Source organism: Nothobranchius furzeri, chromosome 2 (assembly GCF_043380555.1).
Source record: "Nothobranchius furzeri strain GRZ-AD chromosome 2, NfurGRZ-RIMD1, whole genome shotgun sequence".
NCBI classification, from domain to species: Eukaryota; Metazoa; Chordata; class Actinopteri; order Cyprinodontiformes; family Nothobranchiidae; genus Nothobranchius; species Nothobranchius furzeri.
The window spans coordinates 7,527,287-7,578,481 of record NC_091742.1 but is presented as its reverse complement, the minus strand read 5'-3'; the positions used below and the strand labels follow the sequence as shown (position 1 = coordinate 7,578,481).

The window sequence follows — 51,195 nt, the reverse complement described above, 5'->3', positions numbered from 1 at the left end:
AAAACGCAGCACTCTTCTGTACAAAAATAATTCTTGTCATATCTTGTTAAGTTTCCACGGTAGCAGAGAGGACTAGACGCAGCCTCGGTTTTAGTCGTTTTCTGCGTTTCTAAACGCTCGCACATCAGAGAGACCATCAACAGTGGCTGTTACAGCTTCAGGACAAATAGAGGCTGGCCTTTTCATAGCAGATTAAAAACTAACAAAAAATAATAAACATGTCAGATTGTGAAGCCATAGATCTTTTTTTTTCTTTAAAATAACACTCGATCAAATAAAACTGTATACATTATATTCAAGGGAAAAGGAGTGATGAATATACACACAACTAAATGCACAATTTTTGCCTTTTTCTCCCCGAAAAAAGTGTAAAAGACGTCCCATTTACAGCATCAACGTTTACAAATGTACATCTGTACAGACGAAATAAAAGAATCACTACAAATTTAGAGCAAGGCCTGTCAAACACCACAACTAGACATATTTTCAACTCCGCTAATCTTACACTTATTAACTGCACATATACTACATGTCATCTACAATTCATAGAAAGCAAAAAAGCCGTCACTACGAGCGTTACCGGTGAACTTTTGATGGCCCCACCAGCCCCCGCCGCTGCACAACTAAAACAGAAAAACTAAATTTTATATTTATATTTTATATATGTGTATATATATATATATAAATATAAAACAAAAAAGTGGAACCATCAAAAAAAAGGTTTTTAAATTTCCCTTTCTTCAAATCATTCACTACTTCCTAGCTCATTTCACCTCCGATTAACTCAACTTTCTGTTTCCTCTGACCTCCAGGCGGTGGGCGACCACCCCTCACTGCTGCCACTGCAACCCCCACCCAAAAAAAAAAAACCCTCAAAAGCAATACTTGTTACTCGCACATAAAAGATGCTTTACATTGCTAAACTACTTCTATGCAAGAGATGAGTATTAAGTACATAAAGATATACATTTTCTAGGGCAGTGTTCATCTCAAACTACAAAGATGTTACACAAAACATGGTTAAAAAAAATATTCCAACAATTAAAACTTGCCACAGCATGCCGATGCACCCCCCGTTAAGAATAAACACCCGCTGTACAACCAAACCTCATGCTCTGCTTCAACGTAATCATAGCTTTATTTATTTTTGTAAACCCAGAACGATCACGCGGATGAGGGAAAGAACGGCCCGACGAACGCAGCGGCTCGCAGCCAGAACGGCGAGCTGCTGGAGTAAACGCCCCCCAACAGCAGGCAAGAAGAAGCCGTAACTGGAAGGTTACCCACAAATCAAGCGCCGAACTCCTACGCCGAGCTGGTAAAAAAAAAAAAAAAAAAACTTCCTCTGGACGGCAGAGTGATTGTGGCACTGCTCACCTGTAGACAGACGAGTTAATGAACCCATCCGTCATCTGTAGTGCTATTGAAAACATCTCCATTAGCTGCTTTGGCATGGGATACTATACAAATATAAAATTTAATTACCTGGACTTCATTAGGACAGCCGACACAATAAGTCAGGTAAGAAAAACCGTGGAATCCTGGTTTTAAAAAGGATCGCTCCGTTCTGATTTATAAAGTCACTTGCTGGTGTTAAATTGTAAGAATTGTAAATGTCAGCAAATGTTGTAATAATTATTTTTTTTTATCTTCACAGAATTTACAAGGTAAAAAAAAAAATCAAATGTACAAGATACTATGAAAACTAGTCAAATACATCAATTACATAATCAACAACGGGTTTGTGCTTTACCCAGGAATAAACAAGAGAAACAGGAAGAGCCCGCTGACTGTGTTGCCCCCGGAGCACACGCCGGGCTCCGGCGCCAGGGGCCACACAGTGGCAGGGGTCAGGTGTCACAGCATTCTTAGGTGAAATTGACTTGTCTTTTTTTTTGGTAGCTCACCCCCTTTATAAAAAAAAAAAGGGTCGACAAGAGTGTGTCAAAGGCAAGGCCCTATGGCTAAAGGAGCAATCGCTCACAGAACAGAGGGTTTGGCGTTCCAGCTCCTCCCACTCCTGCGGGGACCAGCGGGTGGACACGCTTACATGAGTCCGTTAGCGGGGCCACCGATGGGGCCCAGCTCAGAGCCGCTCTTCATGTAGTACTTCTCCAGCTTGGCCAGAATGTGCTTCCCATACGTGTACTTACGCAGAGTGGCAATGTGAGGCCGGATCTGACGAGGACGACAGAAAGAAAAGATTTAGAATCTGAACTCATTTCAACAGATTAAATGACACATTGTGACACCGGTCTGGAGCGGACTACACACACCGAAAAGAGTCGAGACTAACAGATGAAGACTGATCTAGCTACAGGGAGAGAGCAGCTGCAGGCGACGTGAGGTCCTGTGATCAGCCGTGAGCTGCTCTAGTTCGATTATGAAACAGGACAGAAGTCTGAATAAAGCTGATAAATCAGCAGAAACTTCGCCCATGTGTCTGAATATCTGCAGAGTGTCCTTCAGAACCTACAAATGAGGCTGACATTAGCTTTACGGGTAAAAACGTGGGTTCATGAGAGGGTCTGTTGCCATATGTCTAAGACTACACATTGCCATGACAACATACAGCATTCAAGACCGCCGTGACATCCAAGTTCAGCTCAGCCCAAAGGTTTTCACCATCGTGTGCTGGACGTTCGGTCTTCCAGCCGCCTCACCTTGTGCATGATGATCTTCCGCTGCGCAGGTTCTGCCATGTCGATCATTCTTTGGACAACATAGTTGGCGTACTGGTCCTTCATCATGGTGTACAGGGCGCTGTGGGGCCCGTCCTTCTGGCAGCACACCTCGTCTATCAGCAGCGCTCTCTCTGCACGCGAGGAGTGGATCACACACTTCTCCACCACGTTACTGAGGGAAAAGGAGAAGACGAAAGCTAAGATTCACAGACGATCGAATCCAAAAGTTATTTTAAGTTTGGGCTTTTTCCATCAAGTGCTTTTAAAACAATGTATAGAAACTATCGTACCTCCTCATGTGTACGATCTAATTTATCATACAAAGGATTAAAATGGTGGTTGTGTGGTGACGTTAACGCTGAATGAACCAAAACACCCACGTGAGTATGAGGTCTATTTCTGGAGCTTCTCTCACAACACAAGGTTTGCACTGTAATTGATTCAAATGCACGAGGATGCACCAATGGGCAGCTCCTGCATGAATCAACCACGAGAATTCACTGATGTGTTGCAGCCACAGATTAAAGAGACAGACCACAAGTTTCAGAGCAATGACAACTAAACAACCAGGTGGAAAACACAGTTGCTACACAAGAGAGAAGCCTCGGTTTAGAATTAAAGGAGAACTGTAAAGAAAAGATAATAATCTAACAATTCCTGATCGATTCAAACAGGTGGGAGTGAGTGCATCAGTGGGACTAGATATATCGATCATTTCTGTAGTATCTCGGGAACTCTTCAAGACCATAAAAACTTCAAAAGTAGATATGGAAGAAAAAAATTGGAGGCACTCCGAAAAATAACTTAATATAACATAAGCTAGGGCTGGGCGATATGGCAAAAATAGAAAATCACAATTTTTCCAATATTTTATCACGATTTCGATTTTATCACGATTTTTATCCATGAATAGCATAACTTCAATTGCGTATTAAAGAAGAGAAACATTGAATAAATAAACATTTATTCATATTAGGGATAATCAACACAGTGCTAACGCACTTATATTTTAAACTCACACCAGAGATGATAAAAGCTCTGAGAGAAACAATTACAAAAATCTGTTTTTCTCGTTTTTCAAGTAACTTAACATAAATTAAAATCGTAAACATATTTAAAGTGCAAACATGTCAATTGCAAACGTATTGTGCAAACATTAACTTGTTCAAAATACTATGTAGCTCCCAGTTGCTCATGTAGTGGATAGTTAAGCTCAAATACGGCTCTGATGTGCGGCTGGACCAGAGATCGCTTGTGGTAGCAAATAACTGCGCATTCTGAATATTTTCTGCAACTCTCACTTTGCATTCAGCGTACATGCGTGGAATGGCAGTGTTCGAAAACACTTGCGGCTGGAAAACTCGTAGCGCGGATCCAATGTTTTTATCATTTTCTTAAATCCCGCTCCTACTGTTCGCACGGGACACAAATCTTTAACCAAGTGGTACGTCACTGCATCGGTCACGCTGTTCCATCGTCTGCTGTCTCTGTCATAGGGAGTGAGTTTTGCGAGTGTTTCTGTTAGCGTTTGCTGCCTGGAAGAAGCACTAGCCGCTGCAGCCGCAGGCTTTTTAGCTTTAGCTGCCAGATGGCTCTCGTTGTATTGTTTGGGATGCCTTCCTTTCAAGTGAGTAAACAAGTTTGTGGTGTTGCCATCACTTGCCTTGACGCTCTCCTTGCAAATGACGTTTCGCTGCTCTTTGTCATCTGGTGAAAAACCGAACCAGTTCCATATAACGGACGAGGCATTCCTCTTCGGAACGAACACCTCGTTGTCGCTCTCAGCCGCGGCCGAAGCCATGTTTGTTCACACACAGGTGAAAACAAGCGGGGCACTAATATATTACTATGACTCACTCTGATTGGTTAAGGGTCAAACAAAGGCGTGTCATTCGCCTGAGGTAAGTTCCCTTTTCATTCAGAGGCAGAAATTCAACAGCAGAGCTGTGAATCGTGATAAAAAGGTCTCTCAAAAATGACAGACCGTCAGATGTGTAGATCGTAAAACTGTCTAAAATCATCATATCGCCCAGCCCTAATATAAGCTGATGTGTTTCGGTCGCGTGCGACCTTCTTCGGGACATCATCTTCATTGTTCCTTCTTCAGGATGCCCTGAAGAAGGTCGCACGCGACCGAAACACATCAGCTTATACTATAATAAATTATTTTTCGGAGTGCCTCCGATTTTTTCTTCCATATCTACTTTTGAAATAATTTAGCAATATTTAAAGTTTATTGTGAATTTAAACAGGCCTTCATGAGAGCCAACTAAACATTTTAATAGTGTTGTGACTTCCAAAGGACACAGGCAAAGATTTAGTTTTGAGATTTCAGTGACTTTTGTGCCATATTGCCACCCATGGTTGTCATTTCCAATTTAAAAGCAACAAAAAGTTTATTTGATTTATTTTTAAACCTTCTACCTCCTGAGTTCATCAGGTGGGTGCATCTAGAGATGGGCCAGCAGCTGAAAACTGATTTTTAATCTAAAGCTAAATAAAGATCTCTTTCTTCAAACAACACCCACCTAGCAAACTTATGTTGGCTCAGGACGAGAACCTTTCCACGGACCTCAGCCACAATCTTGCTCTTGTCTTCTGGTCTGCCATGCTCCAAGACATGCTGAATGACGTAGTTACCATACTGATCCTGTAGGAGGAAGCAGAGGCAAAAGTGAAAGCTAAATCAAGTCCAAAAACATCAATGAGACACGCTTTAATTTCCTAGGCATGCAATGATTTTCACAGCTGGTCCCAATTGGTGAGAAATAATCATGCATCTCTACGGTAACAGGCCGACGAATGAGTGACACCCCCATTTGTAGTGCGACAAATCCCCTAACGTCATCATCACTGCGGAAGGTCAGACAAAACAGATGCTGCTGGTTTGGAGTGTTGACGACCTGACAAGGCAACCAACCGCATCTTTGCCCCTTCAGAAATGGGTGATAGACAGTTATGGGTGTGATTTTTGTGACAAGATGGAGACAAAACTCATCTGACCAAGGCCCTGTCCACGCGTAGCCGGGGATCTGCCAAAACGTAGATATTTTTCTACGTTTTGGCCTGTCATCCACACGAAAACGGAGTTTTTTCACACGAAAACGGATCTTTTTAAAAACTCCGGCCAAAGTGAAGATCTGCGTTTTCTCCGTTTTGGGTGTCTGCGTGTGGACAGACAAAACCGGAGTTTTAAGGTCCGCAACGTCACTTTCCGCGACAAAAAAATGCTGACATCACGTGTGCGACCTGTGTTTACACTGGCCGACAGCATGGATGCCCTCAGAGCTGCGCTGGCTTTATCAATTGTCCAAGCGCTTTTTGCTTGCTTGTTTTTGCAAGCGGAATTACTGCTCCTTGCGGAAGACCACAGATGAAGGACGAGGTTAAGAACGGGGGAAGTACTGCCGCCTACAGGTCTGGCATGTCCTTAACAACGTATTTATCCGGGTACGTGTGGACAGTTTTTTTTTTAAAACGCGGTGGTGTGGATGCAAGTTTTTGGAGGGGCGGATATTCGTTTTTACAAAAACCCGGCTACGTGTGGACTAGGCCCAAGTGAAAAAAAAAACCCCTAATGAACACTTATGGTAGACAACGTGACCTCCACCTCCGACTTTATAATATTTGCCTAGTAAAATCATTTCTGGTTCAATCAGCTTTCACAAAACAACATTTTTTTTTTACTTCAAGGATTTGAGGTTTAAGGAATTTGTCAAACAAAAATCCAATTCTCAGAAAATCCAAACAACATAACTTCAGTAAAATCAGGTTTTAAAGAGGAAAACTGGTTGATCAGAACATGCTGCAGGCAAACATAAGATAAGACAGCAGGTAAGTGTGTGCATCTTGTAAATCATGCCGAACAAAGCAAAAGAGAGGAAAAAAGGGAAGAAAAAAGGCAGTTCAGTGAGTTAGAGGTTTGTAAAAGTTGTAAATTTGAAAACTGTTAAAAAAAGACTTTTTACAGAGAATAAAAGGGGGAAACAGGAGGAGGAAGGGGACATCCGCGAGAGAGGCAAATTGCTCTGACCTTGAACAGTGCATCACGGGACACTGTATAATATGTTTTGGGTGTCATCTCCAATGAAACGCCTTGATATTTCTAGATGGAATAAGTGAGGGGGGGGGCAGGGTGGATGTTTAAATCACAAATGACCAACAATACAATCACAGTAGGGCTGGGCGATATGACGATTTTAGACCGTTTTACGATCTACACATCTGAAGGTCTGTCATTTTTGAGAGACCGTTTTATCACGATTCACAGCTCTGCTGTTGAATTTCTGCCTCTGAATGAAAAGGGAACTTACCTCAGGCGAATGACACACCTTTGTTTGACCCTTAACCAATCAGAGTGAGTCATAGTAATATATTAGTGCCCCCGCTTGTTTTCACCTGTGTGTGAACAAACATGGCTTCGCCGCGGCTGAGCGACGAGGTTTTCGTTCCGAAGAGGAACGCAGGGTTTCCTTAGCGTGCGGCGCTAACAACTTAGCGACGTGACATGTCTCGGAGAAAGCGTAAAAACACGTTGGACGCTTCTTCTGAAGCAGGAAAATAACACCGCTTCTTAAGCAGAGCACGACGCCACCTCGGCTCGTCCACCTTCTGCCGAGCCGGTGTCGGTACCGGACTGAGCTCGGTCGCTGGAGCTGCCCCGTGACTGCCTGATGGAAAACCAGCGGGTTTCATCAGACTCGTAGTTTCTTGTTTTTGCTGGGGACCCCCTGTATTTTACCGCTCCCTCCTGCAGTCTTCCCCTATTAACATTTAAAATGATTCTGTAAACTCCGTGTATCAATAGAAACAATCTCTGCCTCTGCCAGCTGCAGTAAATGTAGTTTCCAAATAATAAGAGGTGCATTCATCTGTATATCTCCTTTGATCCGCATTAGTGATATTTTCAGCACCAGAACAGTGAAGCAAAGAAAGATTCCTGAGTTTGTTAGTAATTTTATTTATTAGGTGCATCTAACCTGTTCTATTTTTCTCTGAAATGAGATCAAATCAGTGCTTCTATGGGTTGTCTCCAATCTGCACTGGAAATTTTTACTTTATTTAGAGACTTGTTGCAGAAAATATTCAGAATGCGCAGTTATTTGCTACCACAAGCGATCTCTGGTCCAGCCGCACATCAGAGCTGTATTTGAGCTTAACTATCCACTACATGAGCAACTGGGAGCTACATAGTATTTTGAACAAGTTAATGTTTGCACAATACGTTTGCAATTGACATGTTTGCACTTTAAATATGTTTACGATTTTAATTTATGTTAAGTTACTTGAAAACCGAGAAAAACTGATTTTTGTAATTGTTTCTCTCAGGGCTTTTATCATCTCTGGTGTGAGTTTAAAATATAAGTGTGTTAGCACTGTGTTGATTATCCCTAATATGAATAAATGTTTATTTATTCAATGTTTCTCTTCTTTAATACGCAATTGAAGTTATGCTATTCATGGATAAAAAATCGTGATAAAATCGAAATCGTGATAAAATATTGGAAAAATCGTGATATTCTATTTTTGCCATATCGCCCAGCCCTAAATCACAGTCATCTTTTACACTTTAAACCTAGCAAACCACAGCTGCACGAGAACAACCACAGGTGGAAAAACATGGAATGTTCAAACATGGAGGGGGCGTGCAAATCCACGAGACGCGTCTCAGATCACACCTGGCTAATAGATCACAGGTGAAGAAAACGGGACGGACTGGAGACGGGTGTGCTCACCTGGCCCAGTTGGTCAGAGTGCTGATGCAGCTCTTCCAGGATGGGAAGGGTTTGCTCCTGAGTGCAGTGCTCCAAAATCCTTTGGATAACTCTGCAGCCGTAGGGGTGTGTGGAAAGCACAAACACCTAGAGGAATAGAAACAATAATGAAGAGAACGGCAACGATCCGTTAGCGCCATCGGTTCTTACTTTTCATATCCCAATAGTCTCACCTGTCCCTGGAAGGCATCGATAATAAACTGCAGGGCCTGAGGCTGGACACATTCGATGCACTTCTGCACCACATGGTTCCCGTTCTGGTCCTTCACACATTTCAACACGTGTCCGTCCAGCTCACGTACAATGTCACTCTGGGAAGAACAAAAATCAGGACAAGGGAACAGAAATCACTAAATCTTAAGTAGAATTTTAAACACCCAGTTGATTCACAATAATGGAAATCGATCGAAAAGCAAAAACTACTTAAAAAGTCAAAGCTCACTTACAATTACCTGCTGGTCTGAGGAAATTGACTCCAAGGCTTTCTGAATGACCCTGCAGCCGTACATCTGCAAAGCCAGAGGGAGGACGTGCCCACGGATGCGAGTTGCCAAAGCAAGCTTCTGGTCAGCACTTCCAAACTACACACACACACACACACACACACACACACACACACACACACACACACACACACACACACACACACACACACACACACACACACACACACACACACACACACACACACACACACACACACACACACACACACACACACACACACACACACACACACACACACACACACACACACACACACACACGAGTATGAGTAACGTCTGTGAGGTAAGGGAAGGAGAAAAGAAAAAAGTATCAGTTCAAACCTCAAAGAACTTCTGGATGACGTAATTCCCAAACACATCAGTCATCAGTTGATACGCTGCTTGGAGAATCTCTCCGAACACCATCTGCCTCTCAGCGGGAGTGGCTCTCTCAAGCTTCTGCTGAATGAATCTTAAAATAAAACAGAAATTAAACGAAATCTCTCCAATCTTCTGTTAACGCAAACTAAATCCAAGTCTAATTTAGCTGCATTTGTGAACATTTCACCTGGATCCGTGCTGGTCTTGGGAAAACTCCACCATGTGTCCTGGCAGGTCACGGAGCTGCAGGTTTGGGAAGCGGTTGTTCCTAAAATCTTCCAGCAGGCGGCTGCGCCCAGAAGGCATGACGTCAGAGCGGCTGTAGCGGGGCCGGGAGGGCGGGAACAGCTGGCTGCTGGAATTGAACAGGCTGGATGTGCCGCCGGTGCTGCGGTATTTGGCCTCAGCTCCGGGAGCGGCAGAAATGTAACGCCCACTGCCGTTAGTCAAGCCACCTAGGATTACACAGGGACAGGGAATTTGAATGAACTGGAAATAAATACGATTTGAATTATTTTGCAACAAAACACTGTAGTTTAGGGCTGAATGAGTTTAGGAAAAGGTTGAATTGCAATTTATCTAGAAGAAATAGCAATTTCAGTTCAATTCACAATTTTCTTCAACTCAAGGTTAAACACATTATTTATAATATAGAATAATATATTTTATATAATTTATATTATATTTTAAATAGTCATACAACTAAATAATTTAAAGCTTTTTATTTTTATCTCCCATTATTTTTTAATGTGCTTGTGAAGCAACTAGTGATTTTTACCTAGAGAGGTGCTTTATATAAAACATGTTCTTGTTCTACTTAATGAAAGGAGGAAGAGGAAATGTAAACAAAATATTATTTCCACTAGGGCTGCACGATATTAGGAAAACCTGCGATATTCGATAACAGTGCTTAATATTGCGATATTACTCACGATAAATGAACAAATACTAAAGTATGCAGTGTTGATGTCGTCTGGCGTGTGACGTCTGCTCTGGGTTCAAAGCAAACAAAAACGAATGCATGAATTCCATTACAACATAACATTTTTATTGCAAAAATATGCAGCTGCACCTGCTACTGTATTAGCAGCAAAACAACAAACTGCATGCATGCAGTTTCTCAGTGACTTTAAAACATCACCTCCACCATAAAACTTTTTCTGATGCTCCAAACACAGAAAAACATCCCTTACCAGGGTTTTTTGAATAAATAGAAAAATCAGAAAATTACTTTAAATGTTAAATAATAGTTAACATCACTTAAATGCAACAGCAAATTCTCTCATTGCTACTGAACATTTTCTCCACTTATGTGGTTATGATATAAGGCTGTTGCTGTAATTGGGAAGTGAACTGTGCTGGGCCAAACTAGGAGAATATTTAGATTTTTTGAGGGAAAGAGAAAACAATTGTCTACCTTTCAGAAGAGGAACTGTCAAAAAACTACATGGAAAATATGTGAAAACGTTTGTTTTTATCCCCAAATTGAACAAGTTTACCTAGATCTTAAAAAGCAGCTCAGATGACGAAACTGCAACTATGATTCTGATAACAAGCTAACAAACTGAACTAGAATAATCGGCTAGCAGAGCTTCTGACTGACAGTTTATGTGCAGCAGCAAATCAACTATCCTGATTAACAAGGTTATAAAAGCTCATAAATGAAAAATCACTTTGATGTGTGGGGGAACTTTTCCAGGCCCTCTTTAGCAGGGTGGGACTGGAAGGAGAGTGCTGTAGCCTTTTAGCTGGAAGCTAACCGGAGCCTGGGGCCAACATCACCACCCGGTGGAACACTAGTGACATGGAGGTAGGTGGGTTGGTTCACCGGCACGTGTCGGAGTCAGCCCGGTAAAAATGATTAACGACACCGAGCGGACTCACGTTCACGTTTGAAAGCAGCGCTGATTCCAGAAACCTCAGCACAAAGTGCGTTCGTTGCTCTGAGCCAGCATGACGAACAAGGGAACGGCGCCGCTAATGTTCAGGTGTTGCTTTCCATCCTAAGGGTCTACGTAGGGGGCGGGCGTATTACATGAACGGACCCATCTGATTGCCGCATATCAGAAGGACTACATTTGATTGGTCAAATAATACTTCCGTGTACAAAACAGAGCTGGTTTACAAAAAGTTGATGTTTGACACGGATGGAAATGTTGAACCAAACATTTATCGCTGTTTTAGACGTGCTTTGCGATGGGCCTATCGCACGTCCTGTTATCCTGATGACGATAATTTTTCGATATATTGTGCAGCCCAACAACAGTTTTCCTGCGTTGTTTACCAAGACAGGCTGCCTGGACGTTTTTCGGTGCCGTCTGAACTCACTGAAAAATCGCTCTAACCGACACGTCCTGAAACCATTTGCACATTCAAGTCCGCTGAAGTTTGCGACTCGAGCGGACGCTGAAGTAAAAACCAGCCTTTAGCGTTGTTATGCTGACCTCTGCTATGCTGCTGGAGACGTCTCTCTCTCTCTTTCCCTCACTCACCCACGGTGCTGAGAGACAGCACCCGCTGCAGACAAACGGCCACAGCCATTATTACTAGCTGTAGCAGCGCTATTTTTTGAAAAAATAAAACAGGGAAGGTAACCAAAAGGTGCAGCTCTGCCAGCTGAACAACTGGGCTCAGCTCTGATACACCCCCCTCCCCTGCGCTGGCTGCCGCCGCGGTAACACAGGGGAAAGCCCCAGATGTCTACAAAGTTGACAACAGATCCTGGATCCATCAGGAGCGCTACAAAAAAACAAACAAAAAAAAAAAAAACAACAAAAAAAAAAAACAACGCAGCTTTGGCGATCATGTGATCGCGTTGTTTAAAATTGCAATTTCGTTCCGAAAATGATTAATCGTTCAGCCCTCCTGTAGCCAATCACAGGAAAGGGAGACAGCAGAAAAGACATCTCAAAAACACGACGAGACTTACCTAGGTGAAGGCTGGAAGAGGAGCCGTGGGAGGAGGGCAGAGAAGGTGGAGGGGTGAGTGGGGAGTGACCTGGGGTGAGGCCAATAGGACTGGGTGAAGAGGAGTAACCCAGGCTGTTGTAGAAGGGCTGGCCGATGGGGGTTAGACTACTGCCGCCCCGCTTGTATAAATCAGAGCTCGCCAACAGGGAGTCCCTGCGAGATACGCTGCTACTGTTAGAGCTGGAAACTGTGAGAAAAAGAAAGAACAGGCTTAATACAACAGGACGCATCTAAACCACAATGTCAGACAGTTTCTATCCTACTCACCTGAAGAGCCGAAGGCTCCTAGAGCAGAGCCCAAGCCCACCCCGAGAGAGCTGCCTGTGCTGCTGAAGCCCAGGGAGGAGCTCGGTGGTGGAGCAGAGTTGTGTGAGAAAAGGGAGCTACTCTGGGAGGTGTTGGGGACTGATCCGGACCCGTAGAAAGAACTGGAGGGCAGGCCGCTGCTGGGTGGGGGAGCTTGCTGCTGCTGCGGCTGAGGTTGAGGCAAGGAGCGGTACAGCCCATTGGCCGGGGGTCCAGGCATGTTGTTACCAGATCCAGATGCAGACACGGCTGCTGCTGATGGGAGAAACGAGTGTGCTACGTTAGTTCTTTAATAGTGACACCAAACCTCAGCAGCAACGTTGTGTGCAACTGCACCAGATAGGCTCTTACCAGCTTGTGCCGCTGCTGCTGCAGGGTTGATAAGGAGAGGGGTCTGGACTAGGCGAACATGCCCACCTAGACCAGTTCGGGCTCCTGGGCCCATCACTAAGGCTCCAGTTTGGTCGTAATAGGCAGCAGGGGCCAACACCTGATAACCTGAAAGGATCAAAAGGAAGAGCAGAACATAAATAACTGGTATGATGCTGAGATGAATTGCAGTTATGGGTGCTGAGTGTAAACCTCCACTAACCAGGCATCCCTGCATAAGCCAGAGCAGGGTTTGCAGCAGCTGCAGCAGCTAAAGATTCCTGCTGACTTTGTTGTCCTTGGCTCGGTGTAAGAGGTCGCTGGTTTGTTCCTGTGCGCATCACCTGGAAGAACAACGGAGAAAAAAAAAAAACTAATTTCTGGACCAAAATGTATCTAAACCTTCCCCCTTTAAGTATTAATTAGAATTCATCAACAACTTTCCACAACAAAATACATAATTACTCTCAATGCTAAGAATGACAGAAGAGTTTCTTGCATCCGTTTTGTGTAACAGTCTAAAATATATGCACACAAATCAAGTTCTGAACCAGACCAGCAGAGGTTAGAAAACACATCCTACCTGCGGTTGGCCTGGTCCTGGTCCCTGATTGGATGCCTGCTGATTAGCTGAGTGATTGGCAGTTGATGCAGCTTGTTGCTGGAAAAGGTTGGCTGGATACACGCCCCAGGGAACGCCATAGTATTGTGGTGGAACAACGGTGGGGCCTTGAAACAAATTATACAAACACTAGACTCTTGAGAAATCTTTATGCAAATCAGGCTGGCGCAAAGGAATAATGCATGAAAAGGTGCATCACCTGCAAGCGTGGCTGCTGCTGCCAGCCCAGCAGCAGTGTAGGGGTCCGCTCCAGGGGGCGCATTAATGATGTAAGGGTTTGGCACAAAAGCAGGAGCAAGTCCAGCTGCGTGGGTGAGGAGGAAAACGGATGCAAATTAAATTTCCTTTTCAAATCTCCTAAGTTTATTTAGGCAAGGAGCCCGTCTTACCAAGATGCTGCTGCTGAGCAGCAGCCAGAGCGTATTGTTGTTGCTGAGCTGCGGTAAGCTGCTGAACAGTCAGCTGATTAGGCCTCTGGAACAACTGCAAAAGCAAAATAAAAGATCACAATCTGTTGAGCCTCCTGAGGGCTAGAAGTTATGCTTCATGCGTCCAACATACCTGCTGCTGAGAATTGTAATCAAACAAGCCCACAGGAGTTCCTGAAGAGTCCACCTGGATCTGGTTCCCAGCATAGTCGAACTGTAACGACTCCACGCCGGCCTGCTGCTCCATACCACTCATGTTCTGGGCTTCCTGGCTCTGGAAGTCCTCAGTCGAGACTTTATTTTGGACAGGATTCTGTTGCTGGAGAACATGAGGGTGGTGCTGTCCCATCATCTCCAAACCGGTCTGACTGGGACCCATCCTCTCAATGGCCTCGGTGGGGGAAGCTTGCCGGCTTCCAGGAGTCGGACTGCAAGAAGAAAGCAGGGAACCAGTCGTGTGGGTGGTTTATGCACAAACATCTGCCCCAGAAGCTTCAGAGATGGTGTTCCAACATGCTGTCGCTTTCTTTTAACTCCAGTTGCAAAAAGGTTAATCACAAATGGTTAAATATGTGTCCATTTTATTAGGATGAAATATTTTAAATGCACCATAGACTAGTGGAAAGGTCTCTTCTGTTCTCTGTTAGAAAGTGGCCTAGCAGGTTACGGGTGGGAAGGACTTTCCCCACCAAGCATGGCAATCATGCTAGCAACTGGTCACTGCAAGAAAGGAAGGTTTGGTGGCTATTTACAGCAGCAAGTTACCATCGAAGGGTCAAGAACCAAGGGGAGTTATGTGCTGGCGTTTAAACTAGTAAAGACCAACAGGCCTTTCTCCAAAGGGGGAGTTTTAAAACAGAGTATGACAGAGACAGCATGTGTCCTGTGTACAAAAAAAATAAGTTCATCATGCAGGACAGTGAATCATTGTGTCAATCTTATTGATGAAGACTTAGGCCCTGTCCACACGTAGCCGGGGATCTGCCAAAACGTAGATATTTTCCTACGTTTTGGCCTGTCATCCACAAGAAAACGGAGTTTTTTCACACGAAAACGGATCTTTTTAAAAACTCCGGCCAAAGTGAAGATCTGCGTTTTCTCTGTTTTGGATGTCTGCGTGTGGACGGACAAAACCAGAGTTTTAAGGTCCGCAACGTCACTTTCCGCGACAAAAAAATGCTGACATCACGTGTGCGACCTGTGTTTACACTAGCCGGCATCATGGAAGCCCTCAGAGCTGCGCTCTGTCACTACCCGATCCATCAATTATCCAAGCGCTTTGTGCTTGTTTGTTTTTGCAAGCGGAATTACTGCTCCTTGCGGAAGACCACAGACGAAGGACGAGGTTAAGAATGGGGGAAGTACTGCCGCCTACAGGTCTGGCATGTCCTTAACAACGTATTTATCCGGGTACGTGTGGACAGTTTTTTTTTTTTAACGCGGTGGTGTGGATGCAAGTTTTTGGAGGGGCGGATATTCGTTTTTAAAAAACCCGGCTACGTGTGGACTAGGCCTTAGTTAGTAAGCTAAACTAAATCAAATGACCATTCACTTTTCATCAGACAGTTCTGAGATAACCAAGGGCTTTTTGTCCAAGATGTCCCAAAAGGTAAAACCACGGTTAGAGGACTTCTATGAAGATCTATCGAGATTCATTCAGTGGCTTCTAAGTAGGGCTGGGGGTAAACGATTATTTTTAAAACGATTATTCTGACGATTATTTTATCGAATAGTCGACTATTCTAATGACTATTTAGACAATTAATCTAACGATTATTTTTCTATTGCACAATGAATAAAAACCAGAAAATCTAAATTCCTCCAACAAAATTGATAAATTGTTACTGTAAGAGAATAAACACTACAGGCCTTCAATTTTGTATAACACCGCTTTTATTGTGTTGCGGTTGGTTATGTTCTGGTGACGTGTAGAACTTGGGAGTGCAGGCTGAGAGGTGGTTGGAGACAGACTGTCTCCATGCTGCTTTGTTTTGGTCACTTATGTGCGTGAGGCGAGTGGTGTTACAACTCCTCCTGGGGAGTTTGGCTGGTGTGCAAAAAGGAAGGGACAATAACGTGGGATTTAAAAGTTAATTAAGGTAGCGCGACTCGGGTTGCGAATGACCACAGTCACCAATTCTTAGAATTGTGTGTACTGAAACTCTAAAGTCCCTCTGGGATTAATAAAGTATCTTTGAATTTGAATTTAATTTGAAAACGATGATCAGATTTATTTACAACAACAAAAAACATAAATCTTTCCATCCACAGGTTGGGAATAATAAAACTAATTCTGCCTGTAGGGAATTAAAACAAAAGTACAAATAACTAGGGACGTCCCTTTGGGCAAAGATTACAGGGTTCTGGACCAAAATAAGGATCTCCAAAGGTCCAAACTCTAAACTGGGTGGTTAAACCAAACTCAAGGTGATATTTTAAACTAAACCAAAAACCAACAACACTCTAAATGTAATAAAAGGGAGATCTACACCACAAAAAAGATGAACTCTAAACCAAAACGTAACAGCTTATCCAAACGCAAGAAGCTGTTAGCGAAGATGCTAACAGTAGCATTAGCAACGTTATGTTCAAGTTACCAAGTTTAAATAAACCAAAATACCCAGCAGCAAACAGACCAGCACGGAGGAGAGACTGCTACCACCAAAACAGCTCTCCTCATGTCTGAAAGAAGCTCCTTTATGAAGGGAGAAACGCTCCCGGTGATTTTCTACATCTGCGATAGAGACGGAGCAGCACATCTGACCCCAGAAGTTGTTGTCCGTTGCTGGGAGACGAAGGCGGGAAAAACAGGAAAGGAATCTAGTAGCGGATGGACATTGTTCCAGGTCTTCGGTATTTGGTGGAGATGTTAGTGAAGGCGGAGAACTAGAGGAAAAACAGGCAGATTCCTCCTCTGTTTACAAACTCCTGTGGACGCAACAAGTGGGCACGGTACGTCGACTACTGGATCTGACATCGACAAATTTTTAGAATCGAGCCGTCGACGTCATTGACGCTTCGCTACAGCTCTACTTCTAAGAAAACAATACAGGCAATCACACAGAATTGTTTGGTCGGTTGATTGAGAAAAATTGAGAAGTCACTTGAGCTGGTGTCACTTTCTTTCTCACAAGATCCCAACTACAAATTAAAATAAACTGAGGTAAAACTACAGCTTTGGTAAAGACAACAATTTCATCTTTATCACTTAATTTATTTAAAGAGTTGATTTTACTGATCCTGGTTTAAAAATGATTTTTAAGGGTTTATAAGAAGTCCTACTTGAAGTCTTTGCAGTCTCTGTCCATGCCATTCAGCAGACCTCTTCCATTAGCCTTAGCCGGATCACCGTCCTCTCCAACCTTCATCTCTGGGTTTTTGTCTTCTTCAAAAGGCGACACCTTCTCTTGTACGTCGATCTTCTCTCTCCCATCTTGGTCGGGATCGCCTCCACCCTGAATTCATTTTCAAAAGTTACTTAGGACGACCAATCCCCACATATAAACAGAGCAGCCACAGCCAGAGCGGACTCACAAAGCCCCCGTTTCTGTAGCGTCCATCCATCTTGTCCCCAGGAGAAGAGCTCAAGACATACTCCACCATGCTCACTCCAAGGCCTCCACCCTCTGAGCGGGGTGAAAGCACAGAATTGGCATCACCGTTCCCATGGAAACTCTGGCCTGGTCGCCGCTGCACCATGATTGGCTGAGACACCGAATGATCTGAATAAAAAGTGAATTAATGTCAAATACCGTAACAGTGGCGGTAAAACCTGTGGAAACTTCTGTTTATTTACAATAAATTTTGATTATTTCCATAATCACAAGATTTAAAGCTCTGGTCTAAATGGGGAAAAAAAAGGGGCGCCACTCACGGGATGATCCCCACGCGTTGTCCCGCCACTCCTCTCCAAGAAGCATCCCTTTCCTTCCATCCTTTGCCAGCTCATCAGAATCCCATATCTTTTTTGTTGGCAAAAGCTTTGAAGTAAAAAGTACATTTTCTAAAAATCATTTACAGTATTTATACCCTTACTAAACTGCTAGCTTCACCCTTGAGAGCACCTTTAAATCCAACTAACTACCACCAGAGCAGTGTGTTTTTATCCATGTACACCTTTGGCAGCAGCATCAACTGCAGGAAGCTCAAAGTTTAACATCAAGGTGAAAAAGATCAAATAATTAAATTAGGTTACCTCTCCCATTCCTCGGGACTCTAAAGCAAGAGCTTGAAAGTTGTAATTCATTTCATCCACAGCTCGAACCTGAGATGCAGACGTAGAAAAAAAAATTACTAGAGGATCGCCAATATAGTCAATTTTTTCTATATTGGCCAAAATTATTCTTAAAAGCCGATTAAAAATAATAATAACCAGACAACTGTGTGGCCAACGGCCGCCACTACTAGACTGAAGAAAGGACCCGAAGGTCCCAAACTGTTTTATATATTGGTCAGCCTCTATAAATAACTTTAAATAATCAAAAAAAAAATTCATTAAATTTTTGAATAAATATTTAAACAGCTTTTTGATTATAGGTGAATGTGAAACACAAGAAATTTTGTCTAAAGATCTGACTCAAATGCCATAACTAGAGAAATCAAATTCATACAATTTTAACTAATTGAAAGAGGGGGAATTTGACTGGATAAGTCTTGTTCTATTAAAAATAAATGCCTTTAAGCAAACAAATGAAAAGAAAAAAAAGAAAGATAAGTATTTTAATTGACCATTAAATTCCTGTTGCCAATTTTCTCCTAAATACAGTCTGTTTGGGGACTTAAAATGAAAAGTTGTGGACATTAAAGGTTAAGCGATGTCTGTTTGTTTTCACAGGCCTATTGAAAAGATCAAATTGTATTCAGGAAATCCAGTCGGAGATGAAAAATATATGTTTGAGGAATTCTCAGAACCAAAACACAAGATAGCAGCTAATATACACTGTCAGACAGGATATTACACTCTCTTCATGTTGAGTGATTCGTGCTCCTGTAATGACAAAAACTGTGTTTTACAAGGTCAACAGAGTCCATATGATTATTAAAAACAACATTTCTGAAAATTGGGGACTTGTGTGATGCAAAACTGTCAATGCAAAACAGAAATCGTTCCAAAAGCTTGCCTCCTGTCGAAGGCCTTTTACCTGATCCACGTGATTAGAATCTCCAGTTGGCCAGCGATGTTTATTAGGTGTGCAGCCTACAAGCTGCTCTCCAGGTTGCCTCTGAAAAAAGTATCCAACTGTGGCATCGTCCTGAGACCTCCCACTCAGCGGCGCCTGCAGCGTACCTGGGGTTGGGTTTGAACTTCTGTCCATGCCCTGTAAATGTGGTCCTCCAGGAGCCTGCCCAGCTCCCCCAACGGTGGTTAGGGGACCTCCAGCATGAAGTTGGACAACCCCAGATTCAGGAGCCCCATTTGCATGCAGCATCCCACCTCTTGTCTCCTGCCAGGCCACGTCATTCATACCTAGGATGCTGCATCGAATGCTCATTCCACGGGAAAGTCTAAAGAAGCATGACAGCATTAAACAATTGAGAATTGTATTGCCATATTGGGTCCAGTTAGTTAAATCTAAAATTTTCAATAATAAAAAGGCACCATATTGTATGTCAGCAGCAATCATCAGATGTCAAATATAAAGCTGAAAAATGTTTTGGTGATTAGATCAAATTTAGCCAAATTACATACTTTGTTCCTCATTTAACTAAGAACACAATTATCATACGTCTGGATCTAATGTGACAAAAATCTGACGGTTTCCAACAGTGAGAGCTACCTTTAGAAAAAGGTGACGATTATAATTTTAAATATTCTTAGTAAATCATTAGCCAACCCAAAATTTGGGGTTCACTTAAGTAAAGAACGTATAGGGACTACAATAATTAATTTATTCACTAGCACCACATATAACGCGCAAATTCATAAACATGGTTGTTCAAATATTTTTAACAAAAGCTGTTTTTACTAAACGAGTAAATGGGCGAGGTTAAAAGTCTAAAAAAAGCAAAGCTGATCAAGGCAAGGGAAGACATCGAAAGCTAAAATGTTAGCCAAACGCTAATTGCTTGCTACAAAGCTAATATTACGCTACTGCTAATATCAAGTTTATAGTGGATAAAGGGTCAAATATGCACTGATAAACAAGTTAAAATCGAGTACAACAAACACTGCGGCAGAGCGTCAGGAAGATGTAACAACGTTACACCCGAAATTAATTACTAAACCGTGGTGAAAAATCTAAGTAGAACCTCTACCGAACTAGCCAACAAGTCCACGGCTAAAACAAGCCAATTTGGCTGCTTTAACTTGGTGAAACAGCAGATATTTATTTTAAAATGCTAACACCCAGTGTAGTTTAATCAATATACAAACAAAAAAAATTCTTAAAACAAACAGCAGCTGTGGAACAGGAACTAATATTACAAACCCGAGTATGAATTAGCAATTTTCACGGCTAGCCAGCTAATGCTAATGGCAGTGGGCCCGCTGTGTTTATTATTGGTTTTGTTTCGTTGGACATCAAAATAAAATGTTTTTATTCAGCACTGTAATACTGTCAGCAAAAATAATCCCGTTACCGATGTGTACCGAATGGTGCTCTCTTGACACTATACATACATCACTAGTGGATAAAGTCACATTTTCTGTGTGCAGTAAGCCAAAATAAACCGTGTCAGCTAACGTACGAGCTAATTGCCAACTACTTGCTGTTGTCTGAGCTTAAAAACATCAGCCAAACACTCAACGGCTAAACAACATGGCCCCCTCAAGTCCCAAACAGAAGGGCCTTTACCGCTAAAACAAAAGGGAAATACCCACACCGAGGTAACCGTCTTTAAAGCTGCCCTTATACGGGTCTTGTGTTTTCTTTATTGTGAACAAATACGAGGAAATACTCACTCTTATTGTTTCGATGGAGGCTATGTGCTTGTTGCACGCCGTCAACCCTATTCTATTTTGTTTTGTTGCCTTGGAGAGAGCGGTGATTTTTAGCAAGGCTTGTTCAATGCTAAGAGTTTGCCTACGCTGGTGCCCCCTCCCTGTAAAGAGCGTGAACTACGTAGTCATAATTGTATAGCAAGTCAACTTGTCATATAATATCAAACTGGAATCAAAACAAATCTAGAATATTTCATTTTTACTCATTCAAAAAGACAATTTCAACTTTTCAGAATTTCGTTGTACTATCAACATCAAATATGTCTGCTCCCATCACTGACTTCCTGACAGATGGAAAGCAGCAAGTGAGTCTATGGAAGAACGCCTCAGACATGCAGACCCTAGCACCAGTTCTCTTCAGTGTTCTGTTCTTTCTCTGCACTTCTACAGAATGGAGGTAAAACAGCTGGTGTGCTGGTGCAGCTACAACAACCTGGTGCTAAACACACAGCGGACAGTTAGACAGAGGTTATTGTGGACTTTAGGAAGAACACAGCCCCACTCCCTCGCATAACCCTCTCTAACACTCTCATCACGATTTTGGACTCATGCTGCTTCCTGGGTACCGCCATATCCTAGGACCTCAAATGGGAGCCCACCATCACCTCCGTCATAAAAAAGGGCAGCATCTGGCATAGGTCAGACGATGCCCGCACTGCCCACTCACCACAGCCATGGAATACACCTCATCAACACTCACTAACAGTATATTGGAGCAGGCGGAGGGAGACTAGGGGTCTTAGCACACCTCTGTAGTCGCTTGGCTTCCTGGGGCTGGAGGCTAGGAGGGAGATCCGGCCGTCCGGTTGGGGTCTGGGGTGGTGGGTTGCTGTGCTCAGGGTTGGGCGGGGGAGCCTGCTCATCAGCACCTCCAGCAGAAAGGGTCGAACTCTGGGAACTGGTAAAGGTTGTACCCCATGTGCCGCAGTACCGGGACCAGAGTGAATAGGGTGTGTATGGGGAGCATGAGTGGGTGTCCGGCATGCATTTTTGTAAGTCTTTGGTTGTATGTGCATGTGTGAGCATGAGGGAGGGAGTGTGTGACTGTGTTTGTGTATGACTGCATATGTCAGGTGGGGCCTTTGACTCCTCCCCTCTCCTGGGACTTCTTTTGATGATATAGATCTTCGTCTCCCCTCTCCCTGCCACACCTGGTGTGGGGTGTGGTGCCTTGGTCTGCCTGGGTCGTGGCTCCCGGGTCAGGGAGTTTAAGATTTTTGGCGTCTGCCTGACCAATCCTGGTGGCTGCCTGGTGGGTTCTGGGTTCCTGGGCTCTGCTGGGTCCCCGGCGGGGGTGGTTGCCCCTGGGTCCTGGGTCGCTGGGTCCCGGGCTAGGGGGTGGGAGGCTGCAGGTGGGCCTGTGGGCTTGCCGCTGATATCTCCTGGGACTCTGCCGGCTGCTGATTGTGGCCCCCTGGGGCGATCCTCTGCGCCTCTCGAGGGGAGCGGGGTCTTTTCTGGTTGCAGTCTCCTTGGGGTTCCTGTGTTCTGGGGCAGCTCCTGGATCTCTGGGACTTGGAGCTCCCTCCGTCTCCTGCACATCTTTAGAGGGCAGATCTGTGACTCCTCTGTTCAACGCTCCTATAGAGAAACCTTACATAAACAAGCGTGTGTACACACACAGGTGCTCACATGGTGCTCTCAGAAATGATAAATGACCCGCACTTGTATAGCGCCTCTCAGAGTAAGGACTCCAAAGCGCTTTACACTACAGTGTATCATTCATCCATTCACACACACATTCACACACTGATGGTGATGAGCTACAATGTAGCCACAGCTGCCCTGGGGCGCACTGACAGAGGCGAGGCTGCCGAGCACAGGCGCCACCAGTCCCTCCGACCACCACTAGCAGGCAAGGTGGGTTAAGTGTCTTGCCCAAGGACACAACATCAGAATCTGTCTGGCGCCGGGATCGAACCTGCAACCTTCCGATTACTGGACAACCCACTCAACCTGTTGAGCTACTGCTGTCCCAAGTATGGACTTGGCACGTTCAACACATGTCTTAAGGCTATGGTGGGCACTTAATGCACTGTGATTTATTATTGTGTGATTGTTCAGTTAAACAATGTTGATTATATATTTCTTCATCAAGTTGGCGCAGTGGTAGCTTGATCTTGTTGTATTGTTGTTGTGTCCCATTTTTTTCTTCTCTCCTTCTGCAGGTCTAGAAGCAGACTCTTGTTCATTATTGTTTATTTTTGTGGACCTTATTCCTATTTATTGATGTCAATTCAGTGATAATTTTGGTTTTTTAAAGCACATATTTTATTAGTTAAATTAGAAACAATATCATTACAATTCAAGAACTTGCTAAAAAGCACTAAAAACTACATTTTCCTCAGTAATTTATCAATCAGTATCAGTATCCTGCTCCCCCTTCTTCTAGATCAGATCCATTTGCGATCATCACAACACTTTTCACAGTAGTATTTGGTTTTTTGATTCCTCAAGGGGGGTGGGGGTAAAGCAACACTTGCACCAGGGCCCAGCTCGCTACGCCACTGCGCTCCTGTGACCTTCTTCCCCATTCTGCTGAGCGAACCGGGCAGAAGCAACAGGGCACATCTAACTGCATTCCCCTTTCCAAACGTTTTTCCGCATCAGACAGGCATTAATAACCATTATTATTACTAACCGCTGTCCAGATGTCTTATTTTTAACAATTTCCGGTTCAAATTTGTGGGGAAAACAACCAATTTCCCAAATTTGTATTTGTGGGATTAAAAAAGCGGAACACAAACAGGACTCGCTTTCAAAACGCAAATCACAAAAACTCCGCGTGATTTCTCATGACGTGGTGCGGTTCGGTAGATGATGCTGATTCTGACTCGGGTGGGTCCTCCTCGTGGCTCTATGCCCCTCCTCTTCAGGAGGATCCAATCATCCTCCGCCTTCACACGCCGTGACCTCACCTCCTCATTTCCGATTGGATTGCTATATTTAGGAACCCACCTTCGCTTTATAAAGAAGATAGCTACTGCTAAGAGAGCTAGGATTAAAACAGCGGCTAACTTCCTGTCGGACGAATCTGTGAAGAAGAGGGTTTGCGGCTGACGGCGAAGGGCGAGCTGGAAATGGCAGACATACGACGGAAACTCGTGGTGGTGGGAGACGGCGCAAGTGGGAAAACGTGTCTGCTGATCGTCTTCAGCAAAGACGAGTTTCCTGAGGTGTATGTTCCGACTGTGTTTGAGACATACGTGGCGGACATCGAGGTGGACAATAAGAAGGTCCAGCTAGCTTTGTGGGACACGGCCGGACAGGAAGACTACGACCGACTGCGCCCGCTCTCCTACCCGGACACCGACGTCATCCTGATGTGCTTCTCCGTGGACAGCCCGGACTCGTTGGAGAACATCCCCGAGAAGTGGGTGCCCGAGGTCAAACACTTCTGCCCGAACGTGCCGATCATACTGGTGGCCAACAAGCGGGATCTGCGCAACGACGAGAACGTGAAGAACGAGCTGTCTCGGCTGAAGCTGGAGCCCGTGAAGACTGAGGAGGGCCGCGCCATGGCCGCGCGCATCGGGGCGCACGACTATGTGGAGTGCTCTGCGAAAACCAAAGAGGGGATCTGGGAGGTGTTCGAGACGGCCACGCGGGCAGCGCTCCAGAAACCATCCAAAGGTGGTTGTTTAAACTGTTGCGTGTTGGTGTGATGCGCAGGACACGTTTCCTTCCGCTGGGGTCCCCCGCCTTCCCTGGACATGTTGGGACTAATTCCGCTGGGCACTCCCATTGACGCCTTGGGCAGAATTATAACCAGTGATCGCAAAAAGTTCAAAGCACACTTGACTGTCATTGATCTGGCAACCTGTGTGTACATACGTGTGTGTGCATAGGTGTGCACATTACGTGTGTGTGATGCACTGGTAGCAACTTCCTCAGACTGTCTGAAGACACAAAAACACACAGGAATGTTGTTGTTACTGCGGACAAGGCTTGGCTTTAGGCTGGTTTGTGCTTCAGTGTTTGAAAAGGTTTATACTTTTTGTCATATGGAGCAAAAATGCACTCTTATCAATATCTTATGTGTTACAGCAAGACTGTTTGTGAAATAGCACACCATTTCCTAGTATTTCAACCCAACACTATTATACGTGTTTTGGTTGCAATCTTTAAGGTCTTTCTTGACAGATTCTGCTTACTTGCAGCTTATTTAACTTGTCAAAATTAAGAAAATACTACTGGAGTAGATTTAGTGTTTTTTACATTTTTCTGCTGTCTTTGAGTCCGCGCCACACCCTCCGTTGGTATTAAACAACAATTCAACAACTCAGTCAGGAGTTTGTCGTAGTGTATTTTTATTGTATGACCGTAACACTATTTTTTTTTTTAAAGATTGTCCAAATTCCAAATATAAGTTTTTGTGGCGCTGTAATTGTACTTCGGCACGTCCAAACTGTGGGTTGGGGGCCATTTGTGTCCAGCATTCTATCTCTCAGCAGGCTGCAGATGTAGATCAACACTTTTTATGTTCTTTTTCAGCTTAAAGTAATTATTTTAAAATAAAAAAAGTGCTAACATTTGTGGCCTTAAAGAACTTGACAATTCCTGCGCTTATCTTGAAGAGTTTGGACGTCCCTGACCTAGACTGTATTAAGTCCTCTCAATGTCTTCCATTACGACTGTGAATGTACTTCTAATTTATTTGTCTAAAAACTTTATAGGTACAGAAAATAGTGATTGAGTCAACAATGGTTGTGAACAAAGATCAGCTCATCCATGACTTCCTCGGTCATTTGCAACTGTTTTCATGTGAGGGTGCACAGAGGAGTGTTTTTCCAGTGATGACTATGAACGGTGATGGCAGATGCTGAGTTGCTACACTGGTGATGCTGTGTAAAAGCCTTGGTGGAGGTTCTGCATTTTTAGCACTGATCTAACTCCTCCATGTTCTGTTGCTGGGCTTTTTGCTGACTCACAGGACAGGAATGCATTGTGCTGGACTGGTCCATTTTTCCCACACTGGCTCCGCTCCTCATGTGCCTCTGATTTCCAGTGCTGTCAGGCAGACATAATTGTGCCGTTTTTAGTCTATTTTTCTAAAAGAACAGTGACGCTGAATGTGACAAACCTCTCTTTTTGTGTTAGAATTGTATATTTGAATAAATGTCAATTTTTGAGAGGTAAAATGATGCAAGTGCAAGGGAACAAGTGCTGCTGTTAACACAAATAAAAATCTTTTTAATTCTTTGACATGCTTTTTTTATTCTGCATGTATCTAGAGAAAGACCAAAGTGTAATTCTCAAATCGTATTTACCCTCAATTCAAAGCTTTTAAACGAAGAAAGATATTATTTTAGCATTTCATTTTTTTCATCTAGCCACATGTTTATTATTTAATACATCTAAATAATGTGATTCAGGCACTATTCACGTCAGTTTAACAATTTGATAGTTTTTGTTAAATGTGTTCCATTTCTGCTCATAAAGACCCCTTTGATACAGTATTTTATAAATGTCACCCTTTTAACATCCTCCAACCAGATGCTAAATACAAACGTTTCTTTTTAGTTTCACAATAAGCAAGCTTAAAGTGACAATATGTATTTTCCCTGGTGATGGGGTGCAGTAGATACCAAAATCATTGCAAGCAAGCAGTATTTTTGTGTTTGAGTAAGACCTTACCAACGGATGGCCATTAGGGTCAAAAATCCCTTCAAAACTTCCAGCAAAATGACAAGCACACCAGACTATTTCTTTACTAGAAATGAGTGAAAATGTAATTGTGTAAAACATTTATGAATGGCCAAAATTTTGTAACTGTTTGTTACAAATCAGTAAATGCACTTTGTTCTCACAGGCTCCCATAGAAAGAAACATGGCGTCTAATGTTGCATTGCTCAGAGACTTAGGGTGTTTCTCAATGACAAGGTGCCTGGCCTTGCGAGGCAATGTCTTGCGAAGCCAGGCGCCTTGCTTACGAGGACACTGTCCTTCCTTGGTCAAAGAAAATTGTTAAATGGAACAGACTTGCATCACGTGACCACGGCGGTCACATAACGTCACGTGACACAGGAGATAAAGTTATATTTTATATGAATTAGTTTCAATATAAATATATAATGAGCCTTTTACTTTTGAAATTGTGTATATGTTTGTTGTATTAAAAATATAAGTGAGTTACTACCCGCTAGCCACCGAAGCTGCAACTACTAAGCAACTAACCAACAATAGATAACTTCTTTGGATCTAAATAAAACAAACATTTTAAATTAGCTGACTTACTTTTAAACTTGAAAATTGTCCCCGAAGTTGCTGCCGGCTTCTGATCCGCCGTCCATTTGAAAATACCGCGGTGTATTCTGGGTACTTTTTGACCAAGGCTAGGCTACAAGACACCTCCCGTGTATCCTCGCTCAGCTAGCTAAATGGCTAACAAACGGAGAACACATGCCTCGGTAGAACATGAACATTTGAACACGTCTTGGCGGCTCCTGATGACGTATCTCCTAGACAACGAGGGCGGGGCCAAAACATCAAGGCAAGGTTCCTTGGCACTGAAAAACACCCTAAGGGAGTTTCTTGGCCCCGCCCCGGTTGCCTAGGAGATACATCATCATGAAACGCCAAGACGTGTTCCAATGTTCATATTCTACCAAGGCATGTGTTCTCCATTTGTTAGCCATTTAGCTAGCTGAGTGAGGACACATGGGAGATGTCTTGTAGCCTAGCCTTGATCAAAAATTTCCCGGAACACACCGCAGTATTTTCAAAAGGATGGCGGATCTGAAGCCGGCAGCTACTTCGGGGACAATTTTCAAGTTTAAATGTAAGTCAACTCATTTAAAATGTTTCTTTTAAATCCAAAGAAGTTATCTATTGTTGGTTAGTAGCTTAGTAGTTGCAGCTTTGGTGGCTAGCGGGTAGTAACTCACTTACAGTATATATTTAATTTAACAAACATATACACAATTTAAAAAGTAAAAGGCTTGTTATATGTTTACATTGAAACTTATACGTCCAAAATATAATGTTATCTCCCGTGCCAAGTCACGTTACGTGACCGCCTGTGGAAGCCGCGTTCACGTGATGCAAGTCTGTTCCATTTAACCATTTTCTTTTACCAAGGAAGGACAGTGTCCTCGTAAGCAAGGCGCCTGGCCTCGCAAGACATCATCTCGCAATGCCAGGTACCTTGACATTGAGAAACACCGTTAGACCCGCTCCCGTGTATTTTAGACCCAATTTTTATGGTTATATGTTATGAAACTGCAAATATTTTTCAACAACTGGGCATCATTTCATTTTCAACAACATTTTGATGGACTTTTTCAGAGATTAATGGTGAAAACTACACATTTTCTCTTTGGGCAGTTATGTTTTCTGTGTCGTCTTGGCCTTTTATATGTTTTTATTTACTGTTTTATTCATTGTTAATATTCACTCCTATTTATTTTAAATTTTTACACTGTTGTGAATAGGGATGGGTACCGAATTCGGTACTTTTTAAGGCACCGACCGAATTCCATAGTACCGACCGAGCACCTATTCATGTCATTTCAAACGGTGCCTCGTTTCGGTACCCGTCCTTCATAACGAGAACTTGCCAAGACAGCTGCGCATGCACAAGAGCGTTATGTCGTCGCTCGCTGCGAGCCAGTTGTAAACAGAGCAGCATGGTAGAAAGCAGGCTAAAGCCTGGGTCCACTTCACTAAATGTGATGGGTAACTGGGTGATGATGAAACCAGCGACAACGATCTAAGTGAGACATCCTCATCTTAATCTGCTCCGGTAGGTAAATAAAATGTTTAAGATAACGTCAGCTTGATATGTTAGCTTCCGTTTCGCTAATGGTGCGTTCGCTTTCTCCTCGGAACTCCGATTTCCTGACTAGAAGAACATGAACACGCTCTAAAGTTTGGCTTCACTTTACTAAATGCGACGGGTGATCGGGTGAAGACGAAACCAGCGACAACGATCTAAGTGTGAGGCATCATTGTTTTAATCTGCTCCAGCAGCTAAATAAGCTGTTTACGATAACGTTAGCTTGATTCAATTCAATTCAATTCAATTTTATTTATATAGCGCCAATTCACAACAACAATCATCTCAAGGCACTTCACATAATAAAAAGATATGTTAGCGGCCATTACCACCATCGTTATCAGCTAATGGTGCATTCGCTTTCTCCTCGGAAATTCTAATTTCCCAGTAGGAAAAATCAAATGAAAAAAGACGGCAAAAGGAATGAAGATACACAGTAAATTTAGTTCACAGTAAAGATGTTTGCTTCAGTTTAATTATCAGCTTATAAAACTACAAGGACAATGTTAAAATACAAACAGTTGAATGTTATTTATCGTGATATTTATCAAATATTGTTATATATTGAGAAAAAAATATATTTAATTATAAAAGAGAATTAGAATAATAAACACTCAAAAGTATCAAAAATTGGTACCGTTAAGTACCGGTATCGATTCCTAGGTACCGGGAATTAGTACCGGATCGATTCAAATGTCAAAGGTACCCATCCCTAGTTGTGAAGCACTTTGTGGCTTATGCCTGTGAAAGGTGCTATACAAATAAAGATTACTTACTTACTTACTTTAAAGGTGTGGATCACTCATTTAATCAATACATTTGTAGTGATCTCTAGTAGGAATGAATTCCTTGTAAGTTATACTCTGGGAAACAAAGCTCCGGTGAACCAGTTTCAGGAACTAGAATTGAGCCACATCAGAGCTGAGGTTCAGACGACAGGATTTGGAGTCTTTTTTTCCTGAAATTTGGATATCTTGCTTCTGATTGGCTAACAGGAACACAACTCTACCACTGACTCAGTTAGCTCTACAACACTGATGTTTTATCTCCATAAATGCCACAAGGCTGGAGAAGTTGACTTGCTAATGCTAGTGGTTAGCTTGTACTAGCCAAGAAGTTCTCTGCTGTTTCCTGGGCACTAACCCAACAACAACCTTCCCTGTCGCAAGCCAAGATGGGTGAGTCCATTAATGTTATGTAGATCTGTCAGGCTTTTCAGGTTCTTTATTTTCACCATCTATTTTTTACCAGAAGCTAAAGCAAGAGATAGGTGTAGGAGACAATTTAATGTTCAGCCTGCATGAGAAACAGAACGACTGATTAAAATCAGAAATAATACTTAAAACATTTTTTTCAGTGTTCCACACCTTTAAATGCAATTAACACTCTTTCTCAAATCAAAATTCAAACCTGACCTCATGCATTGTTGCTCTTTTGTTGCATTTTTGTTGCAGCAGCAAGTTATAAATGCAAAACGAAGCTTTTAAATTAAATGTGAGATGCTCAGAAATGTATGCAGTGCAAACTCTATTTATTGATAACCACACATTTTTTTAAATAGCACAAGACACAAGGGATACACAGTGGGATCAGAACAATTGTTAGTTTACTATGAAATAATACAATTACATGGAAACACAGTACAGACCAGCTTATTAGGAACACTTTGGTTTTATTGACAATACTTTTACTGTTGAGTTGTTGGACATCCATATCTTTGGCTGTCTTGGTCTCTTAACTGAATCTGGCAATGCTTGGTAAGGGAATGTCAACCTCTATCTGTCTGTCACCTACTCTAATATATTGGTCAACACATTTGGTTTTTTCTTTGAGGCCCTGGATGACACTAGTGTTGAAACTGGTGACGCGTTCTACAGATGATTCTGTCCAAGTCAGGATGTCTGTTCTAAGCTGTTCAGAAGTTGTGCTATCCACAATGCTGTAGAGTTGATTGGTCACAGAGGTTAGATATTTCATAATGATCCTGCAGAACTCATTAACCTGCCTGACAACATCTGCCAGGGCAGGGGAGTTCATGGCATCGCTGTACATTTCACTCAGAAACCTGGAGATGTTCTCTACATTTGGTGTTTTTAGATACTGGAGAAGCTTTTCGCCTTGCTCTGTGGTAAACTGCACAAACACAGAGTAATTCTTAATGAAATCCTCCAGCTGGATGGCCCCGAGTTTCCTCAGAGTAACAATCACCTGCTCTTGGATTTTGCTTAGAGTTACAGACAATTCATCAAGAATTTCTTTCCCACTGACAATGTGGTTAGAGCCAGGGAAGACAAATTCAATCTCTTTGAAGTGGTCAAGAGCTGGTGCGAACACAGAGGTGAAGTACTTTGGTATCTTTTCAACAGCCTCCTCAGAGAAGTCAGCAACAAAAGCGCTCAATTTCTGGTAGATTTCAAGTCCAGAGAGCTTCTGTTCATAACCGGGGATCTGGAACTTGGTCTGTTTCAGGAATGTGACAACAGCATCAAGAACACGTTTAACTTGCTTTTGGTACTCTCTGAGGATCACAATGGTCTTATCTGTGACAGCTGTCATAGCTTCAGAAGGATGATATGCAGCTAAGCTCTCAACAGCCTTCTTGAACATCGCTTTGCCCTGCCTTCTAGCCTTTTCAAACGAACCCTTGAGACCTCTAACGTGCTTGTTAAGTTTGTTGTATGTTCTGGCTGCAGGATCAGAAACCATTTCCATTACGGCAGGCACCTGTCTCTTCATTCCCAGCATCATCTCATATGGCATCTCCATATTCCAGGTGGTTTGAACGTTCAGCATTTTGGATTCAACCACAGACATCTTGAAACCGAGGATATCAGTGTCCGTTTGCTCCGACTGTTGAAACAAAAACATGACGTCAAAACAGAATTTATGAGGGGCAAATATACACTTAAGCGTTCTCTTACCGGGTAGCGACCGTAGAGTCTAGCTTTCACTTGTGCTGGCTGCATCGTCTGCATTTGAACAGCAATGAGTCCTGCAGATGGAGCAGACATGGAGACAACCAAGCCTTCTGCTGGATTTCCTTTCATTTCCTGCTTGATTTCCATACTCATTGAAGGCAGATTAACCTTTGCGGAGTTGGTGATTGATGCATCTACACTTTTAAAGCTCAAGACAATGGTGCTCTGGTGATTTCCTTCTAGCATGGAATGCTTCACAGACATAAGAGATGTCATTTGAAATTCACCCACTGTGTTCACTTTGGTGCTGCCTTCAATCTTTCCATTCAAAATTTCGAACTCAGACAAAGAGGAGGCCTCTAGTTTGACACTGATACCATCCTGGTTGAGGATGCTGGTATCGGCTTTGAGTGTGATCATTGATGTTTTAACAGAGAACTCATAGGTCAAATCCCCCATTACTGGAATCTGGATGTTCTGAATTTTGGGGAGGGTGATTTTTGGAATTGTCAGCTTACTGAGGGCAGATGGAACGTGCAGGGCAGGCATTGTGATGAGAGTGGCATCAGGCAGGGGAATTGTGAAGGAAGACAGCTCCACATTCATGACTGGAACTTTGTAGCCAGGAACAACAATGGTTTTTGGCAACTCAATGCTGTATTTGTCATACTCTGCCTTTGCTTTATCATAAGATGCAGCTAGAATAGCTGCAAACTTATCCTTACCAATGAGGGCCTTCTTATGCAGAGCCTTTGTGTTGGTATTAATGGAGTGAATGACTGGATCCAAATTAATGTTAATAGTGATCATCTCAGGGTTTTTCATGTACTTTAGTTTGGAGTTCATGTCAAATGTCTGCTGAGTTGTGGTCAGGAGGTAACCCAGGCCAGTGTCTTCCCACAGCGAATAGTCCTCTACTCTTGGTGTCTTCATGTCAACAAATGGCAAAGTCATTTCGGGAATAGTGATGGGTTTCTTCAGCACATCAAGATTAGCCTCCCCGGTGATTTGGGAATTTACAATAATTTCTCGTTCACCATTGTCCATGGAGAAAAAATGGGAATATTTGTACTGGTTGAATCTGGCCAGACCTGTCCAGCTTGCTTGGTGCACTTCGGAGTTCAGAGTGAAAGTGATGTCATTCTGGAGGTCGACTTTTCCAGAAAGCTTGAATGGAAGAAAAACTTTGGCATTTCCCTTGTTCTTGCTGTCAAACATGAGCTCTGTGGGTTTCATCAAAGCGAGGACAGAGCTGGAGAGTTTCCCTTCCACCTGACCGACCAGGTCTGCTTTGTGAGAGGCAGTGAGATCAATTTTCATGTCTTCGACTTTAGCTTGGAACTTGACCTCTGCAACACTGCCCTTGATGAAAGGTGTTTCAGTCTCCAGCTTGGCATCAATGATGACATGGCGGAAAATGCATATGTCAGCAATGACATTTTGATTCATCTTTAAGTGGTTGCCATTTGTTTCTCCAGTGAAAGTTACTTTGGCTGTGTGGAGGTCCATTTCCACACTGATGCCACTCGTGTGGGTTGCTTCATCTGACAAGTCCTGAATTTCATATTTTCCGTTGACCAGGTTTTTAACTGTGAGACGAATCATGCCATCTTCAAGGCCAAAGACGGTCTTTTGATTCATCATCCCATTGCTGAATGTGCTGAGGACTGGCATGTTGAGGGCCTGTTTGTAGGTAGTCTCCGTTGTGGCAGAAACACCATTTTCCACGGCGAGGAATGCATTGTTGACAAGTTCTCCATCATAGAGCTCAGTTGTTACTTTTGCAGTTGTTTCAGCAGAAGCTTGAGCCGAGAAGCCATAGAAATCCATGGTTCCCTTGTGGTCAAGCGTAAAGGATGACTGAAGCACATTAACGTTTTCAGAGATGGTCAGTCGTCTCATTTTGGGTACAGCGAAATGTGCTGAGGCATCAACAGTAAAATCAAGGACTTTCAAAGTGGATTTTGACAGTGAATTCAGATTTACTTTGAACTCTGGTGTGACTGATGTAGTTGTGGTGTTTTCCAGGTCAGCAGTGGTCTTCAGGTTGTAATGAGGGGAAGTAAGTTTGAATTCACCATAGAGTTTTCCAAAACAGGGAATCTTGGTCATCTCTGCCACATTCTCCCTCAGTTCCATAGTGAGTGTTTTATAATCATAGGATTGAATTTTCTCAATCACAACCATTAAATATTCTCTTAGGTCATCAATCAGTGGTTTGAAGTCAAAGGAATAAAGCTCATTCAGACGCTCTTTGACAGGCACCAAAGCTTTGTTCAGTAAGGGCTGGATGTCGATTGATCTAAAAGCTTCAAACATGTGCTGAATCTTCTCCCTGATCTGATATTCTTTCATGATTTTAACAATTTCATCCATGAAGGCCCCAATTATTTGCTCAACCTCATAGCTGGAGAGAAATTCTTCAATTTTGATATAAATCGCACTGAGCTTGTTGGAGATGTTATACTTCTTCATTGCAGCTCTGATGGTGTCCTTGATATACTTCAGCAGATTAACAACTTTGTCGATTGGGAACTGGCGTGTCAGTTTGGTGATGTGCTTTTCCATAGAGGTCATGAACTGTTTAATGTCTTCAATGAAAAGGTTGAAGTCAAAATTATCAATGGCCTCTTTCAGTTCTGCTACTTTGTCCTGAAACCTGGCACGAATCTCATACTTGGCGTCAATGTCTCTCAACATCTCAGTGCTGTGGTTCATCAGCTTCATCATCATTGTCTTTATGTTGTCAATTGCTGCAGGCAGGTGCTCAATAAAAGGGATCTGGAGAAAGTGGCTGTTACTGTTCTTGTCATACTTCATAAATCCAGAGATGGCATAGTCTTGACTGGTCTCACTGAAAAGGGGGGTTGAGACTGCTCCTTTCATTTCAATACCCATTCTTTCTGCATTGTTATAGGCACTCATTTCTTCATTAAATGTGTGGTCATTTACTGTGGATTCCACCTTTAGTAAGACACTTTGCTCATGCAGGCTCAGCATGCTGTTAAACTTGTGGTCCATGTTGGTCCTGATAGTAGGCCTGCCTGACATTTCATGGCTGGATGAGGTTCTGTACTCAAATGACTGTGTGAACATTGTGGGTTCAGCTTTCATGAGGTATTTGCTATACAGCTCACCATTGTGTTTCCCATACAGAAACACTTCACCATTTGAGTTGAAGATGGCATCGATGTTGAGAGTGAAAGGTGCACCGTCCATTTTGACGGTACTGTCCAGGCGAAGAAGCGGTGAGTTAAAAGTTGCCATGTTGCTGTACTTCACAGTCAGACCGGCGACTTCCATGTCGGTGGAGTGCGTCATGTGAGATCCCAGGAGCTTTCCGTTGGTGTTGCACTTTGCAGACAGAATCATGTCAAGGAACTTGATTTCATAAGTGTGCTCGAGCTCTTCGTTCAAATAGACTCCCATCAGTTTTCCAGCCAGCTCCACGTTATAAGGTTCTGCCTTGAACTGGGCATTGTTCACAAAGTTGACTGCCATCACCTTCAGGTCGTTCTTCACAGCAGCTGAGACAGTAAAGTGATCCACGTTGACTGAGATGTCATGCATGTAAGAGTTGCTGCTGTCGAGGATGTTGTCGGTTTTGGATTGCAGGGTAAAAGATCTTAAAGTAAGAGACAGTGAATGTGCATTTTCAGTTTTCATCTCATAGAAAGATCCAGCCATGTTATTGGAGAAGACCAGGCCATTTTCATTCAGCCTGAGGTTCACGGTGTTCCTGCTGCTGATGTCAAACAGGTTACCCATGTACTTGCTGTTGAAATACACTTCTGTGCTTGCAAGCTTTCCCTCAACATTGAACTCTGCTTTGCTGTCTTGAATGGCTCCTTTTGTTGTGAGAGACAAAGTGGCACCTGAGGCGTCGACTCCGCCATGGACAATATTCTCAAACTTCACTGAGCGGTGCTGAGCAGTTGTTGTACAGCTGGTGGTCAGGCCATTTGTGGTCACTGATAAGGTTGCTTTGTGGGAAGTGAGGCTTGCAAAAAGGTTCACGGAGGCATCGGCGTTGATCTCTAAGCCTGAGGGATTGATCACTCCGGTGAGCAAGGAGTATGCCCGGTTCTGAGTGTCATCAGCTTGGTTCTCTATTCTCAGTGCAGTCTGTCCTCCAGAGGTGGAGAACTCCATCTGGCTTCGAATGATCTTCTCATAGGCCTTGGTCACAGAGTCAGACAGGAAGGTGAATTTGACCTCCTTGTAGCCAAGATTAATCTTAGTGGTGTGCATGACGGGGTCGCAGTTCATATTGGTGGTTGATTCAAAGAGGAACTCATCATTTTCATAAGATGTCTTCATCTTGTTTACAAGCTTCAATGCATCAGAGTTCACCCTCAGTGTGCTCTCCATTTTTGCTTCTTTCTTGGCTGGTTCAATAGAGAAGGTGTTGAGGTAGGTGGTGGTGGCAACCATGGACCCAATGGTAACACTTCCATCTGTGTTAATGTCGCCAAAGAGCATGTTTGAGTCGAGGGTGTACTGGGTGGTGACTGTCAACGAGGTGTCCAGGCCCACAGGTTTAGCAGTAGCATAGATGTTGTAGCGACCTGTTGTCAGCACATTGTCTGTGACAGAAATGCTCTCCAGCACACTGAAACCTGTGTTGATGAGCATGTGCCTCAGGGATCCATCAAGTGTGACTTCAATTGTTTCCCTTTCGGTGTCTGTGATCTTGGTGCCTCCTATGAGACAGAGAAATAAGGAAAAAACAACATTAGAGTCCAACTGCATTTTGTTTCTTCTAAATGACAAATAAACATGTATTACTAAACAGAACGTGTTTTACCCTCAGCTGAGAAGGAGAGCAGTTTGATTGGACTTTCAGCCAACATGCTGAACTTGGCCACGTATTCAGGAGACTCTTTGGTGTTATTGCCGGCGGTAATAATCCCCTCCCAGTCGTAATAGTTGCTGTTGACCTTAGCAGACATCTCCATCAGCCCCATCAGAGGCAGGGTGAGATCATACTCAGAAGGGATGGTAAAACGTGGAACTTTGATCTTTTGTGGGGCAAGGTCCAGTCCCAGCTGAGGCACAGAAATGCGCGGAGAGGTGATGACAGGGGGCATCCTGAGCTCCTCTGAGGATTTTCCACCAAGAGGGAGAGGGATGGTCATCGTGAAGCTGTTCTGGTTGAACTGGTATCTGAGTGTGCTTTCACTGGTGAACACATAAAACCAAAGTGTTTTAAACTTGAAAAAGACTTTCTTGTGTATTTGATCCTTGTTTTAGTTTTCTAATACGTCCACCTCTTCAACAGTATCAGCACTTTCCTCTAAAACCTGTTCTTTTAAAAGGACTCTCTGTAAACCCCTAGTGGAGGACAAAAATACTACAGCTGGCAAGTGTCTAATTTAGAAAGAAATAGAATTTTGTCACCATCATTTCACGTGTCAGCTTTAAAGGATTAAATGATTTACACGTGTGCTTTTATTAACAAGCTCAAATATGCAGACGAAGGTGTACTTACAGATTCATGAATACGTTTTCAGGCACTGATGGCATTTTCATCGTTTCAACATAGTCCCTCATTTTGTTAACATAAGGAACATCAGCAGAGAGCTTCTCAATCCAGATGTTGCCGGCCTAACAAAACAGAAAGAACAATTAAAGGGATACTAGGCAGTTGTGCTTGCTTTTAGCACCCTCTAGCGTCCTTTATTAATTCTCTGTGGTTAAACTGAAAATTAAACCTATCTCTTCCCTGTGAGTTTGTCTTTTTAACACCTTAATTTAACTGCTGAAATGTCTCCTCAGCTTTTGTTAGATTTTAGAGGAGCGATTCATCACAAAATCAAACAAATTAGCTGTGTTCACTGTCTATAACATGCAGGAAACATGGCTTAAGTAGACTCCAGCTCCACCGTGTCAGCTCCACTACACCCCCTCCACCTGTCTGATATTTGGGCCACAGGGGGTAAGTGGGGTCTGAGTAACAACCCTGTAAAGGGTAATTTTAGCACATGCATTTATATGAAATAATTGCAGAGTATCTCTTTAAAGTTTCTCAAAAAAAAATACAGCTGAGATGATGTTTTACTCACTTCCATGCCCTTGTTGAGAATGTGCCGTAGTTTCATGTCTGTCTTCACAACCTGCTTGTCCATGACTTCGTTCGCAATCTGCCCAAGTTGTGCCTGCAGAGCTTTGGTGTAGTGCACTGGCACCTTAGTGTCAGCATTCACGTTGGACGTCACGTGAACCTCTGCCTGCTCTTCACCTAAGATGTGGACGATCCAACATTTTAATTCTGCATTCACTTTTAAGATTGGTCTCTACTGTAAAATAACTATACCATATTTGAAAGTGACTGCCTGAATGGAGGAGATCTCTGGGAGTTTCACATCACTCTTGATCTGCAAGGTGACTCCATCAGCTTTGGTCATTGTGGCGCTGAGAGTGGCATCAGTCCTGAGGGACGGCACCAAGAGCTGGACCTGCAGCATCCCATCATTCATGGCCTGAAGCCTTCAACGATGAGGTTAGTAAAGCAGTCAGTTTATGCATAAAGTAAAATTATAGCGCCTGATGGATTGTTTACTCACTTGGCGCGGCCAATCAGAGACAGCTGTGGCATGTTCTTGTTGGAGAACTCAAGAAAGATGGATTTGCCCTTTGAACTGCTGTCTGTCATGCCGATCTTCATTCCCGCCTCAATATCAACATCAGGAATCTGGATCTGAGTAGTCAAGACGTTTCTGTTCCTGTTGTATTTCATGGTGGCTGTAGCCTCTGTGGGCTGAGCGCCTGGAGTCACATAAAAATAACAAATAATCAAAACAACGATTGATGTGTCAACACAAAATACGTTGAGTATTAAAGATTGTGTATATTTTTATGCATTTAATATAAGCATGATGCTCGTACCCTCAGCCCTGAGGACCATCTTCAAAGAATCGACCTTCTGACGACCGTCCTTGCCTTCGCTGAGGAGCTTGTAGGCGATGGAGGCCGTGTACTCTGAGATTTTGTTAGTGGGTTCAATGTCAAAAGAAAACCTAAAACAACAACAAAAATCTGTTAGGGATTTATAACATTCTTCAGGGAAATGACGCAAAACTAAACAGAACTCACATTGTTTCTCCGGTTAAGGGGAAGTATGGAGAATTGGTCCTGTCTGGAGCTTCTGTGTAAAGCATGGTGGTGCAGTATTTCATTCCAGAGAAAAGAGGACTGCAGTTCGACCTGCTCACTGTGTGTGGGATCATTCTAGATTGTTCAGCACCTACAATCTCCAATTTGTTGCTGTAAAACAGAGAAAAAGCATCAACAAGAGTTTCATCTTCTACAAATTTGGAAGAAAATGCTTTGCAGTTCTCATTCAATGAACTCAAAGGATCTTTGCTTTCAAAACAAATCACATTCTTAGCATATTCCACATAAATAACAATAAATAAATAAAATTTTTTAGGGATTTTTACCTGATCCTGAAGAGTTTTGTGGTTTTCTTTGGAGCAGGGATAGAAAGCTTAACCTGGTTCTGCTCCATGGTGATCCTGGCCTCAAGGGAGCTTTCGTGGAACAAGTTGGTTTGCATCTCAACGGCCGAAACGACAAACTCGGGCATGTGGACACCCATCTTGGTCATGAACTCAACTCCAACAGATGGACTGAAGATCAGCTCCTTCCATGGATAAAAGATCACAAACATGACGTAAGGCCCGGTTTTATTCAATCACATACATCAAAAACAGTCATCTCAAAACTTCGCTTTGAGATAAAAAGATTAAGAACTTTACCATGTTTGGAGAAATCTGAATGCCTCCTTTTGCACCAGGAGCAAAAGTACCAGACAGAGCAAATGTCATTGGAAGACCAGATGCTGTCGGCAAGATGAACTTGTTGTCCATGAAGATGTAGTGCAGGAACATCTCGTTGTCAGTGCTTGGCATGCTGTTGATGGAAAACTGAAAAAACACAACAAACAGTTTTTAAACTCTTTATTTGAAGAATTGAAAACCCTCAAAAATGATGAGGCATGCTTAGACTATGGATCTGTACCTTAGCATGACGCATGAAAGCATTGGCGTTCACGATAGCGTTTTCAACGATGAACCTCAGATCACTGCCCTTGATGTAACCAAGCTCAGCTCCCATGATTCTCAGGTAAGCCATGGCCTCTGGGGACTCCTTCCCCTGCAGATCTTTCAGCAGGTTATTGAAGCTACGGACAATTTCCTCCACCAGGTTTTCGGGAACCTTAGAAAAAGAGAGGGATCTCGTTAGCGGTTGGGTGACCGGCCAAACACTGAGAAGGCTAGAGTTTAAGATTTATGAGTTTCTACCTTTTGGTGTCCAGGTTTCCGTTGAACAACCCAGTTTTTCAGAAATTCTTTGATCTTTGGTGACATCTTGTCCTCAGCCCAGTACAGAGTTTTAGACACTGTATCAGGGAAGAAACCGTCCTGTCCAAACAAAGCCTCGATAGTCGGGTTGAAGCCTTTTCCTTCCATGCCAACCTACAAGAAAAAACAAACAACAAACCAACTTTTAGCTAAATTTAAACTGATCTGAATCCAGCACGGCAACTTTTCAAATCGTATTCATCTTCACACACCTCCCAAATATCCATGCTGTAGCCAAAAGCCTTCAGGGTCATTTCCAGCAGGACTTCTTTTGGCAGCTGGTTGCTGGGATCAAAAATGACATTGCCCTGAATGTCGGCCTGGCTGTTCTCATATGCCACACCGAGCTTGTAGTTGCGAGACTTGGTGGTGTAGTAGTCATGTGTGGCCACTTCAGTGTCCTGCAGGACGGCCATTATCTTCTGAGCAAGTCTGGGCAAAAGCAAAGTATTTAGTCATGAAAGAACTAGACGATATTTCAGTGAAATGAAAGGAAGAACTTGTAAGACTCACTTTTTGGTTTCTGAGTCAGTGGAGGAAATGATGTTGTAGACGTGAGAGGACACAAAAGCCTTGACCTGCACGTTCTGTTCCTGACTGAGAAAGTTCTTCACCATCTCAAAGTCACTGTCCTGGGGATCCTTCATCAGAATGAGGTAGGCTGCAAGGCGCTTCTGCACAGCGCCCTTCTGGTACTGGCTGACTTTTTGGAGATTGGTGCGAACCTGAATAATAAAAGTCCAAAACAATTCCTTAAATTCTGAGAACCTAACACAGTAAAACAGAAAAGCAGGAGAATGTATACGTGGATCAGGATTTTAGTTACCTCATCTGTCACAGACATGCGCCTGAAGGTCTGGATGGCAGCCAGCTGCACAGACAAAGTGGTCGCAGGTTGTCTCATGCACTTGATCAGGGTGTTCTTAATAGCTGGGTCAGCAGCCTCCATTGCATCTCCCATGTTTCCAACAACCTGGAAAGAATTGCAGATCAAAGTTAGTTTTTGCTCCATTTTAGTATTTTGAGATGTGTGTTCGCAGTGGATAACCCACCCTAAGGGTCAGGAAGGTCAGCTCTTTCTCTCCTGCGCAGTCAGTACCCAGCAGGGATGCCATGAACTCATAGACAGCTGTGATCTCTGGAGTGACGCCCTCAAATCTGTACAGTCTGAGGAAAATCAAAGACACAAATGATTAGCTAATCGTTTACAGAAAATTCCACACTTAAAAAAAAACAAACTTCACACACCTCCTAACTGCATTGCTCAGAGCATACATGATTGGTTTGCTCTGCTTGTATTGAGCCATTTCCAGTAAGTCTTTCACCAGCAGACGAGAGGGGTTTGATAGCATTCCCAAACCGTAGACGAAGACGTCGACATCCATTGCCTCGTGGTCAAAACCCCGGAGGATCTTCAGAATGCCACTGGTGCATTCCGGGGTACCGCACTGAGCCAGAGCTTGCCACGTCAGAAGGCTGTCAATGTCCAGCATCTCTTCAGCAATGACGGTCAGGACGTCGGATTTCAGGCCACGGAGCTCAGACACCAGCTTGCGGAAGAGGCCAGCACGCTCCTCGCCCACAGAGGTCTCTGAGAGAGTGCTAAGCTTCTGCAGCATGGCTACAACAGCATCCTTGCTTTGCACTGGCAGCTTGTCATCAGCAACATCCATGGGGAGGTGCTTCAGGTTGGCTTCATCTGCACAGAATTACAGTTAAATCTATGCAAATGCTGCATGCTTGTAGACATGTTTGGGGAAGTTTTCATGTTGTTATCCAAACACAAAGAAACTTACTGTGGTTGAAAATTCTGTCATTGATCACAGAAGTCTCTCTCAGGGTCACAGTCTGCCTCACAACAGTTGAAATCCCATATTCGTTCCTTTTTTTTTACACAGGAAATGACTAAATTAAATAAAATGTACTCATTGGAATTCACATGTTTATTTACTTCCTCCTTTTAACGCCTACCTATGGGAGAAGGGGAGGAAGATGTGCTTCTCTGTGCAGGATCCACTGGTCATGTGCTTCTTCTGGTTGTCAAACTTGTAGTTACAGACCTGAGTGCTGCTAATCATCTTGGACAGAGGGTAGTTCTGAAGGTAGCGAGACAATGTGCACAATTTTAAAGAAGATGAAGTGACTTTTGCATTGATGTTGAGGGATTTTAATGAATCTGCAAAAGTTTTCTTTGCATATCCTTTCATAGTTCATTTAGAGCCAAACTGGCCATCGCCTTAACGTGGTGCAAAGTTGCCATTTAAGCTCTCACCATGCCAGAGATGAGGGCCAGAGGACTGGTGTCCTGTCTGCGAGCAACAAAGCGGTTGCATTTGGACAGATCCCTGCTGACGGTCACATCCACAGCAATGTCTTCTCTGAAGTTGACGGAAAACTCAGTGGAGCACACTCCGTGGACAGTGGGCTGTAAAAGGACGACAGGCTCTGTCAGTGCTTGAGTTGTTCCACCTCACAAACAACATTGCAAAAGTTTGACGTGCGACTGTTCATTCTGTCCTCTAAATTAGATAATCAATGGACCTGAATGATTAGGCCTTCCTGCTGCTTTATCGTGAGAGCAGGTGATGCTAAGAGCGTGATAGCTTATCTGGGACTTTAACCTGTACATGAAGATCATCACTGGACGAACACGGAGGGGATTTATCGCCTCTGACTGGGGCCAGCTTATCTGCTCATTGTGCAACTTGTTTTTCTTTGCATGACTCCATCACAAACTGAAATGATCTCTATGCCTGGATTACTAATAAAAAAAGAAGAGGAGGTACCATTTCCTTGTTCTCCTCCATGTCCAGGTCAGGCACCATTAGAGCAGAGATGATTCCCCTCTTGATGTTCAAGATGTTGGTGGATTCATCATCCTCGGGAAACAGCTTGACTTCAGCCTTTCCTTCCACTGAAAGCTTCAAAGGATTCCTGGGAACAAAAAAGGATTTTTAATGCTGTGACACGAAAGAAATCCTTCTCAAACAGAATCCGGGATGACTCACTTGGCCATTGCAGCTTTGAAAGCCTCGGTTCCAGCAGCAGGACGGTATTTTGGGGTCCCGTCATCATCCACACCAGAGATCTCACTCACAGAGCAGTCCGTAGTGCGGAGAATGAAGCTACACATCTGGGGCACGTCAACTTCAACCTGAACATCACATTAAGCCTTTTAGTTTGTTCTGTTGTAAATAAAGTGCAATTTTCTTTTGCAGTAATAGTTGTGAGACTGACTGTGCAGGAGACTTTTGGACCGCTCTTGTCATCTGAGGCTCCATTTACACCGTTTAAGGTCTCAGCTTCATAGTTGTACACAAAACGTCTCAAGTTCTTGAATCTTTTGGCCACTGAAAACAGTTCAAAGTGTCAGTTAGGTGCTTTTAAAACAACATACCTTTTATTTTTGATCCAGATCCTGAATGTTCTTTACTTTCATTTCTGATTTTCCAGAATAACATGTTTTAAAAATCCCCCAACTTTTTAAGCGCGAACATAATTTAATTTAATTTAATTTAATTTAATTTAATTTAATTTAATTTAATTTAATTTAATTTAATTTAATTTAATTTATTATTAATAGAGCAACCTACTTTCCTTACATGGTGTTATGCTTACCACCTCATAAAAAAATGGAAACTTTATTCCACTAAAAACTTGTCAGAATTTCTTAATGTATCTAAAAAAATAAAAATAAAAACATTTGATTCCAAATGATCATTTGTAAAGATTGTTTACAGAAAAAAAATCCTCATCTTTATTCTATTTTCTTCTATTTAGAGTGTGTTATAGACAGAAAAAGATATTTAAAATGTACTTTTCACTAGAAACAAATGTGACCATAAGTTTTCTGACCTGATAAGTTTTTTAAAAATATTTTGTTTAAAGAAAAATTATTTTTTAATTTGATTACATTTTTGAGGTTCTCAAAGTATGTAAAAACATCACAAAAGAACATCTTAAATTTCTGCGCTTTTTCTCCTGTTGTGTTAAATCTGTTATTCACATCATGTCATGATGAAAGAACAAAGAGATTCTTATAAAAAACAGCCACAGAAAAATTTAAAAAGCCAACTCACAAAAGCAACCTGGAGACTGTTCTTCATCTTGCTCTGTGAACAAGAATTTGTTTTAGAAAAGAGAAAATCTAACTTAAAATTAACAGAACATTCAAATCTTTGTAAATAAAAAGTACACAATTTTTGTTTCGTTTCTTTACCAAACAGTGTCCTAAAATATTTCATCCAATCATGTAGGAATTTTCTATTCATATTTTCTCCAGATATTCAGCCACATCCTTAAATTCCCTTTGATAAATAAAAAAGTGGTACTCACGGGCGAGTGTGTGCGTGCCCAGAAGCAGCAAAACGCAGAGCTTGGTACCCCACATGATGGGATCTCAGCTCCGGAAGCTTGAGAGGAGTCTCCCTCTTTCTCTGAAGACTAATCCTCGTGCTTGTGTCTTCGTCCTTTTATAGACCTCCCGTCTTACTGTATATGACAGCTGGAACCTGCGGATAAGTTGCCCTGGTTCCAAAGTCCAAGCCGTCCTTGTGGCAGGCCAAAGGTAAGAAGACATGTCTGTCAGCACTGGGCGGGGGGTGCTCACCTCTGCTTCAATAGTTCAAGTCTTAGATTTTCATAATCTCATTAACAGAGAACAAATGAATAAATCCTAAAAAAATAAATAAAAATAAATCCGAAAAATCCTACAAAGAAAATAGTAGCCATGTTTCTTCATCTAAACAAAAAAGGAAGAAAAAATAAAACTGCAATCAGATCAGAGTCATATTATGACTAATGTACTGTATCATGTATCACTAACTTTTATTGCTTGTTTTGTTCAAAGCGCAGCACACAGATATTTTTATCGCACGTTTATTTCACGGTGATTTTGTTGCGAGGAACTTAACCATCACAAACTATGAGAATGGTTTAAAACTGAAATAAAAATTTGAAGGACCTCATTCAGCAGGTTTTGCTGCTCTTTGTTGGATGTTTCTGGGACAAAGGTTCCTGTTGTTTTAAAGAACGTGTTCACTTGTTTTTTTATTTTTCAATGCATTTGCGTTGTTTTCTAGTATAAATGAATGTCTCTTGAGCCAATAAATGTGGGAAAGCACTTGTGTTTCAGGAACTAGAAGTTAGCTGGAGCAGAGGTGAGCAGAACAGGAGTTTTTGGGAGTTTTATTTTTAATCTGGAAATAAAGATGATCGAATATCTCCAGTTATTTGGTCATCTTGCCTCTGACTGGTTAACAGCAACGCAACTCTACCACTGACCCTGTTTGCTTTGCAACATTGATGTTTCATCTCCACAGAAACACAAGCCTGAAGGAGTTCTGCCATGTTGTGGAGTTGCTAATGCCAACAGCTAGCTTCTACTAGCAGAGATGGGTTCTGATCTCTCCTGGATACTAAACAAACTACAGCCTTACCTGTTAGGAACCAAGATGGGCGAGTCCATGAATGCTAATCTCAGTGTGACGTAAGATTAACTGGCTTTCCTAATCTTAGCGTTTCCCCGTCTACTTTCTATTGACAACCAATGAAGGAAATAGTGGTAGAAGACTTTTTTTCACATTTAGCCTGCACGTGTCTTGGTCACTCTATCATGTCAAAACAGTTTTAACCTGAATGGTACGGAACACTCGTATAATCAATACATTTCTGATGGTCTCTAGTAGCAATGAATGCCTTGTAAGACATACTCTGCGGGCAAAAACACCAATGCACCATTTCCAGGAAGTAGAAATGAGCCAGTAGCTGAGCTGCTGATGGCAGGTTTTGGAGTCTTATTTCTTGATATTTGGACATCTCGCCTTGGACTGGGTAACAGCAACCTGACTCTGCCGCTGACTTGCAACATTGATGTTTTATCTCCACAAATAACACAAGCCTGGAGGAGCTTCTGCTACGTGGTGGAGTTGCTAATGCTAACCATTGTCTTCTACTAACTGAGACGTTCTCTGCTGTTTCCTGGACGCTAAACCAACAACAGGCTTTCTCGTCGTGGGTCAAGATGGGTGAATCCACGAATGTTAAGTGACAGTGTGACATAGATCTGTCAAGCTTTTCCTAGAGTTTCACCGTCTATTTTCTATCAGGTAAGCTAATGCAGGAGATAGGTGTAGGAGACTATTTTCATGTTCAGCCTGCATGAATAACTTAAATGTGTTTTTTTTTTGGTGTTCCATAACTTCATTAGAACATATATCAGTGCTTCATCTTTATGTAACAAACCACTTCAATCAAGCATTTTTGATAACTGGTAATGAGTCTCTCAGTAAAACAAAAACAAACTCTGGTAGGTACAGAACTACAACTAGTCAGTTTTTCTAGGTATCTGGCTTGACAGCACACTTTCATTTGACATTCACATTAATTCATTGCTTTCTAAAGTCAAGTCAAGAATTGGGTTTCCATCCTGCAAAGGCAAACCTTGGTCAAAATGGCAATCCTTCCCATCTTAGACTACGGTGACACCATTTATAGGACTGCTTACAAAAGACGTCTTCATAAACTCGATGTCATTTATTACTCAGCAATCCGTTTCCTCACTGGTGCCGCATTCACTACTCATCACTGTGATCTGTACTCGCTGGTTAACTGGCCATCACTCCATTCCCACAGGTTGTTACATTGGTATCAGTTCATATACAAAACAATCATCGGTAGAACCCCATCATATCTTCACTCATTACTCATCACTTCCAACAACCGGTGCAATTTACGTTCCAGTAACTTAATCACTATGGTTATTCCCAAAGCTTGCACCTCCTTTGGCCACTCCTCATTCCAGTTTGCTGCTTTCAACGATGTTTCTGTTGACTGTGCCTGCTTCTGAGTACTTAAAGATTGTTTTAAGTCTGTTTTGATTGTTTGTACATATGGTAATTGAGAACAGTCTTTATGTGTAACTGTTTTATCTTGTTTTGATCTTGTGTGTTTTACCTCACCCGCTTTTCTTTGATATAAAGCTAACTATGTGTCTGTTGCTGCTGCCTTTTGGACAGATCGTTGTTATAAATGAGAACGAGTTCTCAATCAACTGATCTGTGTAAAAAAAAAAAATTTAAAAACAGGTTAAATATCACTGTGGAGGGATATGGATCCACTCTTCTTTGTTGTTTCAATTCAGCCACATTGGAGTGTTTCCAGCATGAGCAGCCTGTTAAAGGTCAAAGGTCAGACATACTCCTTCAGAAAAATCTGATAAAACGAAAAATACATGGTTTTAACAATTACAGAAAGTGGTCCAGGTCCCAAAGCAATAAAGCAGTTCCAGACCATAACACTACCACCACCACACTGGACTAAATGTCTCTGAAACGCAGCATTAGTTTTGCAGCAGATGTAACAGGACACACCTCCCCCTTTTGTTTTGTTAGTCCAGAGAATAAATTCTGAATCTTTAGGGTAATTTAGATGTTCTTTGTTGTTTTGTTCTTAATGGTTAGCTTCTACTAGCTGAGACGTTCTCTGCTGTTTCCTGAACACTAAACTAACAACAGCTTCCTCGTCGTGAGTCAAAATGGGTGAGTCCACGAATGTTAAGCGGCAGTGTGACGCAGATCTACTGATCGTAGATTTTCTAATCCTAGAGTTTCAACGTCTATTTTCAATCAGGTAGCTAATGAAGGAGATAGGTGTAGGAGATTATTTTCATGTTCAGCCTGCATGAAAAACTTAGTGACTGATTATAATAGGGAATACAATTTTAAAAAATGGTTTTTCAGTGTGGGTGGACGGGTTCTGACTGTGGTCTGTGCTTTTGCACCAAACTACAGTTTAGACTACCCACCCTTTTTGGAGACCTTGGAGGGGGTGCTGGAAAGCGCTCCTTCCGGTGACTCCCTCGTTCTGCTGGGGGACTTTAACGCTCACTTGGGCAATGACAGTGAGACCTGGAGAGGTGTGGTTGGGAGGAACATTCTCCCTGATCTGAATTCGAGTGGTGCTTTTATATTGGACTTCTGTGCCAGTCATGGATTGTCCATAATGAACACCATGTTCAGACATAAAGGTGGCCATATGTGGCACCAGGATACCTTAGGCTGCAGCTCCATGATCGACTTTGTTGTTATTTCATCTGACCTGCGGCCGCATGTCTTGGACACTCGGGTGAAGAGAGGGGCGGAGCTGCGAACTGACCACTACCTGGTGGTGAGTTGGCTCAGAAGGTGGGGGAGGATGCCGATCAGACCAGGCAGGCCCAAACGTATTGCGAGTGTCTGCTGGGAACGTCTGGCAGAGTCTCCTGTCAGAAGGATCTTCACTTCCCACCTCCGAAAGAACTTCCAAAATGTTCCGGGGGAGGCGGGGGACATTGAGTCTGAATGGGCCCTGTTCCGTGCCTCCTTTGTTGAGGCGGCCGACCAGAGCTGTGGTCGCAGGATCGTCGGTGCCTGTCGTGGTGGCAACCCTCGAACCCGCTGGTGGACACCGGCGGTTAAGGATGCTGTCAAGCTGAAGAAATAGTCCTATCAGGTCTTTTTGGCCTGTGGGACTCCAGAGGCAGCTGACGGGTACCGGCAGTCCAAACGGAACGCAGCTCAGGTGGTCGCCAAGGCAAAAACCCGGGCATGGGAGGAGTTTGGTGAGACCATGGAGCAAGACTTCCGTACGGCTTCGAGGAGATTCTGGTCCACCATGCGGCGCTTCGGGGGGGAAGGCAGTGCGCTGCCAACACTATCTATAGTGGGGACGGTGTGCTGCTGACCTCTACTCAGGACATTGTGGATCGGTGGGCAGAATACTTCGAGGACCTCCTCAATCCCACCGACATGTCTTCCAGTGAGGAGGCAGAGTCTGGGGACTTTGGGTTGGACTCTCAAATCTCTGGTGCTGAGGTCACTGAGGTGGTTAAAAAGCTCCTCTGTTGCAAGGCTCCAGGGGTGGATGAGATCCGCCCGGAGTTCCTTGGGGCTCTGGATGTTGTGGGGCTGTGTTGGCTGACGCGGCTCTGCAATATCGCGTGGACATCGAGGGCAGTCCCACTGGACTGGCAGACCGGGATGGTGGTCCCCTTATTTAAACAGGGCGACTGCAGGGTGTGCTCCAACTACAGAGGGATCACACTCCTGAGCCTTCCTGGTAAGGTCTATTCAGGGGTTCTGGAGAGGAGGGTCCGTTGGATTGTTGAACCTCAGATTCAGGAGGAGCAATGTGGTTTTTGTCCTGGCCGTGGAACACTGGACCAGCTCTATACCCTTAGGGGGATCCTGGAGGGTGCGTGGGAATTTTCCCAACCAGTCTACATGTGTTTTGTGGATTTGGAGAAGGCGTTTGACCGTGTCCCTCGGGGGGCCCTGTGGGGGGTACTCTGGGAGTATGGGGTACCAGGCCCTCTGGTACTGGCTGTTAGGTCCCTGTATGACTGGTGTCAGAGCTTGGTCCGCATTGCCGGCAGTAAGTCGGGCTCATTCCCAGTGAGAGTTGGACTCCGCCAAGGCTGCCCTTTGTCACCGATTCTGTTCATAACCTTTATGGACAGGATTTCTAGGCACAGCCAAGGTGTGGAGGGCATCCATTTTGGTGGCCTGAGGATCAGGTCTCTGCTTTTTGCAGATGACGTGGTCCTGTTGGCTTCATCAGAACGTGATCTTCAGCTTTTGCTGGAGCGGTTCACAGCCGAGTGTGAAACAGCTGGGATGAGAATCAGCTTCTCTAAATCTGAGACCATGGTCTTGATTCGGAAAAGGGTAAAATGCCTTCTCCGGGTCAGGGATGAGGTCCTGCCCCAAGTGGAGGAGTTTAAGTATCTCGGGGCCTTGTTCACGAGTGAGGGAAAACTGGAGCGTGAGATCGATAGGCGTATTGGTGCTGCATCTGCAGTGATGTGGGAGTTGTACCGGTCTGTCGTGGTGAAGAGAGAGCGGAGTCAGAAGGTGAAGCTCTCGATTTACCGGTCGATCTATGTTCCTACCCTCACCTATGGTCATGAGCTTTGGGTAGTGACTGAAAGAACAAGATCTCAGATACAAGCGGCCGAAATGAGTTTTCTCCGAAGAGTGGCTGGGCTCTCCCATAGAGATAGGGTGAGAAACTCGGTCATTCGGGAGGGGCTCGGAGTAGACCCGCTGCTCCTCCACATCTAGAGGGGCCAGTTGAGGTGGCTCGGGCATCTGGACAGGATGCCTCCTGGACGCCTCCCTGGTGAGGTTTTCTGGGCACGTCCAACCGGGAGGAGACCTAAAGGTAGACCAAGGACACGGTGGAGGGCCTATGTCGCTCACCTGGCCAGGGAACGCCTTGGGATTCCCCCGGAGGAGCTGGCCCAAGTGGCTGGGGAGAGGGAAGTCTGGGCCTCTCGCCTTAGGCTACTGCCCCCGTGACCCGACTCCGGATAAGCGGATGAAAATGGATGGATGGATTGATGGGTTTTTCAGTGTTCCACACCTTTAATGCACATTTGCTTGCATTTGACAATAAGATTTTTAAAATCTATTTAGATGATTTTTATTATGAGACCAGATAAATTTTCTGATGTCACCAGCACATGTGTTTTTATTTAATATTTAATTTTTTTGATACATTTTAATTAAAAACATCAGTGAAAAAAATTAACATTAAAAGATTTTAGATTTTCAAAACAAGAGACAGTTCAGGAAGAGTCATGGTATGCCTTAATCAATTCTGAATATAATACAGGGAGTGAAGAATTATTAGGCAAGTTGCATTTTTGAGGAATAATTTTATTACTGAACAACAATCATGTTCTCAATGAACCCAAAAAAACTCATTAATATCAAAGCTGGATGTTTTTGGAAGTAGTTTTTAGTTTGTTTTTAGTTTTAGCTATTTTAGGGGGATATCTGTGTTTGCAGGTGACTATTACTGTGCATAATTATTAGGCAACTTAAAAAAAAATATATACCCATTTCAATGATTTATTTTTATCAGTGAAACTAGTATAACATCTCCACATTCACAAATATACATTTATGACATACAAAAACAAATCAGTGACCGATACATAGGCGTCATTTTAACCGGGGACGCCGGGGACATGTCCCCGGCAAAATTTGTGATTGGCAGCTGTGTCCCCCCCACTTTCAAAAACGCCTGCTGATGAGGATTTTTGTTTTACCAGCTCAGATCTTATACCAGGGGTCGGCAACCTGTTCCCATCAAAGAGCCATTATTACCCATTTCCCATGGTAATTTTGGACG

The 51,195-nt window shown here is 43.2% G+C and overlaps 3 protein-coding genes across 7 annotated transcripts; 1 reads left to right on the top strand and 2 right to left on the bottom strand.

The window, feature by feature from the left end:
* Nucleotides 1-1,845: 1,845 nt before the first annotated feature.
* pum2 (pumilio RNA-binding family member 2) lies at nt 1,846-21,057 on the bottom strand. Of its 5 annotated transcripts, none has more exons than XM_054748016.2 (23): nt 20,921-21,057; nt 19,161-19,524; nt 18,215-18,283; nt 17,894-17,999; nt 17,554-17,741; nt 17,302-17,474; nt 14,153-14,447; nt 13,981-14,074; nt 13,791-13,895; nt 13,553-13,698; nt 13,193-13,313; nt 12,952-13,098; nt 12,562-12,855; nt 12,254-12,481; nt 9,512-9,779; nt 9,286-9,415; nt 8,905-9,039; nt 8,632-8,769; nt 8,420-8,545; nt 6,718-6,789; nt 5,213-5,334; nt 2,664-2,856; nt 1,846-2,178 (listed from the first exon to the last, which is right to left on the bottom strand). In XM_054748016.2, exons 2-23 carry the CDS (start codon nt 19,509-19,511, stop codon nt 2,047-2,049), a joined length of 3,633 nt encoding a protein of 1,210 aa, XP_054603991.2. In that variant the 5' UTR covers nt 19,512-19,524; nt 20,921-21,057; the 3' UTR covers nt 1,846-2,046. The 5 variants fall into 5 exon arrangements, with proteins under 5 accessions (XP_054603991.2, XP_054603993.2, XP_054603992.2 ...); XM_054748018.2 differs by having other exon boundaries at nt 8,911-9,039; XM_054748017.2 differs by having other exon boundaries at nt 12,562-12,852.
* A 2,762-nt stretch (nt 21,058-23,819) lies between these two features.
* LOC107377660 (rho-related GTP-binding protein RhoB) lies at nt 23,820-24,830 on the top strand. The gene has a single exon (XM_015947423.3). The coding sequence runs from the start codon at nt 24,040-24,042 to the stop codon at nt 24,622-24,624; it is 585 nt and encodes a 194-aa protein (XP_015802909.1). The 5' UTR covers nt 23,820-24,039; the 3' UTR covers nt 24,625-24,830.
* Nucleotides 24,831-30,250: 5,420 nt separating this feature from the next.
* LOC107377659 (apolipoprotein B-100) lies at nt 30,251-44,504 on the bottom strand. Its single transcript, XM_015947422.3, has 26 exons — nt 44,356-44,504; nt 44,100-44,132; nt 43,258-43,370; nt 43,029-43,174; nt 42,807-42,954; nt 42,293-42,445; nt 41,992-42,116; nt 41,817-41,902; nt 41,269-41,719; nt 41,073-41,187; nt 40,847-40,993; nt 40,534-40,745; nt 40,233-40,452; nt 39,961-40,134; nt 39,677-39,874; nt 39,415-39,582; nt 39,097-39,299; nt 38,750-38,920; nt 38,543-38,673; nt 38,221-38,422; nt 37,971-38,143; nt 37,720-37,895; nt 37,146-37,261; nt 36,462-36,835; nt 31,658-36,357; nt 30,251-31,586 (listed from the first exon to the last, which is right to left on the bottom strand). The coding sequence occupies exons 1-26, from the start codon at nt 44,408-44,410 to the stop codon at nt 30,471-30,473; spliced, it is 9,906 nt and encodes a 3,301-aa protein (XP_015802908.3). The 5' UTR covers nt 44,411-44,504; the 3' UTR covers nt 30,251-30,470.
* Between the last annotated feature and the right edge of the window lie 6,691 nt (nt 44,505-51,195).

Excerpts from the sequence above, each read along its gene's own strand:
- pum2 (XM_054748016.2), bottom strand. The coding sequence starts at position 19,511 with ATGAGCATTCGATGCAGCATCCTAGGTATGAATGACGTGGCCTGGCAG. Across the intron at positions 14,075-14,152 it reads ATTACAATTCTCAGCAGCAG|TTGTTCCAGAGGCCTAATCA; the intron begins GTATGTTGGACG and ends TTGCTTTTGCAG. Across the intron at positions 12,856-12,951 it reads AGCAGCAGCGGCACAAGCTG|CAGCAGCCGTGTCTGCATCT; the intron begins GTAAGAGCCTAT and ends TTCTCCCATCAG.
- LOC107377660 (XM_015947423.3), top strand. The coding sequence starts at position 24,040 with ATGGCAGACATACGACGGAAACTCGTGGTGGTGGGAGACGGCGCAAGT.
- LOC107377659 (XM_015947422.3), bottom strand. The coding sequence starts at position 44,410 with ATGTGGGGTACCAAGCTCTGCGTTTTGCTGCTTCTGGGCACGCACACA. Across the intron at positions 43,175-43,257 it reads GTCCAAAAGTCTCCTGCACA|GTTGAAGTTGACGTGCCCCA; the intron begins GTCAGTCTCACA and ends TGTGATGTTCAG. Across the intron at positions 41,188-41,268 it reads CTGAGCAATGCAGTTAGGAG|ACTGTACAGATTTGAGGGCG; the intron begins GTGTGTGAAGTT and ends GATTTTCCTCAG.